This window comes from Lathyrus oleraceus, chromosome 4 (assembly GCF_024323335.1).
Source record: "Lathyrus oleraceus cultivar Zhongwan6 chromosome 4, CAAS_Psat_ZW6_1.0, whole genome shotgun sequence".
In the NCBI taxonomy this organism is placed as follows: Eukaryota; Viridiplantae; Streptophyta; class Magnoliopsida; order Fabales; family Fabaceae; genus Lathyrus; species Lathyrus oleraceus.
In genome coordinates, this window is record NC_066582.1 from 69,325,435 (window position 1) to 69,397,523 (window position 72,089).

A 72,089-nucleotide genomic window follows, 5' to 3' on the forward strand; every position below is an offset into this window, starting at 1 on the left:
CGTGTTACCAGTGGAAGTTCAGATTCCCTCTTTAAGAATCATGAAAGAGGCAGGTTTAGACGAGGATGAATGGATTCAGACTCGACTCGACCAGATAAATTTGATTGATGAGAAGAGGTTGGCAGCTGTTTGTCATGGTCAGATGTACCAGAAACGGATGATCAAAGCTTTCAATAAGAAGGTTAAGCCAAAGGTATATCAGGCTGGTGACTTGGTAATCAAGCGTATCATACTACCACAGGGTGATCCTAGGGGCAAGTGGACTCCTACATATGAAGGACCATTTGTGGTCAAAAGAGTATTCTCAGGAGGTGTCATGATGCTTACTACTATGGATGGTGAAGACTTTCCACAGCCTGTAAACGCAGACATAGTTAAAAAATACTACGCATAAAAAGAGACCCGCTAGGTTGACTGGCCTAGGCAAAAATAAGGGCATCCCGGCAAACCAAAAGGGTTCGGGCAAAAATTAGGGATATATATATAAAAAATGTACACCCGGCAAGTCGAAAACCTGAAAAGGCGGCTTGGGCAAAAAAGGGTATCCCGGTGGATTGAAAACCTGAAAGGGCAATCCAGACAAAAGTTAGGGATTAAAGCGTATGACTATGTCTCGTTTGGATCACTCATGTAACTTCAACTGATAGTGCTACCTAAATCAAGTTCAAACAGATAAAGATCAATCCAATCGTTTCTGTCTCAACAGCAGAAGATGAGATATTTGAAGATAATGGCAATAGTAGAATTGAAACTTAATAGGATCATTTTTCACATAGCTGTTTTCTTTGTTTTATAAAAAATTTACGACGAATTCCTCTTACTAGGATTTCTGTCTCCTTGTACAAACTTGCCTATGTATATATCACTTTGTGATATAAATAAAATTTCATCTTTGAATCCATATTTACTTTTACTCTATTTACATAAGCGAAAACGTCCATTGGTTGTGTTTGAATGTATGTATGCTTTTGAATACGATTGATGTCTACCAGAAATGCATAAAATGCAGTAATAGTATTTACTAAGGACGAACGAGGGTAGTAGTTCAACGAAGCTTCGCCGGTTCATCCCCACTACAAATCCCCAGTAGAGCAAATCTATCTTTATAGATACTTCGAATTACGTCTCCCCTTGAATTTATGTCCATCTCTTTTATCCTCAATCGGGATACTCAGGAACTTATTCCTTCAATAGAAGTACGACGAACGAATATGGGAAGTGACAAATACTATACTATCAAACAAGATGGGAACGAGTTCCTCATATTCTTCAGCAACGAATCGGGATTTATTTTCCCTAGCCAACAGTTGTTATACAAAGATATCCAGACGCTTCAGGGCGCATGATTCATACATACATCATTTACATCATACCATAGCATATCCATAAGTGCATAATACATTTACTTAGATGCACCATGCCATGCATGCATACATATTGCATAAACTAACCTTTTCCTTGCAGGATGGTTATATACAGATAAAATACTATCAACAATTCACAACAGGTCAGAAACGATCTATATGAAGATCTAGTGTTGATACTTAATCATTACTCAAGGTGTCCTTGGATAGTAGGCAAACGGTCTATACGAAGATCTATTCCCTAGTCCAGGATATTTTCAGGAGATTTCATCCTGACACTCTTTTGTTCTTGGATATTAGGCAAACGGTCTATACGAAGATCTATTCCCTAGTCCAGGATATTTTCAGAAGATTTAATCCTGATATTCTTTTGTTCTTGGATAGTAGGCAAATGGTCTATACGAAGATCTATTCCCTAATCCAGGATATTTCCAGAAGAGATAATCATCACGAAGATTTATTTCTACTAGTCTATTCAACAATTCAAAACAGTTCAGAGACGATCTATACGAAGGTCTAGTGCTGATACTTAATTCAGAAAGAAATCGCCACGAAGATTTGGTTCTGACACTTAAATTAAAAGTATGTTCTTAGATACGATTCAGAGACGGCCTATACGAAGACCTAGTACTGATATCCAGTATCAACATCAAGATATTATCACCTCCTGATATTATGGATGGCGTCTATAAGTCCATCTCCAGTTCTTCCAAGTGGCATCTTCAAGCCCACTTAAGCATATACAACCAGTCATCAGTGTTACTTTACGCACCGGCGAGTGCAAATTTTTGGGCTTTTGTGTTCAATCCCCTTCAACCTTCCAAGTCACGAATGGCACACAGGCTAATCTAACTCCTCAGGTTTCAGAAAATTGAACAGGGGCAGCAATTGCACCCCAGAATTTGCCCTTTATTTTTAACTCTAACCAATTTTTTGTTTCACATTCATTTGCATCATCTTCATAGCATAACATTTTTTTCTGTCTTAATATTAGCCGGAATAATTTCTCGGAATTTACAAACAGATTGGTCAAATTAACTTTTTAACTGTGCCTAAAATTAGTCAACAAAAAAATGTCAAGTTTAAGTTTGCAAATGTCGGTAACATTAATCTGCGGTTCACGTGGTTTAATTTGACATGCTAAAAATATTTTTACGACTATTTTTGGTCATATGTTGATCAGTCTGAGCGGTTTAAACGGTCATAATTTTTATTTCAAAATTCGACCAAACGCTGTATTTTTCCGAGTCATTTATTTCGCGCTGATTATTTTGACGTGTTCATTTTATTTTTTCGAGCATTTTGGTGCCCGACTTTTATTTTTTTTTGAGTCTATTTATTTTATATTGGGTCTAGAATAAATAAATAGGTTAATTAGTTTTTATTTTAATTTTAACTATTTTAATTATTTAACTTTATTCAGTTTTTAATTTAATATTGGGTTTCAAAATAAACTTAGGCCCATTATCATTAACCTAATTTGTTCCTATATATATTTACTAGCATGACTGATAGAGAGAGGCCGAAAGACAGAACAAAAAAGAGAAACTGAGAGTGACTGATCTATACTATCGTACACACAGTTTGGTAATAGTTTATATATATTTCTATTTTATGTTATAATTTGATTATGTTTTCGGATCGGATCGTGTCAATACGCCGTTTTCACATATACGTGTATGATGCGTGACATTTGTGTTATCCGATCCAGTTGCGATGATCGCAATTTTGCGCTAGCAACGCCGTTGTTTTTTTTAATTCATATTTTTTTATATATACATATATTTAGATCTGCACATTTTTTTCATAACTAACTACCCTGATTTTTCCTAAACCCTGACAATTTCGCCACAAACTCTAAATTTCAAACCTAAAACTTTAACCGTGTTATTTCCTCTAAACCATAAACCTTTTCTTAAACCTTAACAAACCTTATTATTATTTCCTATTTTCGCTCATATTTATGTTATTCATACACTGTAACTGTTTCGCCCTTGTAATATTTTAAGTTTTAACTTGTAATATTTTCAGTTTTACTTTTCGTCATCTTTATTATGTAACTGCACCAAAACATTGTAATAATTAGGGTTTTATTTTCTGCCATTGATTTTCTGCCATTTTATTTTTCTGCCATTTATTTTTCTGCCATTTAAATTCCTGCCATTGATCCTATATTAACTGCGTGGTTTAGTAATGTAGGGCGTGAAAACCCACTAAATTTATTATTTAATATTTTTCTATAACCTTTATATTTTTTGTAAATAAATAATAAATACTAACTATTTTAATAACTTTTTTTTATTACTTACTTATAAAAATAAATCCTTATATATTTTGTAAATAAAATCTAATTGATCATTTTTCTAATTGAATAATAATAATAAACCTATTAATCTAATAATTTAATATTTTCTATAATCTTTATTTATTTTGTAAATAACTAACTTAATATTTTTCATATAACTCTTTTATTTTATAATTTGTACATTAATGTATTTTAAATTCTATTATTATTACTAATTTATTTTAAACTCATATTTTTCTAATAACTTCTAAAAAAATCTAACTTGTTTAACCTAAAATAATTTCTTTTAAAATTCTAACCTTTTTATTATCACTTTATTATTATTGTTATTTTATTATTGCTTTATTACCATTGTTTATTTATTATTTTATTATTATTTGCTTTTATCTATTCTATTTTTGCTTCATTATTTTCCTTATTTTAATTTTGTTTTATTTATAATATTAGGAACAAATGTATAGGTTGTAAATTTATTCTTTCTCGCCTGATTATTATGTATCTGTCCCATAGCCATGTAATAGCTTAGAAATTTATTTTTCTTGCTTTTATTTTTGTAAATATTTATTGCGTGGTTAGTAATTTAGGGAGTGCAAAAAACTAACTATAAATAATTGAACTTAGAAAATTAAATTCAAGACAAATATCTGAAAAATAACACTCACACACGTAAGTCGATCTTTGATCGCCATCTGTACTTCCTAGGGTATTCCTCTTGGTTGTCTTCTTTAAATGGTCAAGTCCCTCGAAAATAGGGGTGTCTCAAGCAAAGTCCCTTCAAGCAGAAAAATCATCAAGTCCCTATAAACTTAAAAGATCAAGTCCCTACGAGGTTGCCTATGATATAATGATCTTGTCCCTCCGGTAAATATGATGATAGTCCCTACGAGTTGCTAAAGACACCCCTTATGTTGCCTTCATTGACCATACGATGATCCTACGCCCGTCCCTTAAACACATCCAAGGTAATGACTACCTATTCCTTAATAATAGGGACAGTCTTACCATTGAAAGAATATACGAGAACACGAAAGACTTAATCTAGGATAGGTATCTCATAGTTACTTGCTCACACTTTTCAAAATTACTTTTACACCTCACAATTTCTAAACTAGGCTTGGTATACACCCATACGAGGGTCATTACAAAGTACTTAAAGAAATTTTTCTAATCACACACTACACTCTTGCAAACAAACAAAGTGAGCTAAGTAACTAAGAGCCCATGGATAACCATGGATATAAAGGGTGTTAATACTTTCCCTTTGTATAACCTACCCCCCGAACTCAAAATCTTTTTAAGGTCTTTCCTGTTCTTTTATGTCCTTTCCTTTTGGATAAAATAAAAGTCGGTGGCGACTCTTGCTATCCGCAACATTTAACTAAAGTCAGTTCTCCCACTGTGTTACAGGGGGCAATGTCCAATTTAAGTTGGGGGTGGGGGGGGGGGGGTATTTCCCTTTTTACTTTTATTTTTATCGCATTTTGTGTGTTTATTTGAGCTATTTTTCTTTTTCTAGTTGTATATACACTACCTTGAAGATTCTCCAAATTTTTGAGTCGTTTAAATTTTTTTTTGTAAACTTTTGATTTGATTGAGTAAGAAAGTATATAGAGATTTAGAGATGAAATACTGAGATTTAGGACCCTAGTAAAAGTTGATAAAATATGTATTGTTCGAACACCCGAATATTTCTCAAAAATGATATTAATTTGTCTCGTTTTGTGCCATAACCTCCAAATTCTGAGAAGTATTTTCTGATTAGTTCTATAAAAAAAGTCTAGCAAACCATATATTTGCAAGTTATACCTATTTAGTTGAGAAAAAAATATGAAAAATGACTATAAAAGGCAGTTACGCGTATTAAGTTGGCTAACGTTTACCCAGTTATTCAACTCAAAGGTGGTTGTTCCCCAATTTCTAAAAGAATATATTCAATAAATAACAATTAGTCGGAGTAAGTTGGGTTTAACCTAGAAAGGTTGTTCCTCCAAAAGCTAACCTGCTCATGTAAATAACAATTAAATTCTCGATTAGCTTTGTATAGTTTGTGATGATTATCCATATTTATTTTCCGTAATTTGACTGTTAAAAAGAATGAAAAGAGAATAAAATCGATAAGTGAGACTTAAGTACAAAACCATAGTCAGTGCAGTATCTAATGAGGGAGAAATTGGTCAGTACTTACATGGTTTGTGTTCTTATAATGCATATTGTGTTAACCTGGTACAAGGGAATTTGATCGAAAACCAATCAAAACTAATTTCACATATGAGTATTATTCATTTCAATTTTGTAAACTTTGCATGATTCATTACCTTGTCCTCTTTTTCTATTTATGAGTTGAGTTGCTTGAGGACAAACAACGATTCAAGTTAGGGTGAGTTTTATAAGTGGTATCTATACTGCCTATTGTGTTATTTTTATCAGTGGTTATGTGCTTAATTCCTCTTTTACTACTTTATGGTATGGTTTTATGTTTTTAACTAACAAGGAGTGTCAAGAGTCGAAGCAGAATGAAAAAAGACTGAAAAACGCAAGAAGAAGAGTCCCTTAATACACGAAAGCCATAGACGACATGGTTGGGACGTGTCAGCTAACACGACCCATGTTAGCACCAGCGTCCCCTCCATACAAAAAATTTGAGGACAACACGGGTTGACTGTGTTCTCGTACGCGAGTCGTGTTGTCTAACATGACCCCCCTCGTGTCAACTAACACGCCAATGTTGAGTCCAATGTCAGTTACAAATTCTTGATGTTTTAGACCATTTTGTGACTTTTAGATAGGAACATGCCAAGTTCACTAATGAACTTTTTGATCCAAACAACTTCCTTTGTTGCACCTGAGGCAGCAATATACTCGGCCTCGATTGCAGAATCAACAACTATGTCTAGCTTTGAACTTTTCCAGCTCACAGCGCCACCCTTTAAGCAAAACACATAACCAGATTGCGATATAAAATCATCCTTATCTGTCTGGAAGCTAGCATCGGTATATCCAATTACAGCAAGCTCTTCCTGACCTCCATATATCAAGAATGAGTCCTTAGTCCTTCTCAAATACTTAAGGATATTCTTGACAGCTACCCAATGAGCATCACCGGGATCAGATCGGTACCTACTCGTTGCACTTAAAGCATACGAGACATCTGGTTGAGTACATAACATGGCATACATGATAGATCCTATTGTAGATGCATATGGAATCTTAATCATGCGATCCATTTCTTCCTTGGTTGAAGGGGATTGTGTTTTTGATAGACACAAGCCATGTTTCATAGTTATGAATCCTTTCTTGGAATCATGCATATTAAAGCGTCTCAGCACTTTGTCAATGTATGTACTCTGACTTAAGCCAAGCAGTTTTTGTGATTTATCTATATAGATCCTGATTCCTAATATATAGGCTGCTTCACCCATGTCCTTCATAGAAAAGCATTTCCCCAACCAAGACTTTACTTGTTGTAGGGTAAGGACATCGTTTTCAATGAGTAATATGTCATCTACATAAAATACCAGGAAGACGATCATGCTCCCACTAACCTTCTTATAGACACAAGGGTCATCTTCATTCTTGATGAATCCATATTTTTTTACTGTTTCATCAAATCGAAGATTCCAGCTTCTCAAAGCTTGCTTCAATCCATAGATTGATCTTTGTAACTTACATATCTTTTGGGCTTCTTCTGGTATGTCAAATCCTTCAAGTTGTGTCATGTACACGTCCTCAAGAAGATTCCCATTAAGGAAAGCAATTTTGACATCCATCTGCCATATTTCATAATCATGATATGCAGCGATAACAAGTAAAATTCGAACAGATTTAAGCATTGCAACTGGTGAAAAGGTTTCATCATAGTCAACCCCATGAATTTGTTTATATCCTTTTGCAACCAGTCTTGCCTTATAGGTATGTACCTTACCATCCATGTCAGTCTTCTTTTTGAAGACCCACTTGCATCCTATAGGGTTAACTCCTACAGGAGGCTCTACTAAGGTCCAAACTTGGTCTGTGTACATGGAATCCATTTCAGATTTCATGGCTTCTAGCAACTTCTCAGACTCGGGACCAGTTATGGCCTCTTAATAGGTCATAAGCTCATCTTGATCCATGAGTAATACATCACCTTGATCAGTTATGAGATATCCATATCTCTCAGGTATGTGACGTATCCTGCTTGACCTACGCTGGTCTTGTTCTACTTGAGCAGGTTGCTCTTTCACAACTACTTGTGTTTCCTGCTCTAATTACTCCATAGGTGTATCAATGCTTTGTGATTCTTGAATTTCTTCAAGCTCTACTTTCCTTCTACTGATTCCTTTGGAAATAAAATCCTTTTATAGGAAAACTCCAGTTTGAGCGACAGACACTTTGCCCTCAAAAAGATTGTAGAAGTAATACCCTCTTGTTTCTTTAGGATACCCCACAAATAAGCATTTGTCAGATTTGGGCTCAAGCTTAGTTGAAACTTGTCGTTTCATATAAACTTCGCAACCCCAAATCTTCATGTAAGACATATGTGGTTTCTTACCACTCCATATCTCATATGGTGTTTTCTCAACCTTTTTGGATGGAGCACGGTTAAGTGTGTAAGTTGTTGTCAATAACGCATGTCCCCAAAAGGAGTTTGGAAGATCGGCATGACTCATCATGGATCGGACCATGTCTAATAAGGTTCGATTTCTTCTCTCAGATACACTGTTCCATTAGGGTGTTCCAGGAGGAGTAAGTTGGGATAGGATCCCACACTATTTCAGATGGTCATCAAACTCTAGGCTTAAATACTTACCACCTCGATCTGATCGAAGAGTTTTAATATTCTTACCTCGTTGGTTTTGTACTTCATTCTTTAATTCCTTAAACTTTTCAAAGGACTTTGATTTGTGTTTCATTAAATACACATAACCATATCTACTGAAATCATCAGTAAATGTGATGAAGTACTGAAAACCTCCTCTGGCTGGTATGTTCAGTGGTCCACATACATCAATATGTATGAGGGCCAAAAGATCATTAGCTCTTTCACCTTTTCTTGTGAATGAAGACTTTGTCATCTTCCCAATTAAATAAGATTTGCATGTCTCATATGATTCATAATCAAAAGAGTTCAAGAGTCCATCTTTATGGAGTTTGGAAATGTGTTTCTCATTTATGTGGCCTAATCGACAATGCCAAAGGTAAGTTGGATTTAAAACTTATTAGTTTCATCCTTTTAGTATTAATATTATAAATAGGCATTTCAAGATCAATGACATATAATCCATTGTTCATTTGTGCAGTAGCATAGAATATATCATTCAAATAAATGAAGTAACAATTGTTCTTTATTATAAATGAAAAAACAAACTTGTCTAAACAAGAAACGAAATTAATATTCCTGCTAATTGTAGGTACATAATAACAATGCTCTAACTGAATTATTAAATCATTAGGTAAAGTCAATACATAAGTTCCTACGCCTAAAGCAGCAACCTTTGCTCCATTGCCAACTCGTAGGTCAACTTCACCTTTTGCCAAATCTCTACTCCTTTTTAGCCCTTGCACATTGGTACAAATTTGAGAACCACATCTAGTATCTAATACCCATGATGTAGAAGTAGATAAATTAATTTTAATAACAAAATACCTGAAGTTGAAGTCTCTACTCCATTCTTCTTATCTTCCAGGTACTTTGGATAATTTCTCTTCCAGTGTTTGGTCTTACCGCAATGGAAACAAGTGCCTTCCTTTGTTATGCCTCAATTAGGCTTCAAAGCGGGAGCAATGGGTTTGGGTTTGGCAACTTCCTTGCCTTTGTCTTTATCACCCTGTTTGATGGGTCTTTTATTTTGTCTCTTTCCATTTCCGATCATCAGAATGGACTTCCCTTTTGACTTCAGATTCTGCTCAGTAGTTCTTAACGTGGCTAGCAGTTCAGGAAGAGATTTGTCCATATCATTCAAATTGAAATTAAGGACAAATTGACTGAATCTATCTGGCAACGATTGGAAGATCAAATCAGTCGCAACTTCCTTTCTAAGGGGAAAACCCAACCTCTCAGGGTTTTCCACATACCCAATCATCTTGAGCACATGAGGACCTATAGGGGCTCCCTCAGCTATCTTGCTTTGAAAAAGGGTTTTTGAAACCTCAAACCTTTCATGCTTTGCTTGCTCTTGATCGAGCATCTTTAGGTGTTCGATCATATCGAACATTGTCATGTTCTCATGTTGCTTTTGCAACTCTGAATTCATGGTAGCTAGCATGAGGCAAACAGTTTCATTGGCATCGTCAACATGCTTCTTATAAGCATCTCTTTCTGCCTTAGGTGCAGAACTATGAGGTTCCTCTTTAGGAATAGGTTTCTCCAAGACATACAATTTTCTATCATGTTTGAGGACAATCCTCAGATTTCGGTGCCAATCCAGAAAATTTGTCCCAGACAATTTTTCCTTGTCAAGGATTGATCGCAAAATGTTGTTAGAGGTGTTCGTTGTCATGGTAATCTACATGAAAATAATGAAAATATAAGTATCAATAACATATTTAATTAGGCCTTTAATTAAATATGCTCCCACTATTTTACTCAAAACAAATGACCCTCACCATTTGATTCGTAAAATCCCGTTGGAAGATTTTCTAGTGGGTCGAGATCCATATTTCACTTTGTTTTAAGTCCGCATAGGCGAATTACAAAAAACTAGGTTATTTAGATAGGAACTCATTCCAATTGTATCTAATACAACTCTCAAATATTTTAGTTGGGTGAATAACTCCTTATTTCAATCAATCACATGGATCATTTCCAACTCTTGCTTCTAAACATATATAATCTTATTATAATTTATTTAGTTAAGTTTGACCCATTGTTTTAGCAATTTGATATTACAATTATCCCATCGCACCTTACTAATATAGAATATGCACCTCGCGTAGGCGAAACCTACATTATTCGATACTAGTCTTGATGAGTTCTAAAACTTGGAAAGCATAAACTTAATATTTAATTTGAGAGAATTTGCAATTATTATGATCTCACCAGCTTATTTATCATATAAATCGTCTCTCACATGCATCAACATACATAATGAAACAGTTATGGTCCATAGCACAATTGTTCTCCCAAGCCAATGAGAGAACATAATCTAATCTAATAACGATCTAAGCTTCTCCAAGCAAGATCTTCAAGGTTGTCCTCCTTTGATATTGTATTCTTCTCTTTCTTCATAACATTACATTATATAAAATAAACTCGTTTTACATACGAGGTAGTGAGATGAGAAAAGAAGTTACATTAAGAGATTAAAAGAGAGACACGACACGCAGGTCGTATTTTAAAATCCCAAAACAAAATAAAGGAAAACTAAGGCCATAACAAATCACCACAAGACAATAATAATAAACACATTATTATTATTAATTTAAATTCTGTTAATTAATTAAAACCAAATTAAATTTCGGCGATCGACCACACTACACAGAGTTAGTCGGGGGTCCGCTGCCCGGTCAGCGGACGGGGGTTCCGCTGACCGTTCAGCGGACGGGGGTCAAGGGGAAGCGCCCCCTTGCGGGGTTGTTAGGGGCAGCGCCCCGACGCAAAATTTTAATGAACAATTCATTTGAAATCGACGTCGTCTTTCACATCAACACTTGATACTTTAAAGCATAACTCCTGCGCAATCACAACCCTAATCGCATAACTCTTTGACAACACAACCCTTGTGCCGTCATTAACCCTAATGCACCAATTTTAGACCGTCAAACACACCTCAATTGTTAATTCAGTATGATTGATCAACACGTCATTGCTTCGCCATACTAATGTCAGATCAAGAAGAAAATGATCATTAATCGCTTAAAGGAAAACAACCATTAAGTGTTTGAATGAACGAAACAGAAACAATATATCATACATACCGTATTTTGAATCAGGATTACTTATATCATATATATAACTTGATCGATCTCAATTGCGTAACCTATGAACGATCGATGTATCGCTGCTTCACCATACTAACGTCGGATTCCGAAGCATAATCAACATCAATCATCCAAATCGTACACATATGATGCCAAATTTAATTACTCGTTTATTCTTTGATTCATTTCATCTTTTAGTCGTATTAATACAGAAAATATAGAAAATAAACAGTTATCAGATGCATGGTTTCGTAAGTGGCTCTGATACCACTGAAGGAGAAGAGTGATCCAAAATACAACGAGATTTAAAAAAAATATCCTTTAGTGATCCTTACGAATGGGCATGATCAGTGAAGAATCATTATCTCTTGTGGCGATTAAAACCTTTGATGCAGATCTACGGAGCGATCACGAACGTTGAATGGTGACGACGCCTCTACTCAGTCCACATGAACAGATTCCTTCAATCTCAATGCTAACTGCTACGAATGAAGGATTTGAGTGTGTGTGTGTGTGTGTGTGTGTGTGTGTGTGTGTGTGTGTGTGTGTGTGTGTGTGTGTGTGTGTGTGTGTGTGTGTGTGTGTGTGTGTGTGAGGAGAGAGAGAGAGAGAGAGAGAGAGAGAGAGAGAGAGAGAAACGAAATTACAACTACACAGATGCTTTTGCACAAGGGTTTTATTTATAGAACCACTTGTGTGGGTTGCAAGCTAAAAAGCCTACTTAAGTGTATGTGGCCCATATCTTATAATATGTCAAAATCACTTAAGCATGTGGTACCTTACCATATTTCGTATTCTACTTAAGTATAACGTATCTTATGATGTTCTATAATTCACTTAGGTGCAACGTACCTTACGATGTTCCTTAGTTACTTTATCTCTCATCAATCCGTCCTTTTGTGTGTGACCTTGTAGGTTTTCGCGGCATTGGCAATTAGATTAAATCACGTATTTAACATAATAAGTAGTGAGCGGTATCTAGCAACACATCATTGCTACCTAAGACACGAAAATTTCATATGATCTGACAAATCTTTTTGTGATAATTGTCGTATCTCGAAAAATACGATTCCTCGCGATGGTCGCGGAAAAAATTAGTTCGAACAGAGTCGCCACCGAACTTTATTTATCCTAATGAAGGAATAAGAAAATATCGATAAAACCTTTAAAATTAAATAATGGTCGTCGCAACCATATTCGGATTCGGGAGTCGATTACGTAAGGGGAAGGTATTATCGCCTCTCACGTCCGTTGTACTCAACGGGAACCTTTTAGTTTAATTTGCGTTTTGAATGTTAGCTAATGTTGTTTGTTTTCCTAGAGTGATAAAGATATTGAAAAGAAATGGATGGACACCTCAGAATGGGGGAAAAGGGAGATTTTTTATTAGTGTGCTCGCCAAGATCTCGCAATCTCGTGCCTATGTATCCTTATGGTGCAATAAGGAAATCAGAGCATTCGTAGTTCGGGGAACTACGGTTGGTTGGTGTCTTTTATGAACAACCGTTTAGATCGCGTTCTAAAGGCTAAACGTTGGCTTGTCTACTCTCGGCGAAGGCTTAAACACTAGTTTGTTGTGCATGTTAGAAAGGATTGAACAATGTTCCTCTTTGAAAAGAGTTTTGGTCACACGGGGGTGACAAGTTGAATTAATATGTTAGATGTCTTGTTTGATTGGTTTTGATTGCACGGGGGCGAGAAATTAGGTTTAGTATGTTTAAGATATTTTTGAAGAACGACAAAAGATTGAGCAATGTGGTGCACACAAATCGTTCAATTCTTTCGAGGAATAATAAGGCGAACGCTTTCTACTCCCTTTTCGTTTGAATTATTATTGAAAGTTTGTTTGCGGAAATTGAATGTACACGGTAGTGAGGCGTGCACCTCCCACTTGCCTATTCAAGGAACAATGAAGCGTGCGCCACCCATTCCCTTATCCAAATTTAATTAGAGTATCTTAATCGGAAGTCGAAAGAAAATCGAGCAATATGGCGAACGCCAATCATTCAATTATTCCAGAAATGGTGAGGCGAACGCCTCTAATTCTTTTATCATCCGAAATGTAATTTATGAAAATAAAGTTTTTAGAAATTGTATTTGATATAGGAAAATAATTTTGACTTTGTATGATTAAGGTTTTAATTGGATGACAAGAATTTGAGCAATATGGCGTGCGCCAATCGTTCGAGTACTTGAGAAATAGTGAAGCAAACGCTTACTATACTCTTTTCATCCAAAGTTTATAAAAGAAATATATTTTTAAGTATTACACTAATTTAGGAAGATGATTTGAATTTGTAAGTTTTTTAGGGTTTTAATTGAATGACGAAAACTTGGGCAATGTGGCGAACGCCAATTATTCGAATAATCGAGAGATAGTGAAGTGGACGCTTACTATTCTCCTTTCCATCCAAAAATTAATTTATAAAAATAAAGTCTTTAGACATTTTAATTAATTTGGATAAGCGACTTGAGTTTGTAAGTTTTTAGGGTTTTAATTGAATGACGAAAATTCGAGCAATATGGCGAACGACAATTATTCGAATAATTGAGAGATAATAAAGCGGATGCTCACTATTCCCATTTTCATCCAAAAATCAATTTAAATAGTTTTTAAGAGTATATTAATTAAATACGTTGAATTTGAATTTATTAGAATTAATATGTTTTGAGAAAGATTATTTGGTATCGGACCGAGATTGAATCGGTGTTTGTGGATAAATTGGATTTTAATTAGTGAATCAATCATCTACTGGATTAATAAAAATCAAATAGGTTTCATTATAAGAAAGCTCAAGAGTAAGTTATGTGAGGTTGATGGCGATGCTTAAGAGCAATCAACTTACAAAGGTATTTGGAAAATGGACTCGACATTAATTCGAGAATTATGTGGCATTTCGTGTTGGAGTGGTTTTGAATTGGTGAATTTCGCAATGGTTTGTCGTGATTGCAACACGCCACACATATGAAGTTAATTGATTTGTACACGCGAACGAGCAAGCAAAAATAATAATTCAAATAGATCCCGAAGGTGGAAAAATTGTCTAAATTAAGTTAAGTAATAAATGGTGATAATCCAACATATTATTTTGTTAAATAGTACCAAACTATATAATATGTTATTACTCTTAATATTCATACCTATGTTTAAGACTTGATAACTCCTTATCCATGATCCATGATATGTGATCATCAGTCTATATACATAATAGTCTTAATACTTTAATGTTATCTCACTTCACAATAAAGCTCGACTATGGATACTTTAAGAATAATGTCCTTATGTTTAATATGATCTCATGATTAAGTCACACTTGATACATTAAACGGACTATCTGTTCTAGGGACTTTATTAGACAAACATAATAAATAAAAAGCCTTTTATTATTAATAATTAATTTGATACAAGTACCAAAAGTATTGGCCTCTAGGGCTTACACCAACAGAAGTCACACATGAGGTAAAATCAAAGGTACGAGATTTAATAATATATTTATGATTTTTCTTGATGACGTGTCTTTGAAGGTAAAATGTCTTATGGAAAATAATAATGAGTCATGGCTTTGGCATAAAAGATTCGCTCATGTTCATATGGAACATTTGAATAAACTTATAAAGCATGATCTTGTTATTGGATTGCCTAAGATAAAATTCGTCAAAGATAGATTATGTGATGCATGTCAAAAGGGAAAACAAACCAAATCAACTTTCACATTAAAGAATGTGGTGTCCACTACAAGGCCACTGCAATTGTTGCATATGGACTAATTTGGTCCATAAAGAACAAGAAGCTTCAGAGGTAATGTATATGCTTTAGTTATTGTTGATGATTTCTCTAGATACACTTGGACATTCTTCTTAGTGCAGAAAAGTGATTCGTTCAAGGAGTTCAAGAAATATGCAAAGAAAATTCAAAATGAGAAATCTCTAATTATTACCTCCATAAGAAGCGACCATGATGGAGAATTCCAAAATGCCTCCTTCAAAGAGTTTTGCGAGAAACGTGGAATATTTCATAATTTTTCGATACCAAAGACTCCTCAACAAAATGGAGTGGTGGAGAGAAAGAATAGGTCACTTGTGGAACTTGCAATAACAATGCTTAGCGACTTAAATCTTTCAAAGTATTTTTGGCGGATGCGGTAAGCACGACATGCTATATAAGTAATAGAATCATTATTAGACCTATCTTGAAAAAGACTCTTTATGAACTCTTCAAAGGAAGGAAACCAAACATCTCTCACTTTCATATATTTGGATGCAAATGCTTTGTCCTTAATAATGACAAAGACAATCTAGGTAAGTTCGACGAGAAGTCCGAAGAATGTATATTTCTTGGATATTCTCTCACTAGTAAAGCTTATATAATATATAATAAAAGAACTTTAACAATTGAAGAATCTATGCATGTTACCTTTGATGAAACTAACCCCTTCAAGGAGGATATTATTTTGTGTAAGGATGATGATAATGTAGATGCTCCTCAAGAAGATACTTTCAACGGCATCAATGATAATCAAATGGAACATCATAAAGAACCAATTCAACAAGAGCCAAATGCTAATGATCTACCTAAAGAATGGAGAACTCATAGAGATCATCCAATTGATAAATTCATTGGTGATATTAGTCAAGGCGTTGCAACAAGATTAAATCTCAAAATGCATGCTTGAATATGGAGTTTGTTTCACAAATTGAACCTTCCAAAGTTGATGAAGCCTTAGGAGATAACCAATGGATAGTTGTTATGCAAGAAGAGTTAAACCAATTCGAAAGGAATCAAGTTTGGGAACTTGCCCATAGGCCAAGTGGTAAACACATCATAGGTACCAGATGGGTGTTTACGAACAAGCTTGATGAGAATGGTATAATTGTTCGAAACAAAACAAGGTCGGTGGCCCAAGGATACAATCAAGACGAAGGCATTGATTTTGAAGAAACATTTGCTCCAGTTGCAAGGTTAGAATATATTCGTCTATTACTTGCTTATGCATGTTCATTAAATTTTCAGTTATTCCAAATGGATGTCAAGAGCGCCTTCTTGAATGGCTACATCAATGAAGAAGTCTATGTTAAATGTCGGTGTAAGCCCTAGAGGCCAATACTTTTGGTACTTATATCGAATTAATTATTATTAATAAAAGGCTTTTTCTTTATTATGTTTGTTTAATAAAGTCCCTAAAATAACTAGTCCGTTTAATGTATCAAGTGTGACTTAATCATGAGATCTCATTAAACATAAGGACATTATTCTTAAAGTACCCGCAGTCGAGCTTTATTGTGAAATGGGATAACATTAAAGTATTAAGACTATTATGTATATAGACTGATAATCACATCTCATGGATCATGGATAATGAGTTATCAAGTCTTAAACATAGGTACAAATATTAAGAGTAATATTTATACTGGATTGACCCGCTATGAGAATACTATATAGAATGTTATACAAAGTGTCATAAGTTATTCTCATGGTGATAATGGTGTATACCACCCTTCGACCTGAAACCACTATGGACCCTAGATGTAGAGTCGAGTGCCTTATTGCTGATCAAACATTATTCGTAACTGGATGACCATAAAGACAGTTGATGGGTACTCCACGAAGCATGTTGAGGGACATGAGTGACCTAGATGGAATTTGCCCATCTTGCGTAACAAGATAAATGTCTACGGGCCCAATATTGAACTAGACAAGGATGATACGGTCTATATCATGTGTTCAATATAAACATAAGGGCAAAAGGGTTATTGTACATATAAGTATTATTGAAATACCCCAACTTTGTCCTGATTTATTTTTCTTATGTATGCCACAACACAGTCATTTTCAACCATCAAACACTGACTTCCATATCTCTTTGTAATGGACTTAGGTCATTCGACATATAGGAATATAGAATTCTTCAAAGTTCTATGTTGAACGTGGCACAAGGCTTGGTCGGTTACCAGACATTCTTTTGTTATAGTGTATATCATCACAATATGTCATTACTTGCTCCATTCACAAATGCCCTGGAGAGTTTATACATCATTTTTGGCCTGTTTCAAATCTCATGTCAGAATATTTCATAGGGGAGTGGCATCTTATCCAAAATCAACAAACTAATGGTTGCTTGGTTTAGGTTAGATTTTGTGGTATTCCATATCAATTTGGTCATCATCATAGTGGGTCATTTCAGCCATGTCATGTATTGTTCATTGAAATCAGAATGTTATGTCCACTATTCTATTTGAGTAACCAGTAGAGGTTATGTCATTGGATACGTGAAAATTGGACCTTTCCACTTCAATTGCGCATAAAAAAAACCCACACTAGGTTCAGATAAGAAACAAGGGGGATGAACTTTGATTGAACTTGTTTAAATCACCAACTTACAATCCTGAAATGTTTTGACTACCACTTCATACAACGTATTACATAAATTAAATCCACAAAATACATGTCAATACCCGCATTTGCAATACACATGAATAGATGTGAATGCACCACATGTTACATATTACAGGGAAAAGGAAGACAAAGGTATCTACTTAAGAATGGCTCATTCGTGCATCTTCAAAGGTTTTCCTAAATCGTCGTAATTCCATGCCGTCACGAACCTGCAGATGGCGATATGAGCAAAATGTGAACTGCCAAATTAAGAAGTCATGCGACAAGGGTAAGCAACATTTGAAGCCAATACAAGTTCTTACACCATAAAGTTATAAGTAGCACCTGTGAAATCACAATTGTTAAAGCGGCATTCTAAGCACATCCTAAGGAATTTCTAAGTTCTGTTATGATTCATGAGCCTGCAAAACCAGCAAGTCAGTAACCCGTTACAAGTAGGTTGCACATAAAAAACAAAAAAAAAAGCAAAAGGGAAAACATTCAAAGCAATATTACCATGTGACTCAAAACGCAGTTGATAGCCAAATCGACAAAGCATGAATATAAAGAAAGTGGTAGAAGGAAGAAGGATAGTCAATGACCATGATGCGCAACAAATACGGACGCTGGGCCCGTTGAGTGTAGTTTTCTCCAAGCTTAAACCTTCGTCTTTCCAACTTTTGGTCCTCACGATGCCATAACAAATGTGGCAGGAATTTGTGAAGCTAATGACCTCAGGGCAAGGGGATACACCAATTTATGAGAAACCATTGTTTGTTGGCCGTAAGTGTGCTGAGATTGTAGAAAAACCGGCAGCAATGGCAAATTTTAACATTTGGTGATCATGTCGCGACTACTCCTAGTGAGAAGCTTTCCACCAGCTCATGCTTATTTTTCTAATTCACAATCTATTAATCGCATCACCACATGAAAAGTTAACATAAAAAAATCAAATGTTACAAAGGCCTTGATTTAAAATAAGACGATTTGGATCGCACACGTGTTAAAATAAAATGTACAGAGCATTAAAAGTTGAACCAATTTATTATTACGGTATATCTGTATGTTACATCCGTGTTAAAATAACAAAAGGAAGTTCTCGCAGGACCACATAAACCAAACAAAAGGAAAGCAAATATAACGCTACAAACAAAATAGATTGGCTCTAAAAAAAACAAATTGAAGGTTTGTGATCGGTCCCCACAAAATCTGAGGGGAAAAATTCCCTCTAACAGATTGATCCTATCCAAGATTTGATAGCTCATTTGCAATACCTAGGGGAAGGACCACAACCTACTAATATAAATAACATTCAGTCAGTGTAGAAAAGGGGGTATCAAACCTCTGCTGAAATTCCCCTTGAACCCTGTAATCAAAGATCAAACCTCAACTCTGATTTTCACACCGAAAACCATAGTTTAAAGAGCTCAAATCCTTCAACGGAATAGGAACGAGGAATCATTGTAAAGAAAGATCGAAGAAGCAGGAAGAGCAGACAAGGCGCACACCTACTCATTCGTCTCCGAAGCATCTCGAGTTGGTAAAAACCTAACCCTCTACTCCTTGCTCTGTTTGAATTTTCATGATTGTATGCATGGCCTATCTTTCCTTCTGCGTGATTTGCGCCCCAGCGCATCAGTGACTTGTTCCCACATTTCTGCGTAATATCACCAATGACTTTATCAATTGGATGATCTCTATGAGTTCTCCATTCTTTAGGTAGATCATTAGCATTTGGCTCTTGTTGAATTGGTTCTTTATGATGTTCCATTTGATTATCATTGATGCCGTTGAAAGTATCTTCTTGAGGAGCATCTACATTATCATCATCCTTACACAAAATAATATCCTCCTTGAAGGGGTTAGTTTCATCAAAGGTAACATGCATAGATTCTTCAATTGTTAAAGTTCTTTTATTATATATTATATAAGCTTTACTAGTGAGAGAATATCCAAGAAATATACATTCTTCGGACTTCTCGTCGAACTTACCTAGATTGTCTTTGTCATTATTAAGGACAAAGCATTTGCATCCAAATATATGAAAGTGAGAGATGTTTGGTTTCCTTCCTTTGAAGAGTTCATAAAGAGTCTTTTTCAAGATAGGTCTAATAATGATTCTATTACTTATATAGCATGTCGTGCTTACCGCATCCGCCAAAAATACTTTGAAAGATTTAAGTCGCTAAGCATTGTTATTGCAAGTTCCACAAGTGACCTATTCTTTCTCTCCACCACTCCATTTTGTTGAGGAGTCTTTGGTATCGAAAAATTATGAAATATTCCACGTTTCTCGCAAAACTCTTTGAAGGAGGCATTTTGGAATTCTCCATCATGGTCGCTTCTTATGGAGGTAATAATTAGAGATTTCTCATTTTGAATTTTCTTTGCATATTTCTTGAACTCCTTGAACGAATCACTTTTCTGCACTAAGAAGAATGTCCAAGTGTATCTAGAGAAATCATCAACAATAACTAAAGCATATACATTACCTCTGAAGCTTCTTGTTCTTTATGGACCAAATTAGTCCATATGCAACAATTGCAGTGGCCTTGTAGTGGACACCACATTCTTTAATGTGAAAGTTGATTTGGTTTGTTTTCCCTTTTGACATGCATCACATAATCTATCTTTGACGAATTTTATCTTAGGCAATCCAATAACAAGATCATGCTTTATAAGTTTATTCAAATGTTCCATATGAACATGAGCGAATCTTTTATGCCAAAGCCATGACTCATTATTATTTTCCATAAGACATTTTACCTTCAAAGACACGTCATCAAGGAAAATCATAAATATATTATTAAATCTCGTACCTTTGATTTTACCTCATGTGTGACTTCTGTTGGTGTAAGCCCTAGAGGCCAATACTTTTGATACTTGTATCAAATTAATTATTAATAATAAAAGGCTTTTTATTTATTATGTTTGTCTAATAAAGTCCCTAGAACAGATAGTCCGTTTAATGTATCAAGTGTGACTTAATCATGAGATCATATTAAACATAAGGACATTATTCTTAAAGTATCCATAGTCGAGCTTTATTGTGAAGTGAGATAACATTAAAGTATTAAGACTATTATGTATATAGACTGATGATCACATCTCATGGATCATGGATAAGGAGTTATCAAGTCTTAAACATAGGTATGAATATTAAGAGTAATATTTATACTGGATTAACCCGCTATGAGAATACTATATAAAATGTTATGCAAAGTGTCATAAGTTATTCTCATGGTGATAATGGTGTATACCACCCTTCGACCTGAAACCACTATGGACCCTAGATGTAGAGTCGAGTGCCTTATTGCTGATCAAACATTGTCCGTAACTGGATGACCATAAAGACAATTGATGGGTACTCCACAAAGCATGCTAAGGGACATGAGTGACCTAGATGGAATTTGCCCATCCTGCGTAACAGGATAAATGTCTATGGGCCCAATATTGAACTAGACAAGGATGACACGGTTTATGCCTTGTGTTCAATATAGACATAAGGGCAAAAGGGTAATCGTGCACATAAGTATTATCACAAAAGGATTTGTCAGATCACATGACATTTTCGTGTCTTGGGTAGCAGTGATGTGTTGCTAGATACCGCTCACTGTTTATTATGTTAAATACGTGATTTAATATAATTGTCAATGCCGCGAAAACCTACAGGGTCACACACAAAAGGACGGATTGATGAGAGATAGAGTAACTAAGGAATACCGTAATGTACGGTGCACTTAAGTGAATTGTAGAACATCATAAGGTACGGTGTACTTAAGTAGAATACGAAATATGGTAAGGTACCATGCGCTTAAGTGATTTTGGCATATTATAAGATATGAGCCACATACACTTGGGTGGGCTTTTTTTAGCTTGCAGCCCACACAAGTGGTTCTATAAATAGAACCCTTGTGTAGAAGCATTTGTGCAGTTGCAATTTCATCTCTCTCTCTCTCTCTCTCTCTCTCTCTCTCTCTCTCTCTCTCTCTCTCTCTCTCTCTCTCCCTCTCTCAAAGCCTTCATTCGTAGCAGCTAACACTGAGATTGAAGGAATCCATTCGTGTGGACTGAATAGAGGCATTGTCATTGTTCAACGTTCGTGATCGTTCCGTAGATCTGCATCAAAGGTTACAATCGCCACAAGAGGTAACGATTCTATCACTGATCATGCCCATTCGTAAGGATCACTAAAGGAGAAATTTTAAATTCCGCTGCATTTTGGATCGCTCTTTTCCTTCATCTTCATCTACAATCAAGCATTCATCCTTGGTGAACTTGATTTTGAAGCCTTTGTCATAAAGTTGGCTAATACTTAGAAGATTGTGCTTTAGTTCTTCGACATAAAGAACATCTTCAATGGATGTGAAATATGGTGCTCCAACTTTGCCTATACCAATAATTCTCCCTTTGTTGTTATCACCATATGTGACATAACCCTTGGCCTTTAATGCTAGATTTGAAATTTTGTTAATGTCTCCCGTCATATGCTTAGAACAACCACCATCAAGATACCAAAGATTTGATGTGGTTTTCAAGCATACCTACAAAACAAATTAAGTTTTGTTTGGTACCCAAATTTCTTTGGGTCCTTCATAATTAGTGTCTTTCTTTACCTATACGTAATGCCCACTTCTTATGCTAATTTTTTTAACATAGCATGCATTAGGTGTATGACCAATTATTCTGCAATAAAAACAAGTGGATTCAAAATTGCTTCTATATCTAGGAACATAAGATTTCTTTTTAGAAAATATTTTTCTTTTAGGATAATGATGAACATCTTTTGGATTGTTCACTTTCTCTTTGGTTGGTTTTTCATTAGCTTGAACAAATATAGTTTTACTAGAACTTAGTTTGGAAAACTTTGAATAACCAAGTCCACTTTTGTCATTGGAGTATCTTTGTTGGCTAAGGAAACCTTCCAACCCAATTTGTCATTTCTCATACCTTTCAAGAAACCTGTTTAATTTGACAATTTGGAAAGAAAGTGATTCATAATTTTTACATACAAAATTCTGTTTTTCACTAATCATATTTTGTTTTTCATCATCGACATCTTTTTCCATTGTCACGAATTTTTCTTCTAGAGATGAAATCATTTTATTTTGAGATGATATTGTTTTATACATAATTTTGTATTCTTTAAGAAGTTCATTTATAGCACATTGTGCATCACTATTGTAAAGAGAAAAATCGCTACTAACCTCATCTTCTTCATCGTCGGAATGATGTGAAGCCATTAATGCTAAATTTACACATTCGTCGCTTTCCGATCCGGATGAAGAACTTATCTCATTATCTTCCCATGCAACATACGCCTTTTTATTCTTGAATTCCTTATTTCCTTTAAGGCAACCTTTCTTGGAGAGTTCCGGACAATCCGACTTTATATGACCTTGCTTTCCACATTCATAACATGTGACATCTTGTGTAGATGTGGAAGCCTCCATTTTCCTGAAATGTTTATTTTTTTTTTCATAAAAGGATTTGTCATTTTTACCAAAAAACTTCCCAAGCCTTTTAGCAATAAGCATAAAATTTTCATCTTCCTCCGGTGTGCTATCATCTTTATCTTCCTTTAAATCCACCTTTAAAGTAATTCCTTTGGATTTCTTCTCTTGAATTTCATGCTTTTCAAGTCTTCCAAGTTCAAGTTCATGTTCTTGGAGTTTTCCGAATAATGATGTGGACGTCATTGTAGAAAGACTTTTCTTCTCCGATATGACCGTTACTTTCGGTTGCCATTCTCTAGTCAAGGATCTTAACACTTTAAGGTTAAGATCATCATTTGTAAAGGTCTTTCTGAGAGCAAAAAAATGATTCATCAAGTGAACAAATCTTTTCTGCAATGCAATAATGGATTCTCCGGGCCGCATTCTGAACATTTCATATTCTTGACTCAATGTGTTTAATCTGGATCTTTTAACTTCAGCGGTTTCTTCGCGAGTCTCCACCAAAGTGTCCCATATTTCTTTTTCCGATTTACATTGAGATATGTGGAAGAACTCATCCATACTTAATGCACTTTGAAGAATATTGATAGCTTTCTTTTCATTAAGTATTATTTTCTTATCGTTTTCATCATATGAACTTTTAACCTTCAGAGTGCCAACACCATCAACCACACTAATAGGATTATGCAGACCATTTTCAACGGTTTCCCATATACCATCTCCTTGTGCTTCTAAATATGCTTTCATGCGGATTTTCCAGAAGTCAAAATATTCTCCAAAAATAGAGGTGTTTTGTTGCTACTACCGCCATATTTGAAAATCGGGTTTGCGCTTGCGGAAACCATCTTCTGGATCTGAGGAGCAAATTACCAATAATCCGCTCTGATGCCAAATGTAAGTTGGGTGTGCACCTAAGAGGGGGTGAATTAGGTACTATTAAAAATTTTCTGGTTTTGTCTTGTTTTAATAATCTTTCCTTGGAGATTACTATGTGAGAATGTGGAAAAGATAAAGAACACAGAGAGATATCCTGGTTCCCCTCACAAATCGAGAGTACTCCAGTCCCCTTTCAACATGAAAGAGATTTTACTATCTGTTATGACTTGTACAAGGAAAACACAATCACCAAGAACAACCTCTCGCCATTCACCAAGTTGATATGAGAACAATCCTCTCAAACTCAACTCTCTTGCTTCCAACAATCCTGGACAACAAGGTGTTTACTACCAATTCTGGAAAATATTGATTAAAGAAAGTATATGACAATGTATCAATCAATATGACTGATCTTCTCTTCCAAACACGCAATTTATAATGATATATTAGTGCTCAAGTGTTTTATGAATATGAGATGAATTTTTTTGACTGTTATATGTGAACAATGCAGAAAAATTCTTGAAGAAAGTTCAAAGATAAAAAACACTTGTTTGAAAATGAATGTGTATGAGATTTCAAATGGAAATGGAAGAGGTGTTTTTGAATTATGAAATTATGGATATATATATATATATATATATATATATATATATATATATATATATATATATATATATATATATATATATATCACCTTGACACCTCTATGAAAGAGTGTGATTTAATTAAAAGATACAATGGTTAATGGATGCACTTTGGAATAAGTTTATCCTAAACGACATGTCTGAACTCAGCCACTGTTTCAGTAAAAATTCAAATTTTCATATTGGAAATCAATTTCCCAAAAGGGGGTAATCGATTTCCTGAGTTAAAAAAGTTAACTCTGACAAGTGGAAATCGATTTCCTGAACTAAAAAATTGAAATTTGCCAATTGAAAATCGATTTCCAGAAATGGGGTAATCGATTTCCTGAACTGTTTTTTTTTTAAATGCTTAGAAAAATTAGTGAAACAGCAAGGGCAAGTGAGACAATGAACCATGCATGCAATGTATGTTTGGATTAATTTTGAGCACTAAGTTGTCAAGATATATTTCATGCTTGTACCTTAAAAACTTAAGATCGATGCTAGTCTTCAAAGAGTCTTCAATCCTTTGATGCTAACTTTCACACATTGCTTGAAACTTGATTTGATTAAATGCACTTGAAGCTTTTTCTATACTTTTGACATGATCATTTGAATTACACTTTGTCTTCATCAAAACATATTAAATGGAGTGTCTTGACTTCACACCAGTTTCAACACCAGAAGGGAACAAAACTCCAAACTTCAGAGTTCCCTTTATATACCTCAGGATTCGGATAACAACTTGGTAATGAGACCACTTCAGTTTACTCATAAACCTACTCACTATTCCAACTGTATAACATATCGGGTATGGTATTACATAAATACCTCAGAGACCCTACCAACTGCTTGAACGTTGTCGCATCTACATCATCACCATCAAAATCAGAATCAAATTCCTGATTTGTATCAGCAGGTGTGACAACACTTTTACAATTCAACAGCTCAAACCTATTCAGAAGCTCAAGTTCATATTTCAGTTGATGTAAAATTATGCCTTTCTAAGAGTACATAATTTCCATCCCTAGGAAATAATCAGTCATCTCAAACTCATTCATCAGCTCCTTATTGAACTTAGCTATCTCATGTTCACAACTTCCTGTTAGCAATATGTCATCAACCTACAGACACACCAAAATTATATTGCCTTCAGAAGTATGTTGAACATAGACACCATACTCCATCTCACATTTCTGAAACCCATGCTTCTTGAAAAATGAATCAATTTTTAGATTCCAAGCTCTAGGGGCTTGCTTTAGTCCATACAAAGCTTTGTGTAATCCGTACACCATCCCTTCCTAATTCTTTTTCTCAAATCCAGGAGGTTGTGACACATAAACCTCTTCTTCTAATGGACCGTTCAGAAATGCAGATTTCACGTCTAAATGTATAAGAGGTTAATTCCTGTTAGCATCTATCACAATCACCAACCTAATTGTTTCATGTCTTGCTACTGGCGCAAACACTTTAAAGTAATCTAACCCAGGTTTCTACAGAAAACCTCTCACAACTAACCTTGCTTTGTGTTTGCCAATTGATTCATATGGCTTTAGCTTCACCTTATAAACCCATCTCATGGTGATGGCTTTCTTGTTCTTTGGAAGTTTTGTCAACTTCCAAGTCTTGTTTCTCTTTATGGCATCAAGTTCTTCTTTCATGGCCTTCATCCAAACTTTCTGCTTGAGAGCTTCTTCCGTACTCACAAGTTCAAAGTCTACTAACATGACACACTGAATAATTCCCCCTTCAGAATCTACTTCAGTATCTTGCAGCATGTCAAACTCTGCAAACCTCCTTAGAATGTTTCTGATTCTTTATGGCCTCTGATCAGTCACCATTTATAGTAAGTTTTCATTACTAATCCGACGCAAAACAGAGACATTTGATACATTGTGCAAACATTTAAGGTACAATTCAAGTAGTTTTACTTCCGTTATGTTATTTACGCATTTTTAATCTTTATGATGTTTTACTTTGTTTATCTTGATTTTATGCGTGGGATAGCTGTGTTTTTGTCAGACAGATCCAGGTAGAAGAACCGGAGAACTCAGAACACGACAGTGCGAGAGTCCGATACGCAAAGGAGCAGAAAATCCAAATACAGGAGGCCTGACACGGCCACCCGTGTTAGGCAAAGGAAAGCAGAAGAAGAAAAACAGTAGCCTGACACGGCCACCCGTGTCAGGCAGCAATCCAAACCGTATTAGGCAAGCCAGGGGCGTGTCAGGAGAAGCAGTAGGCTGACACGACCACCCGTGTCAGCTGACACGGGCCGTGTCAGCACAAGCCCAATATTTCCAGTTTTCTCGGGCTTTTCATTCTTCGGGCTTTGTGGGGACATCTTTGGACCTGTCCAACTGCTGTTGGGAACTTTCACTATAAAGAGAGGTCTTCTACCAAAGGAAAAATCATCTTGGAATACAGCAAACTACAATATTGTGAAGCAATAAAGGATTATAGAGATCAAGGCATTTGGAGAGCTGAAGAGATTCATGAGCGGGAGCGATTGAAGATCAATGTCATCCAATTACCTATAATGTGTAATTTTTATCTTGAATTGGTTTAAAACAATATGAGTTGCTAAACCCCCCAATGCTAGGGGGTGTCCCTAATTTAGAATTGTAATGAATTTGAGTTTATATTTGCATTTATAATATTTTGTTTACGGTAACCTTTTGATGTGTTTATTGCTTTCTCTTTCGGACCAATCGAGATTGATCTATGGTTATCACTTAGGCTGGACCGCCAGTGATAAGGTTTTCATCAGGTTACTCTGCAGTAGATATCACCTAGGACTAGGGATACCCTGTATGAACCAGAGCATTCTTGATATTATACAGCTTAACTTCACCCTCATTGGCTATGGACATAGGAATGAGGGTAGATTGATTAAATGTTTTCTCACCAAGGACTTGGGAGAAAATACCCTTGAGAACTGGTAGTAATTGATATTTGTTGATGCAATAGTAACTCAGAGTAATTACAAGGATAAATCATACACCTTCCCTAGCATTGTTCCTTTTTCTCTATAAACCCTTATTTTCATATTTCTTTATTATTTTATTTTTACCCTGAAAAACCAAATTAATACTTTTTGTTTAATTGAATGATAATTTAAACTCAATACTAACGTGCAGTCCTTGAGATCGACATTCGGGGATTTTCCCCATTATTACTATAAAAGGCAAAATAGTACACTTGCTATTTTCCCGATCAAGTTTTTGGCGCCGTTGCCGGAGACTGCCAAAAATATAGAGTTTAAATTTTATTTCAATTAAAATTTTGTTGCTCTGCAATAAAGTTATTTTTATGTTATTTATATTTTACTAACCAGTGTATGCGAGGAAAACCCTCAGCTGGAATTCTTTTTGACGCAGAGATCGAGAGAACCCTTCACAGAAGACGCAGAAAACAAAGAGTGGATTCTACAGAAGAAAGTACCTCAGATCAACCAGAAGTCAAGGAATCGATGGTTGAAGTTCCTCCAATTCCACCTCCTCCACCTCCGGAGAGACTCCTAGGTGACTATGGAGGTGCAAACGCACCGGGTGGTCGACTGACAATAGTTAACCAACCAGTGAATGTGACAAATTTTCAACTGCATCCTAGCACTATCAATCAATTGGAAAGAAAACCTTTCACCAGAAAGGTTAATGAAGATGCCAACAAACACCTGCAGAGATTTCTGACCATGAGCACCACCTTGAAAATTGATGGTCACACTGATGAAGCAAAAAAATTAAGAATGTTCCCATTCACTTTAGCTGAAGACGCGGAAGAATGGTTTTATTCTCTCCCTTCCGGTAGTATCACTTCCTGGGAGGAGATGGAAACTGCATTCTTAAATGAGTATTTTCCAACATCAGTATTCCTGAGAAAAAGGTATGAAATTCTGAATTTCAAACAGAAGGATGGTGAATCATTGGGAAACACATACAAAAGATTCAAAAGGATCTTAGTCGCGTGTCCCACTAATAATATGGATCAGACAGAACAAATGCAGATGTTCGTCAATGGGTTGAAATTAAAGACAAAATAATTGATTGATACGACAGTCGGTGACTCAACAAATTTCTCAACAGCCACCGATATCAAGAGGATCATTGAAGCAATAACTGCTAATGAGCATCTAGAGCTCTATGACAGGTGTACCAGGCAGCCAGATGGGTTGATTGATCTAAAATTAGAGACAAATAAAATCCGTCTGGAAGACACTGTTGCTACTGAAGTAGACAAAAAGCTGAAAGCTATGAATATAGGTATTCAACAGGTCACGCAAGTTCAACCAGCTCAGGAGAGCACTTGTGAAATCTGTAATGGGCCTCACCACATTGTCTATTGCTTTGCAACTCCCTAATAAATTGAAGAGATCAGATTCTTGAAGCAGAATAATCCCTACTCTAATACCTACAACCCAGGTTGGAAGAATCATCCAAACTTCTCCTGGAAAGATCAGAGAGGGAATGTTCCGCAACAAGGTACATGGCAATATCAAACTCAGTATCAGCAACAGCAACAACAACAACAACAGGCACCTAAGAAGGCAGACTGGGAGATTGCCATTGAAAACCTGGCAGCTCAAAATAGGCAATTTGAAGAAGAGACTAGAAATAATCAGAAAAACACCACCGCCTCCCTAAAGAATCTTGAAGTCCAGCTAGGGCAGATAGCACATCAACTGGCAAGTTCTCGAACACCAGGTTCCCTTCCAAGTGAAACAATTCAAAATCCGAGAGGTCAGGAGAATGTTAACACTGTCACGACAACAAAGGAAAAGGCTGCTAAAAAGAAAAAAATTATATCACCAAGCGAGCCGACTAAAGAAGAAAATACAAAAGGAACTAAACCGGTGATTAAATTGTCCTACCCTCAGAGAATGACAAAGAAGGACCCTAGTGAGTCAGACTTGGAGAAATTCATGACAATGTTTAAAAAGATTGGGGGTCATATGGCCTTGTTTGAAGCACTTGAAAGAATGCCCATGTACAAGAAATTCGTGGAAAAGGTAATGGCTGAAAAGAAACAAACCACTGAAGAATAAGTAGCCGGTAAGGAACAATATAATGCAAACTCCCTAGAGCAGAACATTCCTAACAAACAAAAGGATCCAGGAATTGTCACAGTACCATGCACAATCAAAGAAAGAACCTTTAAGAAGGTACTAATAGATTCTGGAGCTAGTGTGAATCTGATGCCATTATCGATCTATCACAGGTTGGGTATTAAAAATATCAGTGATATAAAGACCAATCTAAAGTTTGCGGATCACTCAAGAAAAGATGCATATGGTATAGCTGAAGATGTGCTGGTAACAATAGCGGACTTGACTTTTCCAGTCGATTTTGTAATCTTAGACATACCTGAAGACAATGAGGCACCCATCATTCTGGGTCGACCTTTCATGAAGACGAGTCGATGCAAGCTCGATATGGATGAGTGCACGTTAACCTTGAAAGTTCATAAAAAGGAAATAACATTGAATGCTATTGAAGACCAGGAGATGGAGGAAGATTCAGAATCTCAGTATCAAGTAGGCTTAATCTGGACATTGAATACTATCAAAGTCTCACCACTGCCAGTAACCACCCTGAACATAATGAGTCCTAACACAGAAAGGAAGGTTAAAAAGGAACCGTGGCACAAAGGAGTCCACCCTGAGAAAAGAGATAACGTCTGATTTATAGACAAGAGGTGCAATAAAGTTTTGAACCTGAAATACCCCCCATGATATGGGAAATAAACCGTCGAGCCATGCGACGTTAAACGAAGCGCTTCGTGGGAGGCAACCCACGCTTTTTATTTCTAAGCATCTTTTTGTGTCTATAGGTATACAATAGTCCCACAGGGAGGAGCCAGAGGAACCAACGGTTGACCTGAGAAGAAAACCAAAAAACGGCCAAAAGGACATCCTGACACGGCCACCCGTGTCAGCTGACATGGACCGTGTCAGAAGAGGAAATTTTGGAAAGGATGTTTGAAAAAACAGTGGCCTGACACGGGTCGTGTCAGGAGCACTGTAAGAAAAACGAGTTTGATAATGTAAAATAGTGGCCTGACACGGCCCGTGTCAACACCATTGTAAAAGAAGTTGAAAAAGGGTAAAAACAGTAGTCTGACACGGCCGTGTCAGGCGTGCAAAATTTTTGAATTTTTTTTGAAAATTTGAAATTTTTGTGGGGCCTGTCATACCCCAATTTTGTCCGGGCATATTTAAATTTTCATATAATTAATTTCATTTTTTTTATTTTTTGCATCATATCATATGCATAACAAATCATACATTCCAAGTTTATAACATTGCCAAGTTCATACCAAATTCCTTCATTTACAAAGATCTCATTCAACTGACGATTAGATTACACTCCATTGTCGTCATATGAAAGGGTGCAAAATTTGGAAATTTTTGATAAACTGTTGACTTTTGTCAACCGTTGACTTTTGGTCAAACAGTGGACCAAAGTCAACCATGTGGCTAAAAAAAACCATTCCTATTCTTTTCCTAATCACTTAAAACCGTACATTTTCATTATGTTGAACATTGATCAATAAATCATTAATCCACTGATCTAGCTTACACTTCCATACACAAGTTAATATAAACCATGTTCATTTCAAAAGCCAAAATTACATTCCAGGAACCTTTGTGAACCAATACACAGATCTCGTTCATACTATATCTACAAAGCCAGCTCAGGCGTGTTTACCCACAATGAACATCATGTTTACTGCTAAAATTCAAGCATATAGGAATGCACAAATTTGAAGAATAATACATACACGTCCATACGTTTATGTGTTACAAATAAGAGTTACAACTGTTTGCAAATTGCCAAAGGGAAAATCCTAGCCTATGATCCAAATACATAACTTCATGTCAAGCCGGAAACAGCGGGTATATTGACCGCAACAAACTCCTTGTGCTATTTTCTCCCAAAGGTTACGAGCCGCACGCATACTGCCACTTGCACAATTAAAAAAAACAGCAGCACGCACAGCAGGCAACGGAAAACTTCATAACACGAATAGGGTGTGCATCGACTTCTTTCGCATTTGTCAAAGCGGCATTTTTGGTGATAAATTGATCTAAACCAGCCAAAGCAACTCTTACCACAAGGGACATCTTCAATAGTCTCCAGCCTGCATCATCATCCAAGCCAAGTGCATTATACTTGCAGCATGCCATGGCATTCCACAATGTAAATCCCGTGTCCTGCAAGACGGTGATCATCAGACTGCAGCATGAGCAGCATATTCAACCAGAAATTAATTCACATGTTGACACACAATGACCAAGTACCTTACCTAAGCATCATGATAACACATACAAAACCACACCTAAGGTCAATCACGAAGTCCATCTCAGCAAAAATCTGTTTCATCTACTACACCATCATTTCCTTGTCATTTCCTTTGACTGGAGGGTACGGTTATTTCCTAAAGGCGGAAATTTTGGTTGAAAAGAGGCCTCAAGTAGTATTGTGCCAGCACGAGTCACACAAGTCAGTACAAATCTTAAGCAACCTAAAAACCTGCATTCTCACAACAGAAACATAAATCAGCAGGCATATCGTGGCATCTAAACCGATGCATCATCATCCTTAATGTCATATCTGTTGCGGGAAATAAAGCAAAACCTGAAGTGAAGTCCACAAGCCAACAGCATGCCCCGCGGTTTTGTTTCGAGGAATTAGACCCTGTAGAAAGTCAAATACTAATTAATGCCGTAATTGGTTTCCGCTATAGAAGTATGGAAACTCAATCAAAATTCAGAAAGTTGCTTCAAATACGTAGCTCACCACAAGCCAGTCAAGATACCCTGTTCTGTCCGGCACCAAAAGAAAGAAGAATTGACTCTACATCACCGAAGCAAACAGTCACTAAATAGTACATAAATGCAGGTAAAAGAAACTGAACCTTATTACACCAAAAAGCCAAAGTAATCAGAACTGATTTAGGCCAGCTACACCCGAGTTGACACACCCTCTTCACCAGTCATGCTCTGGCATTTACCTCAATGTCCACAATCATATCCTGCAAATGTTTCATCCATTACACAACAGACCTGCATGGAACGCGTAACAGTTGCCACAACAACATAACTCACTAACAGGCATACCAGTTTTCACGGTTAGATCTGATTTCAAGCAAGTCGTAATCATTGTTGCATTCTTCATCAGTTAGGTGATTGTTTCACATGAAACATCCAAAACAAACCAAAACTGCACCTGCAAAACAAGCAAAGCAGGAGATTTAGAACATCAATACCCCAACACATGCCGGCTACACGAAACAATGACAACAGATGAAAGATGGAATGAAACGCATATTTACAGCAAAAGAAAGAAGGACAGGAGTCAATGCTTACTGTTATTCAAGGTGAAACTTGAAGCAGGTACACCCTGCAACACACCAAAAGCACGTCAGATAACATTCAGAGCAAAATGGATGTTAATCAAGTTTTCATGAGTTCACACCTCCAAGCAGCAAGAATCAATGCAGCAATCCAAACCTAAATATATTAAATCCTCACGTCAACAAAAATCAGAAGAACACCTGAAAGTTGTTTCAAACCAGAAATAATTAGAGTCATGCCTCAGTGGAAGTTGAGTTTTACAAAAATCAAAATTTTTACCACAAGCAAAATACCTGTCTTACAGCAGTAATAATCCAAGAGAAATTCAAGAAAGGGGCCACGCATCATGGAGAGATTTCACTACCAACAAACTTGCCTTGCCACCTGCATCGAATTAGGGACCACACCAAATCTAGATGAGATTTTATTCTAACGGAAATTCTTGGATTTTGGCCAGCTCACAGGTGAGAGACTTGGTACTCCAGAGCTCTATATAAGGAATATCCATTTCTGAAAAAAGGGAGGGAGAAGAAACCTAACGTTATTCTGCTAAAATACTCCCTCACCACCTAACTCTAAAGCTCGTTTACGGATAAGCCTCTCAAACTTATCATCAGGGTTTGAGAAAGGCTGAGTTATAGACCCCAACCCGAAGCATTTGTCAAAGAAATATACCGTTACCCTGCCGAAATCCCACTTCAACCATACCCCGTCTGTCCAAACCCTCCGATCTACTTCCCACACACAGAACCATCACCATCTCCTTTTTCTTCTTCAATCGACCATCAGCCACTCACCACCGCTAACGACACAACCCCTCATAAACATTCCGCCGTCACTACCCCATCACCTTCACAACCTCCAACCCGCCGTGAGACTCCCGAAAACTCCCAAACGAAAATGCTTTCCGCTCATCAATAATAATTCCTTGCTTATCGGCATTTGCGACCACGATCCGCTCTGACAACGAAGCACGATTATAACTCGATTCGGCGGCGCCCAACTCCGACCTACAGCTTCGAAACGAGTTGATTTGGTAATATTTCGATTTGGGTATTAAGTTTGTGTGGTGGCGATACGTTTCGCCCCAAATGAGGTTGTGTTTTGAAGTTTTGATTTTTGTTTTCCTTTACTGTTTCCAGTTCTCACATGTGAATAGTCATTATGCATTATTTTCTTTAATTTTCTTTTAATTCCCTTCATTACAAATTGGTTCTTGATTGGTTCTATGTACTAACGAAGTTATTAGATATACATGCCTTTTAAGGTCCTTCTGCAGTAACTGTCGACGTTTTTTTTTCTTGAGTTTCTTTCTCCCACCCAACGCCACGTGGAAGTAGCCTTAATGGCTGGTCGAATCTAGCTTGGATTGATACCATCTGTAACACTGTTGGTATGCTGATTTTCCTTTTAATAAGTTTTTATCCAGAATTCCTAATTGGGCCGGGAGGTTTGGGTTTTATCATGCGTAACATTGGACTCATTTAGTTGGAAAACATTGGACTCATTTAGTTGGAAGGGATGTTTGTGTATTGGCATAAGCCCATCTTCTAATGCAGCTTGTTTCTAGTTTTTTATTATAAACAAATTCAATTTCAATTCATCAACCACCCAAACCAATTTCAAAAAGCACAAACCACAATTCTCGATTCAACATCGAGCCCATTTTAAAACACCCTTGTAAGTCGATTGCTCTTCGCATCACCATCAACCTCACATAGCTTACTCTTGGGCTTCCTTACAATGAAACCTACTTGGTTATTGATTAATCGAGTAGATGAAATAATACACAAAACACAATTCATTTCATTCATAAACACAAATTCAAATCATCTTTCCAAACCAATTCAATTTCAAAAGAATTTTCTCTTTTAAACATAAACATTGGGATGAAAAAGAGAATAGTAAGCTTCCGCTTCACTATCTCTCGACTATTCGAATAATTGGCGTACGCCATATTGCTCGGATTTTCGTCATTCAATTAAAATCCTAAAACTCCATAAAATTAAAATCACTCCCCCAACTAATTATAAATTCTAAAAGCTTTATTTTTAATAATTAATCTTTGAATGAAAAGGGGAATAGTGAGCATCCGCTTCATTATCTCTCGATTATTCGAATAATTGGCGTACGCCACATTGCTCGAATCTTCGTCATCAAATTAAAACACAATCGAATACGACATCTAAAGACATATCTTTTACAATTTAAACTTCGGATGATAAAAGAGGGGAGGCGTACGCCTCACCCTCTCTCGATTATTTGAATAATTGGCGAACGCCATATTGCACAAATTATCGACTTCCGACTAAAAACACGCTAAATAAATTTGGATAAAGGAATAAGTGGCGTACGCCTCATTATTCCTTGAATAAGCAAGTAGGGGGCGTACGCCTCGCTACCGTGCGTATTCAACATCCACAAACAAACTTTCAAAATAATTCGAACGAAAAGGGACTAGAAGGCGGACGCCTTATTACTCCTCGAAAGAATTGGACGATTGGTGAACACCACATTGCTCAATCTTTCGTCGTTTTCCAAAAACATCTCAAACGCATCAACCTAACTTCTCGCCCCCGAGCGATCGAAACCAAACCAAAACACCCAAACATCTCAATTCAACTTGTCACCCCCGCGTGACCAAAACCCTTTCAAAAGAACATTGTTAATCCCTTCTAATGCGCACAACAAACCAGTGCTAGAGCCTCCACCGAGAGTAGACAAGCCAACGTTTAGCCGTTAGAACGCCGACCTACACAGTCGTTCATCAAAACAAAACACACCAAATATTCGTAGTAGCCCGAACTACGAATGCTCTGATTTCCTTATTGCACCATAAGGATACGTAGGCAGGAGATTGCTGTATCTTCGCGAGCACACTAATAAAAAACCTCCCATTTTCCCCTCCTGAGGTCTTCATCCATATCTATCATCAATTCTAATCACTCGAAGCAAGCAGATAAACAGTCAATTAACAGTCAAATAGCAAAATCAGACTAAGAGGTTCCCGTTGAGTACAACGGACGTAAGGGGTGCTAATACCTTCCCCTTGCGTAATCAACTCCCGAACCCGAATATGGTTGCGACGACCATTATTCTTATTTCTAAAGGTTTTCTCGATATTTTCCTATTCCTTCATTGGAATGAATAAAGTTCGATGGCGACTCTGTTTCGAACAACATTTTTTCCGCGTCCTATCGCGAGGGATCGCATTTTTGGAGGTGCGACAGGGCCCACCTCATTAAACCACTCTTAACCACTCTTTTTTTCCCTTAACACTCATCATTATCAGATTTTATCATCATTCTCTCTCATACTTTTTCATCTTCTTCTCCCTCTCTCTCAAACTCCATTAAAATACACTCCCCTCACCACACAAAACCCCACATGCAACCAAGTTCCACTCACCTATAGCCCAAACACCCTTCACAAATATTTTTCACCTCGCTGTCCCGGTCGCAACCACGGTTTTCGATTTTTCTAACTCGAAAGTTCGGAATTTTACTATTTTTGCAGGTCCAAAATGTCCTCGAACAGAATCCTTACCGGAAAGCAACAACGTGCAGAGATGGCAAAGTCCAAAAAGCGCCCGAGCCGGAATCCTAATCCGCACAATATTGTGTTCGACAACCTAGAGCAAGAGCGACGTTACCAAATTCACCGGAAACGCAAGCTTACGCTGATCCGGTATATGTGTGAGCAAACTCTGACCGATCTCGGGCTAAAAATTGAGGTAGACCGAATGTTCCACGTCTTGGGCATGCTCGAGTTTATGAGTTTGGAGGCGCCGACCTACAAACGCATTACTCTCGAGTTCCTCAGCACCTTGGAGTTTCAACTATAAAAGCGGTGGGTTAACACCACCAGGTATTATTTCGGCACCTTACGCTTTCGATTATTTAACAATTATCATGAATTGTCTGTTGAGGAGTTAGCTGCTATACTTCGACTCCCGCTGAACGGACCCGAAGCGGTTCCAGACGGGTTTTCTCCGAAGGATTTTTGGATCGCCATAACTGGGAGGACGAATTACTCCTCCAAAGGTGCGAAAGCATCGAGCATCCATAATCCCTGTTTCAGGTACGCCCAAAAAGGTTTAGCCTACACATTGTTTGGTAGAGGCGACAACACTGGAGTAGCTACTCAGAGAGAGCTATTCTTCATGTACTCGATGGCTCAGAACAAGACCATCAATGTAGCTGCCTTTGCAGCAGACTACCTGGGGAGAGTCGACCGAGCAAACTCCGGAGGCATTTCCGTGGGAGGTATGATCACCCAGATTGCATTGCATTTCGGGTATCAGGCTATTTTACTCGAGGATACGCCAATCGTAGGTAATACTAAAATTGACATGTCTGCTCTGATTGCCCAAGGTATGATTGCGGTTGCCCCTACCTATTATTCTGTCCTAATTCATAAACAGTTTATCATCACTTTGCCGGATCCGGACAGAGTGGCTATCACTGATTGTGCGAATTGGCTGTATGTGAGCGCCGATCCCGATGCGGATGAGGGCCACGGCACTGACCATTTTTATGCAGGTGACCAATTTGTAGATGACCAGGAAGAAGGGCGAGAAGAAGAATACCCTCAAGCACCTCTTGAGCAGTTTGTCCCACACCCTCAGGAACCCACCCAGCAGGCGGCGGGTTCCTCTTCTTGGTCAACTGGCCAATGGGGCTGGATACAGACCGAAATAGGTGACTTGAGGACTGAACAGCAAAGGCAAGGCATCGAGCAAGCCCGTCAGGGGGCGATGTTGAATGAGATGAGCAGGATGATGCAGCAATTGATGTTGCATTTTTCCGCAACCACCTCCTCAGTAGGACCATGTAAGTTCCCTCCTCCGCGCTTGGTCACAAACGTTATGGACAATGTTGAGTTCAAGTGTGAGGGAGATTTTATGTCTTTTATTTGCAATTTATTTGTGTTATTTTTACTTTTTTATTTTGTATTGAATTTGTCTGTTGAATGTACATTATGCTGCAAGTGTGTGTGTCAAGTCTGTGTTGACAGGTTGGAAAAGTAATGATCACAAGTGAGAGTGGATGAATGATCACACGACTCACCATGACTTGTTGTGAGGATCTCCCTAGAAAGTGACACTGCTGAAAGTAAAAGATTAGACGCAACGTACACAGCTTAACCGACACAAGTATCCTGCACACTCCGAAGTAAGAAAGAAATTGCACCAAATTAAGAAGCACTGTGGATCCGTCAAAGCTGAACCAAACCAAGTGAGTCAGAAAAGGCCAAACACGTTAATCATCATGAGCGTCATTCAGGTTTGTCTTTATCACTCTTAATTTGTGTAGACTCTCTGGGACTGTCACTGCATGATACACACACTGAGGCACGTTATTTGTAATTAACCTTGAGCCTTTCTAGCCATCCCGCATTATTATATCCTTCGTTAACCCCCTTTGAGCCTATATCCATTTTTTTGTTTAAAACACCATGAATGTAACCATTAGCCAAAAACACTTCCTCACCCTGCTCAGAGTCATGAGAAGATATTCCAACTGTGTTGAAAATCTAAGTTTGGGGTAAAAACCCCAAAAGCTCTCAAAGCCCTAGAAAGTGCAAAAACAAAAGAAAAAGAGAAAAGTGATGAATCGAGAAAAAGAAAGAAAAATAAAAATAAAATACTCGATGATTCAAAAGAAAGAAGCACGGAAAAGGGTAGTCGGTAAAAAAATTCAAGAAATAAGAAAAGAAAACCGAGGAAATAAAAGAAACCAACACAGGATATAACATCGACTCTGAGCCAAAAGCCCCTCGTGTTCCTTTTTTTGTGAATCCATACCCAAACCCAAGCCAAGCTACAACCCTAAAGACCTCAAAAGTGTGTGTTATGTGTAGGTGATGAGAAAAGAGAGACTATTCAAACTTATGAGTGATATTGCATACTTCGAATTATGAGTGTAAATAGTTAACCCCAAGAGAATTGGTGAGAATGTAAAATAAGCTGACAGGTGAAACGGTGCTTTAAAGTGGAAGTGTGAATGATGACTTACAAGGAGGGGTATGACTTATGGAAGGAAAAGGGAAAACGTTTGCGAATGATCTCAGCAGTGGTGGATAACATAAAGAATTATGGGAAGTGATACCGAAACATTACTTAGGACAAGCAATGAGCTAAGTTTGGGGTTGTGATCAATCACCATTTATAGTAAGTTTTCATTACTAATCCGACGCAAAACAGAGACATTTGATCAGTCACCATTTATAGTAAGTTTTCATTACTAATCCGTTATGTTATTTACGCATTTTTAATCTTTATGATGTTTTACTTTGTTTATCTTGATTTTATGCGTGGGATAGCTATGTTTTTGTCAGATAGATCCAGGTAGAAGAACCGGAGAACTCAAAACACGATAGTACGAGAGTTTGATACGCAAAGGAGCAGAAAATACCAGTACAAGAGGTCTGACACGGCCACCCGTGTCACCTGACACGGGCCGTGTCAGGCAAAGGAAAGCAGAAGAAGAAAAACAGTAGCCTGACACGGCCACCCGTGTCAACTGACACGGCCACCCGTGTCAGGCAGCAATCCAAACCGTGTTAGGCAAGCCAGGGGCGTGTCAGGAGAAGCAGTAGGCTGACACGGCCACCCGTGTCAGCCCAAGCCCAATATTTCCAATTTTCTCAGGCTTTTCATTCTTCGGGCTTTGTGGGGACATCTTTGGACCTGTCCAACTACTGCTGGGAACTTTCACTATAAAAAGAGGTCTTCTACCAAAGGAAAAATCATCTTAGAATACAACAAACCACAATATTGTGAAGCAATCAAGGATTACAGAGATCAAGGCATTTGGAGAGCTGAAGAGATTCATGAGCGGGAGCGATTGAAGATCAATGTCATCCAATTACTTATAATGTGTAATTTTTATCTTGAATTGGTTTTAAACGATATGAGTAGCTAAACCCCCCAATGCTAGGGGGTGTCCCTGATTTAGAATTGTAATGAATTTGACTTTACATTTGCATTTATAATATTTTGTTTACGGTAACCTTTTGATGTGTTTATTGCTTTCTCTTTCAGACCAAACGAGATTGATCTATGGTTATCACTTAGGCTGGACCGCCAGTGATAAGGTTTTCATCAGGTTACTCTGCAGTAGATATCACTTAAGACTTGGGATACCCTGTATGAACCAGAGCATTCTTGACATTATACAACTTAACTTCACCCTCATTGGCTATGGATATAGGAATGAGGGTAGATTGATTAAAGGTTTTCTCACCAAGGACTTGGGAGAAAATACCCTTGAGAACTGGTAGTAATTGATATTTGTTGATGCAATAGTAACTCAGAGTAATTACAAGGATAAATCATACACCTTCCCTAGCATTGTTCCTTTTTCTCTATAAACCCTTATTTTCATATTTCTTTATTATTTTCTTTTTACCCTGAAAAACCAAATTAATATTTTTTGTTTAATTGAATGATAATTTAAACTCAATACTAACGTGCAGTCCTTGAGATCGACATTCGGGGATTTTCCCCATTATTACTATAAAAGGAAAAATAGTACACTTGCTATTTTCCCGATCAACCTCTGAACTTGTTTAAAACCTTTTGATTCTGGAACAATATCAGATGATAGAATTCCAGAAGTACCTACTTCAGAAGCATGACCACCTTTAGAATCTGAAATATTCCCAGAATCTGGACTACCACCAGAATCTATATCACCATCAGAATCTGGATCAGAATCAGATTCTTCATCAGAATCAATCTCACCTTTTGATTCTGATTCATTTTCAGAATCATTTTTAAGTTGTGACTCATCTTCAGAATCAAAATCAATATTTTCAGAAGTTAACTCTACACCAGAGTTGGATTGAGACTTGCTCCAATCCCATACTTCTGACTTTCACAACAACATCTCCGTCGACTTCAACCTTATAAGTGAATGGGCAATAAATCTTATAAGCACTTATACTGTGATATCCCACCAGCATCATCACCTTGCTTATATCATCCAGTTTCTTTCTAGTAGCATCTGAAACATGTTTATAACAAACATAACCAAATACTCTGAAATAACTCACTTTGCTTATCTCCAGTCCACCTCTCAAAAGAAACAATTTCCTTCAACTTCTTTGTTGGACACCTATTGAGCATGTATGTTGCAGTGGCAACAACTTCTCCCCACAAAGTGTTAGGAGGCTTTTTCTCCTTCAGCATGCTTCTTGTCATATCAAGCAAAGTTCGATTTCTTCTTTCAGCAAGACCGTTGTGTTGAGGAGTATATGGAGCAGTCACTTCATGCTCAATTTCATTATCCTCATAGAACTTCTTGAACTTTGTACAGTTATACTCACCTCTACCATCAGTTATGAGAATCTTCAGAGTCTGACCACTCTGTTTCTCAACCTTGATTCTGAATTTCTTAAATTCATCAAACACCTCGTGTTTGAACTTTATAAAGGATAACCATGTCATCCTTGTGAACTCATCCACAAATGACACAAAGTATTTATTTCCTTATAGTGAAGGTTCTGGAAATGGTCCATACACATCAGAATGCATAACTCCCAAATCATGCTTTGCTCTTGGAGCTACTTCTGATGCAAATGACAGTCTTGGTTGTTTCCCTCTCATGCGCATATTGCATGACTTTTCTGGTTTCTTAATTGCAGGAATTCCATGTACCATTTTCTTTGAATTCAGATGCCCCAAGCTTCTGAAGTTCAAAATGACCAAATCTTTTGTGCCACAACTCACTCTCCTTTTCAATACTTGTTGCGCTAAGGCATTCAGAGTTTGCAGTTTTAACATTCACCTTGAATGTTATATTCCTTCCGTGTTCTGACTCCATAATCAGCTTCTGATTACAATCATACAACTTCAAAAGATTGTCCTTCATGGTAACTGAGAAACCCTTCTCAATTAATTGACCTACACTCATCAGATTGCTCTTCATGCCAGGAACATACCAAACATTCTGAATTAACGCAAATTTTCCATTATTTAGAATCACTCTAACATTCCCCATTCCTTCAGCATTCAAATACGTATCATTAGCACATCTGATCTTGGCCCTCTTCCCAAAGTCAAAATCAACTAGCCATTTCTTATTTCCAGTAAGATGGTTTGAACAACTAGTGTCCATATACCACCAGTCTTCTAGAGACACACTATCAAAATCAGAAGCCATTAATAGCACATGTTCATCATCATAACTTCTGGCTATATTTGCTTCTTCTGATTTCCTCTCCTTGTTTGACCAACAATCTGCAGCGAAGTGACCAAAATTCTTACAACTGTAACATTTAACTTTTCTCTTGTCATACTTTTCTTTTCCCTTATGACTTCCAGAAGTTGAGGTTTCTAACTTCTGAGACCTACCATGTCTTTTCTTGCCTTCTGACCAAGATTACTTCTGGTCTTTCTTGACAAAAGAAGCTTTCAGAGTCTGCTATACCTCTCTCTCAGAGGTTCTTTCAGTTAAACGTAACTCTTGCGCCTCTAGACTGCTTTGCAACTCTTCTATTCTCATGGTGCTCAGATCCTTAGAATGTTCAATTGCTACAACGATGTAATCAAACTGAGGAGTAAGAGATCTAAGTACCTTCTCAATGATACTTTCCTCATAAAGAATTTCTCCACACGACTTCATCTCATTTGTGATCAAAATCACTCTGGAGATATAGTCAGGTACCTTCTCATTGTTCTTCCTGCTGAGATTCTCATACTGCTTAGTAAAGACTAAAGCTTTACCTTCCTCACTTATGAATCACCGCCGTAGCACCGCACTAGTGTATCCCATGCAGCTATCGTCATCGCCGAATCAACGATTTTCTCAAACATGTTCACATCCGCACATTAATGGATGTAGAACAGAGACTTCTGATCCTCCTTCCTCAGATCACACTGAGCATTTCTCTACGCATCTGTTGTATTTTTTTGGAAGTGCAACCTGAACGTAACCATCGTTGATAAGATCAAGAACATCTTGAGCTCCAAACAAAACACGCATATGAATCATCCAACGATTCCAGTTCTTACCATCGGACACTGGAAGCTTGGTGCTTAGATTGCTTCCGTTCATCTTCAACCTTTGTGCAATACACTCAGATCTCAGCTAAACACAGTGTTTCCCAATCCCACAAAATCAAGATATATGATTCTGTTCCGATTCTGAACAAAAATTCAACATGAATTCTTCGAACAAAAATCAATCACACAACGCCTCACCGTTTCATTAGTGTTTCCCGTGGATCTGAACCGAAGCTCTAGATACCAATTGTTGGTGCACAAGGTGATACAAATGAACAATGAAGAGAGAGAGAGAGAGAGAGAGAGAGAGAGAGAGAGAGAAGAGAGAACAATAATAAACTTCCACTACTCTTGAAATAGTTACAAAATGATTGCACAGAAAATTGCACACACACAGTGCAAAAGGAATAAATGTACAATTTGTTCACACCACTCACTTGCTTAAATACAAGTGGAACTTCAGGAGAAATACTAAAATACCCTCTAACAAACTTTGTCTACAAGTTTCTCAAAATATGAATTAATTCTAACAAATACTACTTTGCAATGTCGTGCACTTGCAGTTTGCGTCATTCCTCAAGACATGTTGTTTTCATCTAATGGTGTGTGCAAGCACAAACAATATTTATATGATTTACAATAGACACCTAGAGCATTTTATAAGAAATTTCTCTTTACTATACTTAAATTGTATTTTACTCAATCAATTTGATTCCTTTCTATTTACTCACAATACTTCTAGAAATTTCTCTTTACTATACTTAAATTGTATTTTACTCAGGCAATTTGATTCCTTTCTATTTACTCACAATACTTCTACTATAGTTATTATTGGTTATGATCTTATATTCAACAACTTATACAATAATTACACGCCTCATTTCATATAAAAGATCTTGGTAACCTGTAGTCTTTTCTTGGCCTTGAGGTTCGATCCACATCAAGGAGCACCTCCTCCATCAACAAAAGTATGCCACATATTTGATTTATATGACTAATCTCGAATTGACTAATCTAATAGATACTCCTCACAAAGTCAATGACTATGAATGACAATTGTACTCATATCCTGTGAATACTTAAAAAAAATACCTATAATGGATATGATAAAAACTCACGAAATAGATACGAATACAAATACTAATAATTATCTATTAAAATAAACAAATTTAAGTGCACGAACGATCTCATCCTATATCCGTAAAATATATACTTATATTATTATAATAAAATTTATATTTATGACTTTTAAAAAATACTCAATATTATGATATTATATATTTAATTTTAGTATAAGTGTCCATTTAATTTCATGATTCAATAATAAAAATCTTTGAATTTTTGTTATTGTTAAAAATTTAAATAAATGATATTTTTTTAATTAATCAATATATTTTTATTAGAATTAGAAGTACTATAAGCACTTAAGTACCCATATAATATGGATACATGCATAAAAATTGATGCCTTAGGAGTATGAGATAAGGTACAAGATATTTTTTAAAGTGCAGTATAGGACGGGTACCTGTCTATTGCCATCGCTAGACCTGATACTTAACACGTTTTCAGTGGTTGGTACATGTTTCTTGGTCCTTTTGTCAATCAGAAAATAATATTTAGACCTGATACTTAACACGTTTTCAGTGGTTGGTACATGTTTCTTGGTCCTTTTGTCAATCAGAAAATAATATTAATGATATTAATATGTAATTGTATTTATCAAATTTCCTAGAATAGTTTAGATAAATCAGAGACAAATCAAAAATTCATTTATTTTCTTTAGTTTGTAAATATTTATTGTAAATTTGTAACTATAGTATATTCGGTTTAATATCAAACCAAAATTACTTACGCACCGTCATACATTGTTTATAGAAAATGTAAATAACAATTAAGCGAAGGTATAGACACTACGACAGAAACATTATCATACAACATATTTCCATTCTGGGACTCTTGCGGCCTTCAATGGATTCTCATATACCGAACTGTTTCGGATTATGCTACATGATATATAATTGTTAGGAGTGTGTCAATTACCATCAGCATTATGCAGATAACCTGCCTTTTGCAGGTACCATAATGCACCCTCAGCTGCACTATTTGCTGCATCTTTCTTCTTTGGCAAGGGTTCCCCGATAAACTCAAAAACCGTATCTGGAGCCTCTTCTATCTTCATCGTCGCTTTGAAAGTGAATCTAAAACGAAGCAAATGTAGTCAACACAGAATCCTCAGAGTCATAATAAAATAAAACATATATAATGCGGCGAGCACTAAATTCTGAGAGCTTTTTATGCTGCGCGGTATCATATACTTTGTATCACATGAATGAGAAATACAGAGAATTTCACAAAATCTGGGTAGTTATACATATTTTTATCAAAAAAATTAAAACCAAAAGGATGATGGGAGACTCACAACTTAAGGTGGTCTGGTCCCTCTTCCTTGCAGCATTCAAATGAAGGAGCTTTCCAGCAATAAGATTGACATATTTCATACAATCGCGATTTTGCTGTTTCGTTGTACCAAGTAATGTGAAAACACAGTAAGAATCAATAGAACATAGGTGCTGGCTCCACTATTTGGCAAAACAAAAGTACTACAGTATTTCTTAATATTACCTGTCTTCGATGAGTCACTAACACAATCACGATTTCGAATGGTTTCGCTAAGCTTTCCCTTAGGAGAAGATTGAAGCCGCTGGGCAACAGGTTTCACATACGAGGAGGATGCATCAGCAGATACCTTCTGGATAGGGCGGATTTCTGTGTTAGCCTTGTTCCGCAGGTCTCCATTAACCATTACTTGTCCGATGGTGGTAGTATCTGTTACATCAATGGGAGTTTCATCATAGCCAATGAGTTTTGGTTCCGTCTTAAATGTTGATTTCATAACATCTTCCAAAGTTTTTGACTTCAGTTTCAAGCCTTGAGCCTGCACATCCACATCCATTTAGTTAAATACAAGCAATATAACTCCTGAAGTTGTAGCCGAGAAAGGTAAAATGCATCTCTCTAAATGATAGTTATAATACTTGCAATTCTCTTTCCAGTAATTGAAAAATACATTTGTTATGTTGATAGGAACCAAACAGATATTGAGTTGTAAAGTGATATGAGTGAAATAACTCCTACAACCAGAGGTGGTTAGAGATACACCAATAAATAAAGAAACAAATACAGCAATCCTGTGCCTTACAAGATGAAAAATAGAAATGAAATGCAAAAGAAAGATAATCCCAATTCTGAGAGAGAACAAAGTTCTCAGCTCATCCCAAACTGCCAAACCAATTCCTAATTCTATAAAAAGCTAAAGCAATATACTCAAATGTTGTGCCACTATGCACTGAGGAAAAATGCAATGTTGGTGTTGAGAAAATGGGGATGAAAGTATGAGAAATCTAAACATATTTATTTTACCGTCAACTTTGAAAATAATAGCTGTGAAGCGATTCTAGAAGCTTCTTTTTTATTTTGGCTGGTCGCATAAACTTTTTCACATACACCGTCCCCAATCACTTTTGCTTCAACTGAAAATGTTTTAGCATGTTTTGATGGCAGAACCTGCAATTCCAAATTATGAGATTGGCAAAGTTCTTGCAAATCTCTAACAGGACTAAGCTGCAAACTTGATGAGAATTTCATGATTGGGTCCAAGAACGAAGTCATAATATTCCAAACTTTGTTCAAATCAAATCCTGAATCAAGAAGAACAGCACCGATACATGATTCAACCAAATCACCTAGGGCCTGAAACAATCCATAATGTCAATTTAGACTCCATATGATTTTTTACAAAGTTACAAAGCAATACAACAAATCCATCAGAACTTCAAAATGGATACAAACATTATACTCAAGTAGAAATGTCATCTCGCACAGGAAAATGTATTTGATATGAAGAACAATAAATTTCTTGGAGCTGCAATATTATAAAAAGGTCACAGTATTTACCTTAGGACTTTTTGGCCCTCCATTATTGCCACTGTCTAATATAGGTCTTCTAATATGGTCCGCATACTTTTTTATTGCCTTGGTCAGATCACTTGAATCACATAGAAGAAATTCATCAAAACAACGATCTACTGCTACACAGGCAAATGCCTTATTATTGACAGACAATGATCTCAGATCCGTCAGTTGGCCAGGCTTTAGTTTGGGATAAGCTGAGTATAGATATGACGTAATCAAATAATCCAAGACAGCATCTCCAAGAAACTCCAATCTCTGCAAAGATTTATCAGATTTTGAAAAATAAAGATCAAAATGTACCACTAGAATTGTCAGAGCTAGAGATAGTAAATCTTATCCAAAAGAAAACTGTTTACCTGATAACAGCCTCCTCCATGCTTATTATAAGAAGGATGTACAAATGCCTGGAGAAGCAAACCCTTATGAACAAAGTGATGTCCTAACCTACCTTCAAGGGAAGGAATGTCTACTTCAGCAGAAAGAGGAAAATAGTCAACACTTCCGGTGCAAATATTAACAACTTGTGAGGCTTCAAAATTTACTTGTATGCCAATCCATTTAAGAAAGGCAAATGCAGCTTTAAAGCCACTGTCAACTATGAATGCCCCCACCAGAGCTTCAACCACATCAGCAATTGTTTTCCTGTGCAACCAATTGTGATTTTTATTACATCGGAGTTGAGTTACACTTCTTTTCTCCTCACCAGAATTTAAACACAAGTGTATGCTGTCTTCAGTTTCTTCGGTACAAACTCTTCGGCAAGGACGGCCAAATGCATAGAATTGGAAGGGATCAAATGCCTGATCAAATATATAAACCTGGAAGAGAGAGCAAGGAGAAACATTAAACGACCTAAGCCATTAAATAAAAATATGCATTTTAAAGCTTGAAACTGACCTCAATATATAGAAAGAAGTTATCTAGGTTATTAGCATTACTAACTTCTCGTTCAATTAATTTTTATATCAGAGTAAGGGGCACTTCAGTAATTACAATCTGATAGAAACAGGTCTCAATAGGAAGTATTTGTGAACAACAACTGGATATTATTGATTAATCTTTGGAAAAAAAGTTCTCAATCAGAGATATCGAGAGTAATGTTACACAGAAAAGTTAAACAACCCACTATGCCTTGCCAATTTCCGATTTATTCAACATAAAAGCCTAATAACTGACATGAATAATTAATTAATGAAACATAACTGACAGAAAGATAAAACATAAACCATAACTGTCTTAAAATAACTGCTTGACAGAATAGAAACTGTCACATTCAATTTCAGTTCCTAGTAATTCTTAATAGGAGGTCTAACACAATCCTTGCTTAAGAATTGTATATAGGTTTGGGTTTATGTAATTCCTAGCAGTAGTACTGTCAGTTGAAAGCCTGCCTACAAAATTTGGGGGACCTTATTCTCTAAAGAGAAATGTTAAGGACTGCACCAGGGGCACTGTGCACTCTTTAAGAGGTTAAAAAAATAATGTTATTTTTTCCATAAATGTGTGTAAAGAGTGCACCTAGGGCTTGTTGGAAAAGGCTTTTCCCCAAATATTAGTACTTTATTATTTAGGTAATGAAAAAACACGAGTATAACTTTACCTGCAAATTGCGCCTAATAGCCAACTTGAACAAATTGGAGTTATTAACAACATTGGAACGCTTGCTGGTAAGGTCTCCTTCATGAAAGCTGTCATGCAAGAGAAAAAAATGACGTCCAACCGCAAATTTAAGGAAAGCATCACCAAGCACTTCAAGTCTTTCAAGGGAAAAACGCTCCTGACACTTCTCGGTGGTGAGAGCCTCTAGAACCTAGAAATTATTCATGATTGTTAGCAGCTCTAAACTACAACAATAATCTGTACTAGTACTATATATATACTGCATTTGTTTGGTCAAAAGGAATAACATGTGCATTTGATACAGCCTTACTCTAAGGGCACTAATTTCAGCTGCCTCTGAGAAGGAGGAATATAGCTGGTGCTTCAGTTCAATGGCAACCAGCAAGTTTCCAAGACGATGCATAATTGAAGGTAGCAAAGATATTGAACTACCAATATCCTTTGAAAAGCCTACTATTTTCAGCTCGCATAGCTCAGGAGGCAAATAAATAAAGTATTCCTCTAGCTCAAGTGGCTCTGTCATTAACAAATTAAAATCTTCAATTATTTAAAGAGGAATTATCTGAATGCAAGAAAAATGAAAAATCTAGATATAACCCATCAATGCGAAAATATAAGAAATACACATTCATCGGTAGGCTATCATTGATTTTATGGTAGTATACCATGTGCATACGGTGGAATCAAGCAGAAGCTATTTAATTTAGGATTGTGTATCTGTATATCATTGTAATTGACATCTATTTCATTTTTCTCTGGATAATATGATTTTGAAGGGAATAAGATCCCAAACCGAAAGGAAAACATCATAGCCATTTAGCTTCTACAGAAATGACCTTGGACCCAAATTGCCAAGGTCCAACCTCCTTCCTAGGACACAGCAGCAAACCTCTCAGTTCAACAGGTACACAAAGCCAATTCAATAATATTTCTTGGAATTTGGGCTGAGCCTAACTCATCTCTACCAAACCGGCTTGTAAAGTGAGGGCTGCCCAAGCTTTATAAACACTACACATGTCATATCTCTAAGAAATGTGAGACTAAATCCACCCCTTCAAACCCAACACAATTAAGGTGTTGGAGGCTGCAATGAAGGCAAGCCAAATGCCACAATTAGGCGACTAGGGGGGACCGCAATGAAGACGGAGTTTTCAACAATATTGGACAGAAAGGGGCTTAAACCAGTTGCCATAGCTTCATAAGTTATTAGTAACTATACACACACCCACACAACCTATTGGACCTGAAACGTGGTAAAAATCAAGCATGCTAAAAATAATAATTACTTAGACAAACAAGATATAACACCCAAAAAATAGGATATTCAACAAAGTACCAGCATCCCCATGCCTTCGATTGTGTAGCAGGTTGTGCAAATTGAAGAGTGGTTTTGCCTGTAGAAGTGGTTGTTCGGGGCATTTGAGAGTAATGGAGAACCTGGCATCCAAGCATGAAAGATTTGTTGTCAAAGTTCAGTACAAATATATGGTATTCCAAATTACATGCACAAAATCTGTGATGTCTGATTCTATCAATAGCTCTCATAAATCTAAATGTTTTTATCAATAAAAAGAAATCAGGGATGCAAAACCAAGAGTGAAATAAGGATGCATCAATAAGAATACTTGATATACATACTTTTCATGTAAGTGATCCACGTAGCTTGAAGTGTCAGAATCTTTAAAAGGGCTGAATCCATTCTTTTCATAAATAACATTTGTGACAAAAAAGAAGACCTTCGTATGTGGAGTATACACTAAACTATTCTCAATATCTCTAATACTTTTGTAACCATTGGCAAGTTGCAGATGATTATCCAAAGGGGTAACCTTTTTATCCAATGTATCTTCTGGATGCCTGAAGATTGGTGAACAAAGGCATCTCTTCACTGTCTTCCAATCTACTTTCATCACGTCATCATATTCTTTCAATATGACTGGAAGCAAAAGGTAGAAGGTTGATGTGTGTGTGTTAGATTCAGCACTCAATTCTACAAAATTAGAAACAAATTCTAATCTATCAAGAATAACTTTGAGGAACATTTCTTGAAAATTCTCCGCCATCTTAATCTGCAAGATCGAAAAGCCTGAACATTAGATTAAAATTTTATTTTCTCTTTTTTGTTAACAAAGTTATTTACCTCATCATTGTTGAATTCTACAACTCCAAATGGAATAAATTTTGTCATCACAGATCTACCGTGAGCAAGATGAAGATCAAGTTCCAGTTTCTCTGCCTCCATTGGAAGACGAGTCATGATAAACAAGCCAAACTTTTTATAGACCCTATCCTCCGGAGTGGGGCAAAATTTAATGTAGTAGGAGTTGAGACGGACAGTTTTCTCCGCATTTCTCCATGACTGTTCAAAGGCAGAAGGAACTAGCATCTCATATAATTCTCCTCTTGAAATGTCATCTGCAAATAAATGAAAGTTAATATAGCACTCACACCTTAACCATATTGTTACATCTCTAGAACCATAAACTAATAATAATCAATAAAATAATAATAATAATAATAATACTAGTACTACAACCGAAAACGGATAAAGAAATCCTCAATAAACCTTGAAGCATGCAACGATACAAAGAGTTTAATTTTAATCCACTGAGAAATAAATTTTTACACTATCTTCTGATCATGTGTTACCACATCATCAAAATAGTAGACTATGATAATAACTGCCTGAGAGGAAAAATTCTTTCAGTGATGTGGCAACATGAATGGTGCTGGATAATGTAAGCATGCTCAGTATTTTATTTGAAAATATAATGTTTGGAGTTAAGTTTTGACAGTCTAGTGAAAGATAATGAAAGCAGCAATGACTAATCAGAGTGCAGCTGAATTTTGACCTTCACACTCATCTGAATCAGAAGAGCCCAAATCCTTCTCTGGCTCTGCATCACTTTGCTTTGGCAAGAGACAGTCATTTAAAGAACCTAATTTATACAGTTCTTCAATTGTTTTCAGACATGCGTCTCTTTTTGAAGCTTCCATAGAGAAATGTGGCGCGCTCACAATTTGATGTATCGGAGCATTTGAAGGCAAAGTTATCTGGCAGACAGTTCCCCCTGAATCATCATAGTAAAAGAAACTTGGCTTGGGATCAAAGAACCTGAAAAGATAGGTTAACAATATTCACACATAAGATTTACACTCCATTTCCCTGAAACTCCTTAGTGGAGTATATATTTTGGATCAAACAAAGGTCAGTCAAAAGCTTAAATAAGCCCATACTCATCATGTGGAAGCTTTGAGCAATACTGGTGAAGCAACGAGATACTGTATCCCGCACTGACTGAGGCACCAGATGAATCAACTCTGAAAATCTTTTCCACAGGGATGTTGTGTGTCTCACTGGATGTTCGGACAGCAATTTCCATATTCATTCGAAGTTCATCTTTCTCAAAACCATCAATTATGGCTAATTCCTTCTCATTGCCGCTGCAATATTAAGATTCCATAAATAACGAGAAGGACAGATTTGCATAGATTCCTTTAAAAATATCTAAATTGTAAAGGTACCTGTCAACCAAAAATGCATATTCTGAACGAGGCATACGGGCACGGCCTCTTGACTGTATAAAACTTGCAACGGTTTCTGGTAGATCAAACCGTATGACAAGGCAACATGTCTGAATATCAAGACCTTCTTCACCCACTTTGGTGGCAACCAACAGATTTAACTGTTAAGGGTGTGATCCAAATAAGCATGTTACTAAACTCAACTCTTAAGCTAGGCCATATATTGCATATTTAAACCATTAACAAAATTATCTTTCTGTATTAATTGCCATTTATTACCTTAACACCATCTATGCTTGAAATGCATGCAGAGAAGTAAATGACATTTTACATTCTATTTAATAGTGTTTGAAGGTTCGTAAAAAGGAAACGAAGTGAAAGAAAATGTTGGAAAGTTGAAGGGTGCAGAGTGCCGACTCAATATATTTATTGCCACATCAGTGAGAGTAATATAAAATTAAATAACTTTAAGTTTAGAGTAGCAAATGATTAAGGCTTTGCTAGGAAATTTACCAATTTTAAGCTTGTAACTTGCGTCTTATAGCTATAAGCTCATATGTTAAACAAAATAGTTGTTCAGTAACGTAATTTTTTCACAAGCTAATAGCTTATTTTAACTGACTTATAACTTTTTTATAAGCTAATTCAAATAGTTTATAGCTTAAAGCTTATTATTTTTTCTTTCAATTTTACCCCTGCTATCTTTATTGAAAAAAATAAATATTAGTTAAATGTCTTTTTATATCATTTTACAATTATAAGTTAGTTCAACCACTAATTTTATCAAACACGACAAATTCAACCAACTAGCTTATTTGCTATTAGCTAGCTTATAAGCTATCGGCTATAAGCTCAAACGCGATAAACGAACTTATCAGCTATTAGTTATTTTTTATCAAACAGAGCCTAAAAATAAAATAACTTTTATCAAGCTGTTAAATCCATTTATGCATGAGCAGTAGTGTAGTTTAACTCATTTTCATCAAACTGAACGAAAAAATAGCATACAAGATCAGACAGACTATTCCACTCTCACAGTAACGTATTTCAAAGTCAACAAATGAAATCCATAATTACTTTTTGTTTAAATATAATATATTATTTCCTTTTCTTACTATTCTATTTTTCTGTTTATTTTATTTTCCTTATATCAATCGTGAAATTAAGGAATTGATTGATTGTACTTTCTCCTATAAAAGGAGCACCTTTATTCATAAAATACATCTAAAATATTATTCTCTACAATCTTACCTCTCCTGAGCGAAACTTCTCAACAATTGTGTTCATGGTCTTCCGTGACATACTCTTCACTCCCGCATGGACTCCTACAAGAAAATCATTTTTCCATTGTCTTAAAAGCTGGAGCTGCTGTAGTATGTATGACAGGGATCTTGCAGTCACAATTCTATTCACAAAAATTATACATTTCCTGTTCTGTTGCAACCTGAAATAGGAACATTTGATCAGAACTTATATATACATTAGACACGTGCTAAATATGTCTGAAAAAACTGTTTAAAAAGCACAATTTGTCAAATATTGTGAACGGAACGAGGTTGCCAACCTAAAACTCGTCAGTATCCCAATGAGGCGTAAGAGCTTTGCTGAGAAAAAAGGCTCCTTTAGTATTTCCAAAGAAGATGGATCAGAAACACTGTCACCTACAGATTTGCAAAACAAGACAATAAAATGTGCTTTATAAAAATACATACCTAAGAACTCTGTTCTAAACATATCATACAATTACAATAATGAGTAGATTAATTTATTGCCAGATAAACCATAACCTAACATCACGTAAAACGTCAGCACAATTACGAGTGCATGGATTTTGTTAAAAAATTCAGAGGCAACAGCTCGAAAATTCTGTAACAGAGAACACACAGCAATGTTAAAATACCTGTCATGCATTTGGAAGTAAGTAGTTCAGCTACCTTTGCAAGATATTTATCACATACAGACTCGTCACTTGAAATTCCTTCTGCCTCAACTAATGCTTGCCTCTCAGAAAGATCGCCGCTCAAAAGAATACGGCTAGCCTTGGAAGGTGAACAAGAATATTAAAGAAGGAAAAAGAATAACAATCAAACAATAACTTCCCAATTAACACAAATAAAGATAAACAACTAGCAAGCTAGAATATTTTGTAGGAAATCAAACTTAATATGAAAACTAACCATATATATATTAAGATATAATAGTATAAGAAAAATGCTTTATGTAACAAAATGAAAGATAAACGAGTGATATGGCATTAATGTGACCCCTTTTTAAGCCACCACTACCCATGAATTCCACAAATGCCGGAAGATACATCCATCAAAGATAATACACATCATGATTCATGAATTTCACGAAGATAATTCATCGTATTAAATAGCAACGCTGATAGTATAATTACATAATACACTGTCAATATATAGCAATAAATGGTTTTGGATAAAAGAATAACTGTGTAGTTGTGGGTATAGTAAAAGGAGGATATTGCTATGTTATATTTTATTTGAATCTCATATAAAATAAGATATATTCAAGTATTTAAAACATTAAAGCTATTATAGCCATTGTTCCCCAAATTTCCCGTAGTCAACCCCGACAATAAATCAGAAATAGACTAAAGCTATGGCAGTAATGAACTTCAGGAGAAATAAATGCCCCAAAGCAGCCAGTGAAGAAGAGAAGAGTACACGGACTCTAAGGTAGGCTTCTGCTTCATAATTGAAGGGGCAATTTAAACAAGTCATGCTCAATAACAAAACAAAGTGCACTTATAGACACCAATAGACACCATGAATAATAATATTTATTAAAGTTAAATGATTGCAAATATAAGACTTGTAATCAGATCCAGGAGTTTTACCTGCAACGCTCCCCAAATGCCAAGACTCCCGAGACAAAAGACCACATTATCGTGCACCCGATTGAGAAGTTTCTTTGTGCTCATCCGTTTCTCGTGATCTTCTATGCTTCTACCAAGGGTTTCTATGCACTGCTAACATGAAACAAAGCAGTGATCGGGTATACCTTGTTCATCTATCATCTTAAGATCCATAAGAGAGAGCAGAGGTGTACCTGGCATTTAATCTCTTCAATTTTCCAGTACAAGTTAGATTCCATATTTGCAGTCGAACTATAATGATATATCTGAACTGCAGGAGTGGTGACAAAAGATTCCAATGCCGTGTCTTCAACTGAGTATACCTACAAATAATATCCAAATCATTAGGGATGAGCAACAATGCCCGCCGTCTAACCAGTGCAAGTAGGTAATTTTTAACAAGAACCCTTGATCAATGTATCAGCTTTCTTGCACAGGACAGGAAGGTAAAAGTTTGACACCGGATTTTTACGATGGCTACAAATGATGCTCTTAAAGTTAATTTATTTGACAAATAATACTATGCAAACCCTACCTTAGCATCAAGCATTTGTTCGAGACTATTGATGCTTTTCGGTAGATTTGCTGCAGTAGAACCACCTGAAAATGAAACATATAAGATCAGAAAATGGAGGATTTTTTTTGTTTTTACCGTAAACTACAACACTTAGAGCATTCAGCAAAGGTGCTTCATCTCCCGAGTATATAAGCAATTAGCAAGAAAAAAAGAATACACTATTAACAATGTAGGCAACATAGGGTAACACCCTTGAAGAACTAGTCGAATATAAGAATGACAACATTCATATTGTTTGAATATTAGAGATAGAGAGAGAAGAATGAACTTCATTATTTAGTACGGGTAAGTGGTATTTAGTCCGTTAAGGAACTAGGTATTTATAGATCAGTAACTAACTTGTGCTAACTAAGCACAAATAGTTACATCAGTTGCAAAACTAAACTAGGCTAAGACTATAGTTACTCTAATGTCATTTCATACATATGAGGATTTTGCTATGCCTCTATTCATGTCCTCCACCTCTCTATCTTGGAAAGTCTCATACTGAGATAACAAACTCTTTTTTCTTTGTTTTGTTTTACATTCCTCTCCTTTCTCTTCCTCTATTCTCTTTTTTCCTCTCCCTTCATTTCCTCAATTATTTATTTGGTTTCATTTTACTTTCTTCTTTTTTTTTTGTTTTTAAGAATTTCGTCTAACTTCCTCTGTTTTGGGATTTTTCCTAATAATTTGTATTTCTTATGCTATGTTATGTTCTATCCTCTTTGTATAACATTCTAAATACAAAGAGAATAGAACATAGCATAGTATAAGAAATACAAATTATTAGAAAAAACACAAAAATATGGAAAGTTGGAGAAAATACCTAAAAAACAATGAAAAAGAAGGGAGCAAAGTGAAACCAAATAAAAAAGTGAGGAAATGAAAGGACATGAAAAAAGAGAATAGAGGAAGAGAAAGGAGAGGAAAGAAAAACAAAACAAATAAAAAAGAGATTGTCATCTCAGTATGAGACTTGCCAAGGTAGAGGTGGAGAATGTTTGCTACATAGAAGATGTTTCACTCTACGCGATCCACTATTAACAACACTGCTTGAGAATCCTTATATTAAATCTTAGGGGTTTTGATCTTTATCTTTATTAGTTATTTGATCCTTACTTGATTAGGGTTAGATTCTAGTACCTAATATGACTATTGCAATAAAACAAGGTTAGGGTTTTGTCTTTGATAACAAATCACATCATAAACTCACGAGCACTTGGATGAGATCTTGGATGCGATGGTAAGGAATCGCTTCCAACTTAACCAAAGGTCTTAGGTTCGAACTCAGTCCTAGACACGCAGAGGATACCCGATTTATACCAACAAAAAAATCACATCATAACACACCATATGGCATTACTATTCAGAGTCTATTCTTTTTCTCTTTCGTTCCCCAAACCCTAAATCTTCATGAATATCACAATTAAATATGGAATTAAATAGAAACATTGAAGATAAGCATTATTACTTTACCTCTTCCTACAACAGGGGAAGCAGTCATGCCAAATATTCGGGGAACCTTTGTGGAATTATTTTTGTAAAAGACCTGATAAATTGCCAAATTGAAACATTGCCATCATGAAATTAAAAAGAAACGATGGAAATGGAAATGTTTTTTATTCATAAAAATGTATAGCATTCTCCATTGTGAATGGTTTTGATATTGACAAAAATGAAATTTACTTTCATAATTTCAGCATAAGGATGGCTGCTTTTGACTTGAGCATGATGGCATTCGTCAAATATTAAAAGTGCGATCATCTCCATCTTCATGAAACAATGAGATAAGTTGTGAAGTAATATTTGTGGGGTCATAACAAGAACCTGAAAAGGGGAAAAAAACAAAAACATAGTACAAACTTAGAACCAACAAACTCCATTAGATGAAAATTCTAACTAAAGAATATTAATAGATGCCAAAAACTCTGGAGCTAATTTACTCATTTATTTATTTATTTAATTGCATGAATCGAATTTAATTGTTGTTCACAACATTCTTTCATTAGCTTTTGCTTCAAGTCGTTGTATCAGCAACACATCAGACGTACAACACAAAAGTAGTGTTGTCTGTGGCGGAGAGCCAAAATGCTGCCATAACGGACGCTTTGCGACCACGTTATAGCGGAAAAACAAGCAATATCAGCCAATATTTACCATAGTGGCAAAATCAAAACCGCCAAGTATATCCGTCATAGCGGCAAAATCAAAACCGCCACGTATATCCGTCGTAGTGGCAAAATCAAAACCGCCACGTATATCGGTCATAGCGGCAAAATCAAAACCGCCACGTATATCCGTCATAGCGGCAAAATCAAAACCGCCACGTATATCCATCAAAACCGCCATGTATATCCGTCATAGCGGCAAAATCAAAACCGCCATGTATATCCGTCATAGCGGCAAAATCAAAACCGCCACGTATATCCGTCATAGCGGCAAAATCAAAACCGCCATGTATATCCATCATAGCGGCGCAATTGCAGATATTTGATAACACTGCACAAAAACAATGCATGCATCCTAATTAATCTCAACATGAGTAACTGGCATTGTTACCTCATACTGTTCAATCTCCTCCTCCCAATGTTGACGAGATTTCGAGCGCTTGGAACTCCCACAGTAAGTTCCAACTTCAAAATCAGTAGAGTCAGATATAACCTTTGCTTGCTATAGATAAACAAAAAACCAAGATTCAGGAGACACATAATGATTATACCTCACATAACAATCACATTAAACAAGATTCACAATTCTACCATAAATGCAACTTTTCATTCAATAAGAAGGAGCATAAAAAATTGAGACCGACGAAATCACAAGGATTTCAATCGTATAGCAAAAACTCACCTGATGAACTAGAGCAACGGTAGGTGCAAGAAAGACACATACGTCCTTACTCGGCTTCTTGATCAAATGCCTCATTTCATGCATGAGCAACACAGCAATGTGCGTCTTCCCACATCCTGTTCCCAAATAAACAATCACATTTTCCTCCATAGCTTTTTTGCATAACTCCAATTGGTACCTTCCAAAAGCACAAGCAAAACACTCATAAGATTAAAATAAAATAAAAATAAACACAAACAACAACATCACATTTCATACATCGGTAAACGCATTAAAGCCAAACCTACAAACCAAATCAAAAATACACAAGAAAAAAAAAACTACTTACTCTCGTGCAATTATCGTAGGATCTTTTTTGAGTTTGCCTTCATGATTGTTGACTAGGGTAAGATTGAGGGACTGTGGATGATCGAATAGGTCTCCCGAGGTATCCATCGGAAGTTGAACGGTGGCAGCGGTGGAGGAATCTCCGTCCGGCATTGGGTGACTTAACTTGACCTTGTAAACAAAGTTAATGATGGTTAAGTCAGCAAGAAGAAAATAGAGTGAAAATGAGACGACGAACTGGCGTCACTCAGTCACTTTATGAATAGTACGATTGCGTGACCCAACAATGATTCCCTCATGTTTTATGCCTCATTTCTTTTGTATTTTTTATATACATATTTAAATATAATTATTTATTATACATGTTTGTAAAAAGTTTTAAACTATCAATTTGTCGTTATAGAATTGTTATTCCTCCACCATTTCCTACCCTAAGAATATTATATTTTAAAAATAAAATAATATATTTATGAATAGTATTTTAAATAGTACATGAACAGTGCGTGAACAGTCAGTGTTTATGAACAATGAACATGATCAGTGACTTAAAATAATGAAAAAAATTGATTAATTAAATATAAAAAATTGATTAATGAAGTGATAAAGTTGGTTAATAAACATTCAGATCTTAAAAATGATTTTTAGTGAAACCAAAATTGATTAATGAAAAGTAAAAAATTGACTAATGAAACTAAGAAACATTCGGACATTAAAAATAATTTTAAATAATCACCAAAATTGATTAATATAAATTATGAAATTGGTTAAAAAAATTATAAAATTGGTTAATAAACATTTAAATAATAAAAAATAATATTAAAAAATAATATATTATTATAATATTTTAGTGTTCACCGTATTGGTGAATAGTAAAATACGGTGTAGGTGTAGAATGTGGGATAAGAATAACATTTTTCTTTGTCACTATTATTTGGTATATGATTAATTTATAATGTAAATTTTTTATATTATTCATGCATTTCAATTAAATTTAAATGTTTATTTTTATATTTTATGAATATATATATATATATATATATATATATATATATATATATATATATATATATATATATATATATATATATATATATATATATATATATATATATTGATAATATAAAATATTTATATTTATATTTGTACTTAATATGGATAACTATTTTTTGAATAGTGAAATAGTTGATTTATTTATAATAGGCAGCAACGTTCGCGCGCTATCCATTATTCGCTGGTAAATGCGGTTGTTTTATTCATCTAAATATAACAAAATAAATTTAAATCGATACGCTCCCATCAATCATGGGAAAATATGGTTAATTTGTTGGTTTAAATATAGTAAAATAAATTTAAATTGATATGACGAGAAAATGCGATTGTTTTGTTCGTTCAAATATATAGCAAAATAAATTGATATTGATATTGAAATTTGAAGTATTAAAATAATATTGATATATTAATTAGGAATTAATTACTATGCATTTGTTAGTGTAAAAAGTTTTACACAGTAAACTCATCATCATTTCTGTTTATATTATTTTATAGATTTTTAAAATAAAAATTAATTTTTTTTTAATATCCAACATTTATGATTAAGTATAAAATTCTTTTACATTGTATTTCAATTAAATTTTATTAATTATATAAAATGTTTCAAAAACAATTTGATGATTCAAAAGATTTTTTTCATAATAAATAGACTTTAATACTATCATCGCCTTTAAAATGGTATTCTCTGGTCTCAAAGCAATAAAAAAATTACAATGATTTTAAATATAAATAAAAATCATTATTCTAAATATACTCTTACTCTTTTTTTACATTTCTATATTTATGTTTGTAATAATATATTTGTAGACTCTTCTTACTTTTAATTCTTGAAAGTATCAATTAAATTTAAAGTTGATCACTGAAAACTAATTTGTTTTTTTTTAATTGAATTTTTTATTTCTTCTTTGATTATTATTGACTCTTAAAAGTATCAATAGAAAGGTATATTATTTTAGATATTTGGCAAATTTCTTAATGTAATTGAGAAAATAAACATTCTCAAACAAATTTTAGCACACCGTTAAAGCAAATTATATGATATACTTAAATAATGATAGAAAGAGTAAATTGCAACAACAATAATTATATTTTTGTTATTTGACATATTCCTTTGATAATATAGAATCTCACTAACCTAGTTAATATCATGATTTATTCCACATATGATGTAGCCTATTCATAGTTTGAAACAACAATATTGTAACAAATATGATAGGCGGAAACTATGTTGAACCTCCATTTTATTTCATTGATCACTTCAATGTATTCTTTATTAAATCTCAATGCAAAACATGTTTTTCAAAAAGTCTAGTACAAATTATCTTCAATTTTTTTATGTTCAAAAGACTTTTCGATGAAATCTATTTATTCAAAGTTGTCATTCTTATCTATAGCAGACCCTATTCCGAATCAAGATACTCTAGCAACTCTTAGGATGGTTTGGTTATCAAATCTCCCTAGTAACATTCAGGTTTTCATTTGGAGGTTTCTCATTAAAAGACTCTCCCTAGTAACATTCAGGTTTTCATTTGGAGGCTTCTCATTAAAAGACTTCAAACTAGAGATGGTTTGGCGACGCGCGGGATTATTTTGGGAACACATAATTTGGTTTGTCTGTTATATCTTGGACCTCATGAATCTCACTTCCATATGTTTTTTGTATGTCTTGTAGCTAACATAGTTTGGTCTCATATCTCTGTTTGGTTGGGTTTATGCTGGCTTCCATCCTCGACATCGATAAAAGATCACTTATTGAATTTTGTATCCTCTATAAAAGGCAGGATATCAAGAAGAAGTTCAGGCTTTTGATTTGGGTTGTCGTTAATTGGCCCACTTGATTGATTATGAGTGAGACTCTCTTCAAATGTGATCATAAGGGTTTGAAATAGGTGTAAAATTGGACTTATTACACCTATTTTAAAAATGTGTCAAACGCCATATCTACAATATCGGTAGATGCAACACCAATATGAAAGCTGGTTTTAAAAGTCCAAAAAATCGGTGTTAAAACCATATTTCACACTACTGATGGGATTGATATCGATATAGAGTTAAAGGGAATTATGGTAAGAGATAAAAATGATTAGTTTTTGGATCCGTTTTTTTGTATTCTATAGTTTAGCTTTCTGTTATTAAAGATGTATATAGAATATACTTGATATATGTTATATTATGTACAGTAGCAAACTAACTTAGCTGTCAATTAGTTTGTTACACGTGTCTTATATATAGTTACCTATTATACTATCAATATTCAAGAAATACAAATAGAATTCTTCCATCTCTCTTCCTTTCTTTCTTTCCTTTATTCTAACATGGTATCTAAAGCTCTTTTCTCAATCTAGTGCTTTCATGGCATCTCCGTTCAATTCTGAGGGCGTGTTTCCCTCATCTCACATCAAACTCTCACATCTCATCTTAGTTAAACTGGATGATAAGAATTTCAAACAATGGAAACAATAGATAGATGGCGTAATTCGCGACCACAAACTTCAATGCTTTGTTACGGTGCCTCTTGTTCCTCTGTGCCTTCTTCCCGGTGCTGATCCTGTTGTCGGTGGTGAGAATCCAACGTTTCTCGACTGGGAGCAACAAGATACGCTCATCTGCACCTGGCTTTTCTCTACGGTCTTCGATTCTCTTCTTCTGAAACTTATCGATTGCACGTATTCATGGAAAGTGTGATCTGAAGTTCATCGTTACTTCAACACCTTGCTCACCATCAAGGAGAGACAACTCTGATATGAGTTACGAAGTTTGACGCGATTGCTGAGTTTATTGTTCGTGTTCGCGAAATTAGTGAAACTTTGGTTTCATTGGAGATTTGGTTCCTCTTTGTAACCTAATTGGAGTTGTTCTTGATGCTCTTCCTGAGGAATATAATCCAATTGTTATTGCGATGAACAATAAAAAGGAGTTGTGTTCGCTAGATAAACTTGAATCGAGTCTTCTTACATACAAATCGCGACTTGAGAAGAATCGCAAAGATGTACTCACTGAACATGTGTTTGTGAATCTCACACAAGCTCCACTGTCATCTACATCGCTCTCAACTGAGATCTCAGGTGCTGATTTGAACCCTAATTTTCCTGTTGGAACAAGTCATGTGACTGCAAACGCTGAAAATCATGGCTATGGTTCACGCGATGGTAGATCTGGTCAGGGTGGTGGCTATTTTGGTTGTGGTGGTGGCCGCTTTTGGAAGGTTTCATGTCAGATTTGCCATAAGTATGGACGTGATACTTCTGTAGCTATCACATATACTCTTACTCAGGTGCACCTTGTTTTCCCTCACTACGAGCTCCCTTCAATCCCTACATGGTGGCTCTGCGCCCCTCTTATCCTCCCTCATTTGGATACTCAGCTTCTCCAAGGCCAACGCCATCCAAGCATCTTCAACCACGTGCATTTCTCACATGTTCAGGTCCAGGTTTCAACAACCTGTGGTGGTATCCTGATTCAGGTGCGTCTCACCATGTCACGCCTAAGGCTTCAAACTTGTCTGATTCTTCTTCATTGTCTGGAGATGAACAGGTGTTTATGGGAAACAATTAAGGTTTGTCCATTAACTTTGTAGGTTCTATGCATTTTCCTTATCCAGTCATCTTAATTCATCTATAACTCTAACAATCTTCTTCTTGTCCCTCACATCACTAAAAACCTCATAAGTGTGAGTAAGTTCACACAAGATAATCGTGTATTCTTTGAGTTTCATCCTCAAATGTGTCTTGTAAAATCACAGGATTCTTTTGAAGTCCTTCTTCGTGGCACTGTTGGAGTTAATGGTCTTTACAAATTTTCCAATCTTGCCTCATCCATGTTCAAGTTCCATAATCATAGTGTTTGTAATAATCTTAGTTCAACTTGCAACTCAACTGCTACTTGCAACCGTATCTCACTTTGTAATTTTGTTTCACATATTAATAAAGATGTTCATGATTCTAGCTGTCAATCTCATCCTACTGCACATGTTTCTACCATTAATATGCCTAATTCATATCAAAATATGTTGTTTCCAAATTCCATATCTAATAGCAAATATGCTTGATGGCACACAAGACTTGGACACCCTCATCACCATGCCCTTACAGAAGTTCTCAAACTATGCAACATTCCCATCCCTCATAAACCTCTTACTAACTTATATTCTGTTTGTTGCTTGGGCAAGTCTCACAGACTTCCAACTTCTCTATCTACCACTGTCTACCATCATCCCTTTGAACTTGTTGTGTGTGACTTGTGGGGCCCTGCACCAGTTAATTCTTCAGGTGGTTACACTTATTTTCTCACATGTGTTGATGTCTTTTCCACATCTGTTTTGGTTTTTCCTCTTAGGTTAAAATCCAACACTCTAACTCAATCCATTCACTTCAAATCCATGGTTGAACTCCAATTTAATTTCAAAATTAAAGGGGTTCAAAGTGATGGAGGTGATGAATTCAAACCTTTCATCATGTACCTTACTGAATTAGGAATTCTCCATCGATTTACTTGTCCATATACCTATCATCAAAACGGTATAGTTGAACGAAAACATCGACACATAGTTGAAGCAGGTTTGGGCTTACTTGCTCATTCCAAGTTGTCTCTTAAGTATTGGGATCATGCTTTTGTCACTGCAACATATCTTATCAATAGGCTACCCAATTCCTTCCTCAAAAATCAGCCCCCTTACTCTATTTTACTGCACAAGCCTCCAGATTATTCTTGTTTCTGTGTGTTTAGTTGTGCATGCTTCCCTTTCCTTCGTCCATATAATTCTCATAAGCTTGCTTTTAGATCCCAATAGTGTGTTTTCTTATGTTACTAACTATTCACAAAGGTTACAAGTGCCTTGCAGCTGATGGACACATATACTTCTAAGGATATGCTTTTTCATGAGTCCAGGTTTCCTTATATGGACCTTTTTCCCACCTCTACCTTTACTTCTTCTCCCTCTGCCATGTCTTGGTTGAAATAAGCTTCTTTTGCATCACCTCTTCCTATACATAATGTTCTTCCTCTACAACATGTTAGTTATGTTGCCTCTCCCACTAACAAGCGGTCTCCTTCCACCCCTGCCTATTCTTTAGTTGCAGCTACTCCTAACCCAAATATACCAAGTCCCTTGTCTATCTCTTAGTCCAACTCTCCTTCACCTAGCTCTTCCTTTTTTGACTTGACTGAAGCCAACACTATTTCCTCATCTTCCCTACCAGATTCTGTCACAAACAATAGTCCTAATTCCAATTTTGTTCCAACTTCCAATTCATGTTCAATTCCTCTTATTATTAATCCTCTTAATGTTCATCCAATGCAAATCATAGCCATGAATGGGATTATTCAAACTATTCTTCATTTTACACTTCTCATAACTTGTATGGAACCTACACCTGTTAAGAAGGCCTTGGCTACTCCTCGTTGGTTTCAGGAAATGCAAGAGGAATATCATGCTCTTTTGAAGAACTAAACATGGACTTTGGTGTCTCCATCTGCTACTAAAAAGCCCATTGGCTGCAAATAGTTTTTTTTTTTCGGGTAAAGGAGAATCATGATGGCTCTATAAACAGGTATAAGGCAAGACTTGTTCCCATAGGGTTTCATCAGCAGGCTAGTAGTGATTTCACCGAGACATTTTCTCCTGTTGTTAAGCCTGTTACTGTTAGAATTGTTCTAACACTTGCAATCACAAATACATGGTCAATTCAGCAAATCGATGTGAACAATTCCTTCCTCAACGGGCTTCGTGAGGAAGGGGTTTACATGATTCAACCCCCTGGGTTTGAAGCTACTGACAAGTCCCTTGTTTGCAGGCTTAACAAAGCTTTATATGGGCTAAAATAAGCCTTGGGGCCTGGTTTGATAGGCTTAAAAGTTCCTTACTGCAGCATGGTTTTCAAGCTAGCAAGTATGACTCTAGCTTGTTCTTTCTCCATACCAGCAACTTAACTATTATGGTCATGGTTTATGTGGACGATATCATCATCACTGGGAGTTCTCAATTGTTCATTGCTAACCTTATCAAGAGTCTCAACACAAAGTTTGCACTCAAGGATCTAGGTCAGCTGGACTATTTCATATGGATTGAGGTTACTCACTTATCCAATGGTTATTTACTTCTCTCTCAAACAAAATATGTGAGTGACTTGATTGCAAAAGTGAATATGTCTACAGCTAATGGAATGCCTACTCCCATGGCCTCTAGAAATAAACTATCAAAAATTGGTTATGACATGGTTTCATATCCAACTCAGTTTCGATCTATTGTTGGTGCCCTTCAATATGATACCTTGACTAGGGTTGAGTTATCTTTTTTTGTCAACAAAATGTGTCAGTTTTTGTCCAATCCTTTGGAGGAGTATTGGAAAATCGTGAAAAGAATCCTTAGGTATTTAAGCGGCACATTTCATTATGGATTACTCCTTCAACCTGCTCCTAGGCATCAACCCTTGTCCCTTATAGGCTTTTGTGATGCTGACCCCGATAATAGGAGGTCCACCTCAGGAGCTTGTGTGTTTGTAGGTCCTAATATTATATCTTGATGGTCAAAAAAGCAACAACTGATGGCAAGATCCAGTGCAAAAGCACAATACATGAGTATGTCTCAACTGGCTGCAAAACTGTCGTGGATTCAATCCCTTATCACTGAACTTCACTGCTAGTTTCAAACCCCAAAAATTATGTGTGATAATCTCATTACAGTGACATTGGCTCATAATCCTGTTCTTCATAACATAACAAAGCACATGGATCTGGACATTTTCTTTGTGAGAGAAACAATTCTTAACAGAAGTTTGATTGTAGCTCATGTGCCCGCTCAAGATCAGTGGGCAGATGCCTTAACAAAACCCCTCTCTGCTGCCAAATTCCTTCCTCTTTGTGATAAGCTTAGAATGTTCAACAAAAGAAGTTGACTTGAATCACCCTCAGCTTTTAAGGGGGAATATTAGAGATGTATATTGAACATACTTGATATATGTTCTATTATGTACAGTAACAAACTAATAACAAACTAGCTTAACTGTCAATTAGTTTGTTACATGTGCCTTATATATAGTTACCTATTGTACTATCAATATTCAAGGAATACAAACATAATTCTTTCATCTATCTTCTTTTCTTTCTTTCATTTATTCGAACGTTTGTTATGTTTTTCCTATTGTATTGGGCTGAGTACCCTTTATGCTCGGTTTTATACAATGTTTTGCTTATAAAAACAAACTTGTTGGAGCGTTTGACAATAGGGAGTTTTTTCCAATGACATACATAAACTTACAAACAAATTGACTATAAGTAAGTTTTTTAATGCATGGAAAAGTCTTATTTACTTAAAAGAAATATGTAAACATAAAATTTGTAACTGATTACTTTAACAACATCCCATTAATGCGTTAATATTCATTGGATTAGGTTGAGTTTTCATGGTTAAGTGAAATTACTTCGTATTTTATCAATGATGGACAAGTTTTTCACTAGGGAGTATTGCATATTGTGGGACTTCCTCTTTTAGAGCAACATCTTTGTGAGTGACACACTACATATTCACCCAAAATCTTAAGGTGATAGGTGGGTGAATTCTCTCACTTATAAATGCTCAAGTCTCCATATTTCCAATCAACGTGGGACAATTACCCACATTACTCATACTTGATACATTCTCAACGGTCCCCCTCAAGCGTGAGCCCATAATGCTCTCCCTAAAGTGAAATTTCTTCTTACTTCCACAAACTCTTGTACTGTACGGAACGTTGCTTATTCACCACAATGGTAATGTCGACACTCTTCAACATAATGTTTCTTATTCACCACACTGGCGACATTGACTTTCAATACAAGTAAGTCGGTCCCTTTTTCGAACCAAAGGCTCTAATACCATTTATTGGACGAGTTTTTCACCAGGGAGTATTGCATATTGTGGGACTTCCTCTTTTAGAGCAACACCTTTGTGAGAGACACACCACATATTCATCCCAAATCTTAAGGTAATAGGTGGATGAATTCTCTCACTTATAAATGCTCAAGCATCCACATTTCCAACTAATATGGACAATTATCCACACTACTCACACTTGATACATTCTCAACAATCAACAATGTAAAACATGCTTATTATTATTCATAGAAAATCATATAAGTTCCGATCAATCATATATTTGATTTTAAATTTAATAAAATATTAATTTCATTACTATATTAACATAAATAACATGTGTCAAGCATGAGTAAATTATTACTATAAAAGTATATATAATTTTACTTTTAAAGTTTTTTATGAAATTGTATCTTTGTTATTATTATTTTAGCAGTAATTAGGGGTAAGAATAGGTTGGACCGAGTTAGACTTTGACAAACTTGAGTCTGACATGCTAAAAAACTGAAAGCATAAGCCTAGTTTGTAGCCTATCATATGTTTATTTTTAGATCTAAGCCTAACATTTTCGAAGACCTAATTGGCCTACTAGTCTACTCAAAAACTTACTTCATTTTAACATTGGTAAATAAGCAATTCAACCAGTGTTAAATAGACTAATAAATAAAAGAATCGATGAGACTAAATATTTTTCTTCATTGACTCATTCTAATTTATCTATTACCATAAGTTTTATAAATATAACTTATGACATTATTTCTAAGATTTTTTCAACTTATATTCATAAGTTCTTCAAGATAACTATTCTTTATTTTTGTATTTTAATTTAAAATAAAAATACAAAATAATAATAATAATAATAATAAAAGTATTTATGTTACCTAAATAGGTTGATCTGATAGGCTTAAAAGACATTTTTAATGGCCGATGGTCTAGTCTTTTTAGCTAAATAAGCTTATAAAAAAGCTTAAGCCTTTTTTATTTTAAAAAAATGGCATGGATTGAATCTGTCTAGGATAGGTTGTATGTCCGTCTTAGTTGGTTTGACTTATTCCCATCCCTAACAATGATTATATCATGTTGCAATAATATAGTGAATATATTTATTTGTTTGTAAAATTTAAAGGACAATGCTATGAAGTGTCTCTCGGACATGGGTTAAGGATAATTAATTACATTATGGTCCACTCATTTTCTTTTTAAAAATTATTAAAATATTATTAATTTTAACTTGTATATTATATGTATTGTATAAAAGAAAAACTAAGTGAATAAATTTATTTGAGTCAATTAGTAATTAAGTATATTTAATTATCACTTTTTTCAAAATAATATAAGTATCGTCAAAGACAATTTAATATTCTCTATTTAGTGTCTTTGGGGCACCTATTAGCAGTACCATAATTTTAAAAATTAGGGTCATGTTAACGAGTGCACCATAAATATTCTTTAAGGATTATAAATAAAGAAATATTATTTTAAAAAATTGATTTTAATTTCTAATGTATTGATTACACATATTTTTTTTAAAAAAAACTTACTTTTTTAAATCCTTAAAAGTATCATGGAGAACTCGTTAACATTTTCCTTTAAAATATAACAAATAGACCAACATGAACTTTATATAATAAAACTAGCAAGATACTCGTGGGTCTGCACATATAAATTCATTTGATACGGTATGAAATATATTTAAACGCATAAGTAAAATTGAAATGAATTAAATAAATGTAAAATGAACGATGATCATATAAACTAAAATGTATTAAATAATTATACAAAAAGAAGAATAAAAAAAAGAACGTGTTAGATGGATAAAGAAAGAAAAAAAAATGAAAAATGAAAATAATATTTTTCTTTTTAAAAAAAGATGATATTTTATTAAAATAAAATATATATTATGTTGATAATGACTTCTAAAATTATTAATTTTACTATCATATTTATGTACTAAATCATTGAGATCTCTAATTTTCAATTTTGCAAGTGAGAGACTAAGTGACATATAATTTACACGCCATAATATCCCTGGGCATATCTAGGTTGTCTCATCTCCTCAAAAATTTATCTTAGCAAAATCAATGGAATCTATAATCCTCTGAGTTACAACCATAATTACTTCATATGTCATCTTAAAATATTAAGATTAAAATCAATAATACAAAATATACCAACTACAAAAATTCAACATCAGTTTAATGAATCTATTTTAAGATTTAAAAAGGACATTCTCAATATCAACAAAAATCATCAAAATTATTACTAATTACAATATTATTAATTAAATAATTTCTCTCTTGCAATATTATCATCATCACACTCAAATTATAAAGAATATAGATTTCATAATAAGTGAAAAACAACTAAGTTGATCTATTAAAAACTCTTTAAACCCTTTAAACCAAAGGTGATGGTAATAAATATCTCACAAATTCATTCATGACTAAATCAATCTAAATATCTATGAAATTCTTTATTGATAACATGAAATATATAAATATTGTATCTATGACTAAACCCTTTAGAAATATTCTCACAAAGCTCTGTCTTTATGTTTTTTCCATAATAAAACATTATTGTGACATAACTTCAAATAGTTTTAACAATTTGTAGAAATGACAATAAATCTAATCAAATTTGATAGCAAATATAAAAAAGTACACAATCTATACAAGTCATTTGGAAACACCTAAAAAAGTAATTATTAAAATATTGGGTTATGTCCTCATCCATGATAGGCAAGAGATATCAAATAACACCTTATAGAATATAGTTAAATTTATCTACTAAAAATTACTTTATATTCTAAAAGTGAGATGCAAGCTCTTCTGTCATTAAAAGTAATTATTAAAATATTTGTGAAGTCTCAGTAATTAAAAGAGTAGAGTTAACAACCTCCATAGAAGAAGCATTGAAATCTTTTATTACATAGTTGAAGGCATTTTTAGTAATATGCCAGAGGGTTAAACTATTTTCCATCCAAACAATGTGGTAACTAAGTTTCCATAATCCATAAGAAATTGAATTAAACCAAGAAGATAGAACAATACATAATGATAAGTTAACAAAATCGAAAAGATCTTCAACATATTTATCTGACCTTAAAGTTTCTTGATCAAGGTTGCAACATCCACACTTCCTCAAACTGTTACAATTTACTGTTTTGCATCCATTTGAACTTAATCAACACACAAAAGATCAAAAAATATAAAATATTCCATGGAAGCAACAATATTTCCTTTGAATAATTATCTTCTAATCATTAAAAGCAACATTTAAAATAAAAATCCATGGACTCAAAATATCTTCTAATCATTAAAAACAACAATTTTTTAAAAGTATGAAATTTCCTTCGAAGTTTTGAAAAATAGCATTCATGTTCTTCTAATACTTAACTGAGTTTGAATGTAATTATGAAAGTGAGTACCTTCAATTCTTTGAAGGAGTTTCTTCACTTTATGCTTACATCCATCACATTAAATATTCTTTTGGAGAACACAAATCTATAGATGAAAAAAAAGAAAAACAAACAACAATAAAAAATATACATAAAGGTAGAGTTTTTTTTAGTGAAAAGATCAAATATCCAATTTTTTTTTACATTAATAGAAATGTAAATGGGTCGGAGAAGAAGAAATGGTGGTCGTTCCTAACGAAATGGTAAGAGAAGGAAAATCGGTGGACAATAGTGAGATTGTTCAAACAAAAATCCAATAGAGGTGGTAGTGGCCATAAATAGGGTAGAGAAAGGGGTGGCGGCCGATAATGGTGAAAATGTGAGAGAAAAACGTGGAAAACGTGAAAATTGAATGGAGTAATGAATTTGAATTTTAAGTTGAAATCACACGTTGCAAAATGAGATCGAAAGAGAAGTGGGAAAAATAGATGATTAGGCATTGATTCATTTGTCCATTTTGTGTGTAATTAAATTGAACACATAAGTGTAATTAAGATTTAATAGTAGCATTACATTTTAGTGCACAAATAGTTACATTATTAGTCATGTACAACTGGATAAATCATATTTTTATTCTCAATTTAAAAGATGTTCTCATATTTAATTCTTGAGGAAGAACATAAGAATTTAATGTAATTAACTAAGTGTTTGACTTTATAAATTTGGGTAATGCTAACTTATGCCCCAAAAATACATGTTAAAAAAAATTAATAAATAAAAAATTTATATTGAAAAAAATAA

General features: G+C 35.4%; 2 protein-coding genes and 1 long non-coding RNA gene across 7 annotated transcripts; 1 reads left to right on the forward strand and 2 right to left on the reverse strand.

Annotated features, from left to right (window-relative positions):
* Positions 1 to 31,489: 31,489 nt before the first annotated feature.
* Positions 31,490 to 34,648, reverse strand: LOC127073432 (uncharacterized). 4 transcript variants are annotated; one of them, XR_007785755.1, is made up of 9 exons: positions 33,928 to 34,648; positions 33,546 to 33,636; positions 33,374 to 33,452; positions 33,265 to 33,298; positions 33,016 to 33,124; positions 32,696 to 32,930; positions 32,534 to 32,593; positions 32,202 to 32,428; positions 31,490 to 32,109 (listed from the first exon to the last, which is right to left on the reverse strand). It is a non-coding gene; the product is annotated as an uncharacterized LOC127073432 (long non-coding RNA). The 4 variants fall into 4 exon arrangements; XR_007785754.1 differs by having other exon boundaries at positions 33,546 to 33,762; XR_007785753.1 differs by having other exon boundaries at positions 32,696 to 32,752; positions 32,847 to 32,930; positions 33,546 to 34,648.
* Positions 34,649 to 45,011: 10,363 nt separating this feature from the next.
* On the reverse strand, positions 45,012 to 59,284 carry LOC127073433 (dicer-like protein 4). Of its 2 annotated transcripts, XM_051014581.1 has the most exons (25): positions 58,994 to 59,284; positions 58,666 to 58,843; positions 58,375 to 58,485; positions 57,502 to 57,642; positions 57,292 to 57,364; positions 55,792 to 55,856; positions 55,451 to 55,579; positions 55,239 to 55,367; positions 54,279 to 54,417; positions 53,943 to 54,039; positions 53,630 to 53,822; positions 52,379 to 52,539; positions 52,091 to 52,297; positions 51,706 to 51,968; positions 50,994 to 51,268; positions 50,492 to 50,922; positions 50,190 to 50,290; positions 49,164 to 49,369; positions 48,834 to 49,043; positions 47,590 to 48,051; positions 47,216 to 47,488; positions 46,682 to 47,011; positions 45,884 to 46,196; positions 45,681 to 45,774; positions 45,012 to 45,459 (listed from the first exon to the last, which is right to left on the reverse strand). In XM_051014581.1, exons 1-25 carry the CDS (start codon positions 59,143 to 59,145, stop codon positions 45,294 to 45,296), a joined length of 4,899 nt encoding a protein of 1,632 aa, XP_050870538.1. In that variant the 5' UTR covers positions 59,146 to 59,284; the 3' UTR covers positions 45,012 to 45,293. The 2 variants fall into 2 exon arrangements, with proteins under 2 accessions (XP_050870538.1, XP_050870539.1); XM_051014582.1 differs by lacking the exons at positions 55,792 to 55,856; positions 57,292 to 57,364; positions 57,502 to 57,642; ... (1 more) ...; positions 58,666 to 58,843; positions 58,994 to 59,284 and having other exon boundaries at positions 54,279 to 54,412; positions 55,451 to 55,581.
* A 6,691-nt stretch (positions 59,285 to 65,975) lies between these two features.
* LOC127136061 (uncharacterized mitochondrial protein AtMg00810-like) lies at positions 65,976 to 66,563 on the forward strand. Its single transcript, XM_051062667.1, has one exon. The coding sequence runs from the start codon at positions 65,976 to 65,978 to the stop codon at positions 66,561 to 66,563; it is 588 nt and encodes a 195-aa protein (XP_050918624.1).
* Positions 66,564 to 72,089: the final 5,526 nt, after the last annotated feature.

Bases quoted from the DNA above. Each gene is read 5' to 3' on its own strand.
- LOC127073433 (XM_051014581.1), bottom strand. From the start codon at position 59,145: ATGCCGGACGGAGATTCCTCCACCGCTGCCACCGTTCAACTTCCGATG. The intron at 51,969-52,090 runs GTATGGGCTTAT...CTATCTTTTCAG, and splicing joins TCAAAGCTTCCACATGATGA to GTTCTTTGATCCCAAGCCAA. The intron at 50,291-50,491 runs GTATGTATATCA...CTTGGATGCCAG, and splicing joins GTGGATCACTTACATGAAAA to GTTCTCCATTACTCTCAAAT.
- LOC127136061 (XM_051062667.1), top strand. From the start codon at position 65,976: ATGGTCATGGTTTATGTGGACGATATCATCATCACTGGGAGTTCTCAA.